The sequence below is a fragment of the Atractosteus spatula genome, chromosome 11, assembly GCF_055471065.1.
Source record: "Atractosteus spatula isolate fAtrSpa1 chromosome 11, fAtrSpa1.hap1, whole genome shotgun sequence".
NCBI lineage: Eukaryota > Metazoa > Chordata > Actinopteri > Semionotiformes > Lepisosteidae > Atractosteus > Atractosteus spatula.
The window spans coordinates 5,872,207-5,944,295 of NC_142716.1; the positions used below are offsets into that span (position 1 = coordinate 5,872,207).

At 37.6% G+C, this 72,089-nt stretch overlaps 1 protein-coding gene across 2 annotated transcripts; it reads right to left on the bottom strand.

Annotated features, from left to right (window-relative positions):
• Positions 1-2,479: 2,479 nt before the first annotated feature.
• eif2b3 (eukaryotic translation initiation factor 2B, subunit 3 gamma) lies at positions 2,480-38,577 on the bottom strand. 2 transcript variants are annotated; one of them, XM_088927444.1, is made up of 12 exons: positions 38,271-38,577; positions 36,814-36,970; positions 33,857-33,996; positions 29,772-29,931; positions 29,213-29,324; positions 18,270-18,359; positions 14,530-14,660; positions 12,339-12,529; positions 12,126-12,191; positions 11,658-11,806; positions 6,627-6,730; positions 2,480-2,690 (listed from the first exon to the last, which is right to left on the bottom strand). In XM_088927444.1, exons 2-12 carry the CDS (start codon positions 36,959-36,961, stop codon positions 2,638-2,640), a joined length of 1,344 nt encoding a protein of 447 aa, XP_088783570.1. In that variant the 5' UTR covers positions 36,962-36,970; positions 38,271-38,577; the 3' UTR covers positions 2,480-2,637. The 2 variants fall into 2 exon arrangements, with proteins under 2 accessions (XP_088783570.1, XP_088783571.1); XM_088927445.1 differs by having other exon boundaries at positions 38,542-38,564.
• Between the last annotated feature and the right edge of the window lie 33,512 nt (positions 38,578-72,089).

Consider the following 72,089-nt stretch of genomic DNA (forward strand, 5'->3'; position numbering starts at 1 on the left):
AATTATTTAATTGGTTCTTCTTCCATGTAGCATGTTTCATTCACGGAAAAGTGAACTCCTAAATGTCTGGGGATTAGTTTTAGGGGACGTTTTAGGTTACAAAATATTTCTGTAGTTATTACATTTGTGTTGTGTGGATGCATACTGTTGAGAGGACATGACATAAGGTTGAAAAGCAAAGCACTGTTTGTTTCATTACTGAGTAATGGTATGCCATATTGTTATTCTTAGCTGTTTTCTATTTACCCTATGTATTGAAACATACATTTTTCTTATATATAGTCCCTTAAATACACAAATTCAGAAACAGTCTGTGCTGACATATGAGCAGGCAGATGACATATGATCCACAAATGAAGAACATGGAAGCATATGTCACATGCTGCTGGATAGGGTGGATGACGACATTTTCCAGCATGCAATAAAAGAACAACGCGATTTAACAAAATAATGCAAGTGTGCATGCGTACATATGAATGAACCATCTTTCAAGATGCTTGATAATTAACTTAGTATAAGATGAGAAGGTTGAAATGCAATGGAAAATAGACAGTGGTCAATGTGCAATAAATGGTCAATCAAATATCTAGTTCCCAAATGCATACTGTAAAAAAACACTGGAAACCAAGATGAAAACCACCACAGAAATGGCAGTAAAAATAAGAGTGAATGAATATCAGTTGTGTGGTTCTATGCAAAGCAAGGCTTTTTAGAAAATTATTGATTGGTAAATAATGCAGAACACATGATCTTTTTTTTCAGCGGTCTAAAAGGAACATTAATTATGCTGTGTTCACAAAATACTTTGCGAAGTGGCAAAAGGCAGTAGCAAACAGCAGATCTTTTTTCTCAGCAGGACACTTTAAACACACAGTGTCTTTCTTGAAATAAGATGAGTAAATTAAAAATGCTTTCTTAGAAAAAATCTCTCGTCATTCCTGTTGAACGCATTTGGTAACAAAATGTTATGATGTGAAAATGCCTCAATGAATTTTACCCAGAATACACGAGCACGTTTTGTATTGAGATTTTTGTACTGTAGTCTTGTTGTATTTCTTAAATCAAACAGCACACTTGGGACTTGTTAAATTCAGTTCAAGCAATGACTAGATGTACAATATATTGAAGTCTTCACAGACATGAACCAGAGGACACAAATGGAAACTATGTGGAAAATCATTTAAAATTGTGAACAGGAGGCATTTCTTTACCCAAAGACTTGTGGGTGTATGGAACAAGCTACGCAGCTTTCTTTCAAGAAACAGTTTAATGCGATCCTTGGATAAATTGGCTACTAACTACTAAATGAATTTGATGGGCCAAGTGCATTCCTTTTAATTGTAACCGTTCTTACATTATGTTCTCTTCAGGAGTCACAAATGCTTTATTTCAAGATGGGACTGGCAATATTATCCCACTATTTGACATTTTTGAAATAGGGAAAGATTCTCAGGTTACCAGCATGAGAGAATGCACAAACACAACATTTTTGGTGAGATGGAACAATAAAAAATATTAGCTGTAGTGGGTTTACACTTATTAAACCCATGAAGGATAGATGTTTTCACTTTTACAATCTTAGCAAGAGTAGTAAATGCAGTGTCCAACACTGGACAGTAAAGACTGTATCACATGAGCATCCCTAAAGATGCAAAAGACGCAAGTCAATGTATATAGCTCAATCCTTAGTCAATGGTATTAATAATATTAAATATATTTTTTAAGTATGACCTTTGTATGAGCTCTAGGGCTAAAATAATAAATTCCAGGCAAGGAATGAAAGACTTGATTAAAAATTCTGCATGAAAAGAAGAACAGCACATGTAATTCTTTCAAGATGCAGTTAATGAAAAAAAACAAAACAACCAAAGGATAAAGAACAAAAAATATTCATAATTATCTCACTAATGACATGAAAACCATACAATTTAGCACAGTAACAATGTATGTAGACTTTCTAAATGAAACAATCATGTGAGCATAGCATCTTGATCAGCCTGGCCCTTTTCGTGACTATGGATCTTCAAACCTGTAATTTAAGATTTGCACTGGGGCAGGAAAGTCATAAATCTTAAAAAAAAGTTAAAGTGACTCCTCTCTCCTGCATTTTCTAAAAGTGGGAGGGATTGCTGTTTCTTGTTGCAATCATGCTGGGTGGTCTTCATTTTGTATACTTAGAAGAATAAATAAAATTAACCCTATTGTAGCCACCCGCTCCTCTCAGCAACAAACTCCACAAGGCTGAGAGACCGACGCCACACAGGAGGACTTGAGGAAGCAGCTCAGCTACACAGGTCACAAAGCAAAAAAAAAAAACAGCACTTTCAAGTTAACTGCCTTCTCAGCGTGTTTGAGAAATAAAGCATACTTCGCTATTTCGCTATGCAAGCAAAGATGGAATAAAGAATTCTGAATTCTGAGTAACACGGTAAAATATCTCAGGCAAATTGTGCAGAAGAATCACGAGAACTGAGATAAATAATTTTTCAATTTTATTGGCCTCCTTCACAATGTGTATAAAAAAACTGCAGATAAAATACAACTTCAGAGCATAGAGTTGTTAACTAGTGCATTAAGCTCCAGGTGAATTGCCAGCTTTGAAGTTTTTGGATCTGCGGAGCGGGGCTTCTAGTGTCATTAGATCTCCATGAGTTGGTCATTTCCCACTATAACTTCATTGCTTCTTTCAGCTGGAAGAAAAGAGCAACAAAATTAATGTGCCACCTGAAGGCAGTGCAGCTCAAAGTGATCTGGCAAATGTGGGCTTCCATATGCGAAGAAAGTTTCAAGTGAACTATGGTTTGCGACAACATTTTATAAGATTTTAATTTAATCCAGGAAAGCTGAGTGTCAGATCAGCCTCATCCTGGACTCTCAGTCAGATGCAAAAAAAGCCACATGTTCTTTTTCTAAATTTACGGTATAAAGAGAAGTGAAGAACTGAGGTTTTGTGGGATTTTGAAGAGCTGGAACAGAGTAAAAGAACGAACTTATTCCACAATTCCATAATACATTTTAACAGGCCTCAAAGCGGCACTACAATGTCAATCAATATATCTTTTAAGAGGCATATTCACATACAATTTCATTCCCAGATAGACTCTTGACATTAACAGCCTTGTTTCTGCATTTTATTTCCCACAGAAAGAAAAAAATAATTTAAAAATTATTATAGCCTGTCATCACAACTTGAATGGAGTTTAAGAAAATCTAAAACTGCAAATCCTTAATTGTTTTTTCGGTCACACTATTTACCTGTTAATAAAGAAAGCAATAAAAATAACTCATGCAGTTCTACTGAAGTTTGGCACTGCTTCTCCTGGCAGGATTCCAACATCAGATTACATAGCATTACTATTTTTCACCAAGGCAGATTATTACTTAACGTAAAAGTGACTCCTGACTTGCGTCAAGAGATTTTACAGTTTCCTCAAATCAAGAACCCACGGGGATCTGTATGATGCAAAGTATCTCAAAGTATATAAATTATACAAAATTATAGCTGCTGTTAGAATGTGAACCCTCCCTTAAAGACACTATAGTGACAAAAGTTATTTTATTCTGCTTTTGAAAGATGTGACTGGTTATTAAAACCAATTAATTAAGTCTAAAGAGACAAAGACAGCAGAACTTTGAAACAGCCAACATTCACATTCCCTATCTCTTTTGAGGCTCTCCCAATGGGTTATAATTAGTTTTGACATCCTGCAATATCTCACTTCCCAGAGTGAGTGGGAGTGAAAGCAAATAGACCAAGTGACTTCCACCACCCTGTCTGAGTCTGTTTTAGAGACATACTGCAGCTAATGCATATTGCCTTTGAACTGTATAAAACACTACCCAAGGAAAATTACTGATCTGAAAATAAGATCTGTGGCCTGACATTATAATGCAATAAGAAATTATATTGCTTTTCCTTTTCGACTCATGGTACAATACAACATGTCAAGCTGCTTAGAGGTTCTGAAAAATGGGACTGACTTTTTGGGATTGTAGAGTTCTGGAAGATACCCATTTATCTGCTTTGATTTTGATGACAAACAAGAACTGCACAAAATAGGGCTGTCAGACTGCTAATTTGATCATGCTGTGCCACTCGGTACACCTCTATAATGCAATACAGTGCCCGTTTGCTACATGAAGCCTTGCTGTACTGACGCAGGTTGAAATCCTCACAGGCCATCAAATCTAGGGAATGGAGGTGGTGGTGGGTGGGGGGGCTTTTATTCATATAAAAAAGATTTTAGTGAAAAGGAATCTAAACAAAGGATGTTTTTCGTTTTAACAAAAATATATAGAGCATAAAACACCAGGAGAACAGAGCATCCCTGCACAACTCCAGCACCCAGAGAGTGCTTCTCAATGGCTCACAGCGCACTTGACTTAATGTAGCGGCACCTGCAGATTAAGACCACCTGTCTTTAAAGTTTCCCTTCCCTCACAGGGTGGTCTTCTATAAACATTCTGATCCAAGCGTCTCATACAAAAACATAAAAAGTTAACATTAGCCAATGTTAGTGCCGTTTATTTGAGTGGCAAACCTATACGGATACAGTTTTTTAATATACAGATCTGCCAACAAGAGATCTGGTTGGGGAAAAAAAAATTATCTTAAATTTTTAACATCAGCCTTCACTTATGATGTCAGGAAGATTTTTTTTTCCCCCAACACGGTCATACAGAGGATTAAGAACTGAATAGACAACATTTTATTGCGATACAAAATTAGAAATAAAAGACAAAAAAATGAACAGCAAAAAATGAAAAATGAAAGACTGTTCATTAATCACGTTAACATTATTTGACCACATCGGTTTCCATTAACAACTTGTATGTGGCAGCTGAGTTCCTGATCAGAATTTGACCTTAGCTTTAACTGCAGTTTCAGTATTAATTTATTATACTTTACTCCTTGAGATTCCTGTCAATTAAGAATTTTATAAATACACAAGCTTTGTGTTGGTTTGTGCTGGGATACCAATCCATGCAACTTTGTATTTCCAGGCTTTTACTGTGATATAAAAGCTGGATTTGGGAGTAAAGAAGTAAGGCTTGTAATTTGGGATTTTCCGAAAGCTATTCAATTAGCCATTGCCTCCAAGGTTATGCCTAGCTAATGAGATCCAGCTTCACCAGGGTAACCAGCAACACTCAACAGAAAAGGGATGTTGCTGTTTATAAGTGCACCCACAGTAAAGCAACACCCTGTTGTTCAGTCAATTAAGCAGAGCTGCCCCTGGACAGCTTAGTAGAGCCTCTGGCAGTGTTGGTGATAGAGAGGTTAGAGCTCAGGCCAGGACCACCATGAATTCAACAACCTCCCCACACACAGATACACAACCCCCTCCCTGCACAACCCCCCTGGTAGAATAAAAAAAAAAGTTTACACAGACTCAATTATAGACAAGAACTTCATTTTTAATAAGCTATTAAAGCAAAATCAAACGCAGTGGTTGGCAGTACATCCATGTGTCACTGCATGATGGGGGCACTGTGGTACCGGTTTCAAATGAGGAGTTAAACATACACACATGGGGAAGCTCACTGAGGTAAGATTTAATGAAGACAAATGTCTAATGCAGGTAATTATATAGAAGCAAATGCACATCCAGATAGTTTAAAGACAGGACATTTCCACACAATTGTTTTTCTGTGCACAACTATTCTAGTTATTTTGTTGACAGACCCCGTAGGTATTCGAGCTTGGAAGATTATTTTTTTAAACTGCAGATTTCAAGCGTGAGAATGCTTTTATGTCAATTTTTTAAAAAATTTCCGAATGAAGGACGCATTTTTTTGGACTCATGGATTTTGTGCTGCTCCTTCATATTATACATGAACTAACGATACGTAATTACAACGTGCACTGCATGTTATCATTAGTACCAACTCTATCTTTGAACATGATCGAATCAGTGACATTTCTGAGTTTCTAATTACTGATAAGAGACATGTTTTAAAATCTTCCTTGTCTCACATTTGATGATGTCCCATATACTCAGGGGATGTAACTGTGTTCACTGTTTGGATATTTACTACTTAGCACAAAGCCAACATGATGCCTCTTGATCATATTATTCACCATAACAGACCCGGTTTTCAGTGCAATGCTGGAAATAATAAATCAAAGTAAATCATTAAAGTAAATTAAATACAGATACGACCCTGATAAGACTGAGGTTAGGTTTACAGACTCCCAACAACAGCTGTGCAACACTGGCAATTTCAGTGTTGTTGGTGATGGGAAAGAAATGAAAGCCTTAAATTAAGCTGCTGTTATTTTTGACCCTGTGCTGTTATTCAGAACTCATGTTAGAAACGTCACAAGGGTACCTTTCCTCTTCTTCTGTAACATTGCCTGATTAAGGTCCCGGGTCTACCTGATGCTGAATCATTTAAATATGTCTGTATTTCATTCTGATTAGAGTACAGTAGCAACTTACTTACTCTGTATTAAACAGGCTTAAATATATCCAAAATGTGTTTATTGAACAAATGGACAAACCTAGATTGTTCAAAAATATTCTGAAATATCATAAAATGCCATCACCACACATGTAGTGAATCCAGCACTTCAGTGTTACAGCACTGTATTCAGTACCATGTATTACAGAAGCAGAACTCACCCTCTGGATCAATGCGTTGTCCACTTCCTATTAAACAGTACTTGATATCAGCACCTCTGCCTATTACAGCATTACTGCAGATCACACTCCCCTGAATGCTGCATCTGCAGAAGACAAAACAAACTATTAGATACACTGCATCACACATCAACCACCTCTGAAAACAATCAGCTATTAAGCTGACATTTTCCATTGCTCCTTTGCTGCATTATATTAAAGATTTTTTTTTATTTAGATTTTTTGCCAGGGGTAGTTTTTACATTTTTATAGTTTTTAATTATGGGCACAGTAAGGAAACTGCCCTGATTCTCAACTAAAGTCATACAAGGTTATTAAAATCCAAGGCCAACTTAATACTGCTGAAGCAATTATTTTTCAGTATTCCAAGTCAGGTTTACAGTCAGGCATTTGTAGAACTTCAGCTCATAAATATTTTTCTCCTTCAGTTCTGTGATACACAATGATACCAGGTCTTTTTCAGTTCAAACACATTGCAACCATTACTTAAAAAACAAAGCTCAAACCTTCAAGGTTAAGAATATGTACATAACTACTCAACCTGAGAATTATTACACAGATTTCAGCTGTATCGCTGTACAAACTTTTACCACACACAGATCTCCTTATTCCAATGGCTGTTTACTGCACTTAAAGAATAATATTTTCCTGGGATCGCTTTGGCTCCATAAAATTTTATTTGCAGAGTTTTATGTTTACACAAAAACCCTGAGCCAACTTTTTGGTACATGAACATATTTACCATGAATTTAGACTCTTTCAAGTTTTGTTAATTGCACAGCTGAAGCTCTGTCCTTTATTTGGTTCTTTTTTTTTTCCCAAAGACACTTTATACTTTTGCATTTTTAGTGGCCTTGTTTTATTTTTTAATGAAATAATTAGCATATATATTAAAGAAAAACACCACTTCAATTCCTGTTGTAAATGAACGGTATAAACCGCAATAAAATAACAATCACACTTGTGAGACGCCTGCCTTTCAAAAAATTTCACAAGTGGCAAAAAAAAACAACATCTTGCAGCATCACCCACTGCAAAAAGAAGCAACATATGTTTGTCATACCCAATCTCATTGCCACTGCTTGCCAGTTCAGCTTCCAGAACAGAAGTTAGTACTGCATGACTGGATTTTTAAATAACCTTGTTCCTTAGTGTGTTATTGAGTACTGTGTAATTCAAATTAATCTAATGCAATCATGTCACCTTTCATTAGTGTATTCTACAAATTACTTTTCTTAAGAAACCACATTCTCCCACTAGTAAGGCGTGTTGCACAAGAACTACTGTGTATGTCTCTACAGGTGCAATAGTCAAACTATTTCCACTGATGGCTTTCGATGTTGTTTCTATGACTAGAAAAGGCCCGTTATACTACAGAAATGAAGGGAAAGAAAATACATAGCTAGACATCAATGTATAGCTCAGAAATACAATTCATCTCAATCAATGAAGAATGTACAAAACATCACAATGTACTTTTACTAAAGGGATTACGCTCAGAGAGAGGCAGGATTAAAAAAATACAAAAATATTTGAATATTTTACAAGTACACTTCAAGATAATGAGTTAAATCAACCTGTCATATTATGTTTTAAATTAATTTTGCTTCATCATAACACATATATAAACCTTAAGTGAGGAAAATAGATTTATAAGAAAAAAAGATGAAAACCAGGATTCAAGAACCACGATGCATTTTTCCCCAGGAAAAGGCCTACATTTGCTTCCCAATTCAAACATGTTGAAAAGATACAGGAAAAGGAAATTAACAAGCATTCCGAAATTCCCAGTCCTTTAGTCTTCTAATACACAATAATTCAGATCTGAAAATGTCTCAACATCATGGTATACGAGCATGCTTCACATGTACCTCATTCATAGACAACTAATTATAAGGTGAGCCTAGGAAAGGGTTCTCCCACGGAGCTTTGAGGAAGAGTGTGGCTAACGGAAAAGACATGCCCAACTGTTTCCACTGGCACCAAGGGCTTCCCTTCAGAAACCCAACCGATACAAACAGCGTCTGTACTGCCGGGGCATGTGTGGCAGATCCCTTCCATGCTTAGTGCCGGTGCTGTTCGCAGAAGCAGGTTTGTACTGGCAAGAGCACAGGAACAATCTATTCAGGTAGCCGATCCGAAGGGGGGCAGGGGGGAGGTTGGAGATGGGGGCTGGTGGAGTGGATGGCTACAGGAGATTACAAGGATTCCAGTTTGAAACAGAAAGACCACCTAAGAAGCTCTAGTGAAACACCACTAATTACTGACACTGTGCTCCTCCTCACCCTGGGCCCCCTCCTCCCCACCCGCTTTGTAAACAAGCACTCCTAGATGCAAACAAAGGGCCCAAAAATGCAAGTGCTTTCTTTAACATGCCAGGGATTTGTTAATCCCCCATGCGGTTTTTTATGTTGTAAAAGAAACACTGTTTCTTTCTCTTTCTTTCATGAACACACTTTCCTCATGCATTGAGGTCCCCTTTTCCACAGCGGCATGTCCATAGATTCGACCGGTCCCCAGTGCCAAGTTTAAAAACTTGTCACTTCTGTTTAAGACACCGATAAGGCAGCTCCCATAAGGTAAGAGTTCATAATAATAAATATTTACTTTATATATGCCACTCATTGTGTTAAAATAAACGACCATGGAAAGTTCCTCATAAATGTATATAGACTTTTATGTCACATGTTGTATTAGACACTAAGGAAGTATGATAGTCTGTTCATAAAGAAAGCAAAGCTTAACGTTTCCCATTTAATCTACATATTTAAAAGTCAATGATTAGGACCAATCTCATTTTAATTTTGTTGTACATCTTCTTCACACAGGTGTTTATTTTATTAATATCTAAACCACAAGTATGTACATGTGTTTTCATGCATTGTTAAAATTAAACTGTCAGTAATGTGTATTCATATAAGGTGCCTGTTTATATATTGCATATTCTCTGTGCTCTGGTAAACTGCACTGCTAAAAGGCCACCCCTACCCAAAGTTCTCCCGCCTCCCTTCAGAACTTCAGAACCTCCATCTACTTCTGAGAGTGTTATCTGTGTAATAAGACGGTAAGATCACAATGCAAATCCATAGTGATTCAAGAGGACACCCATAATTGGCCATCGCCTAAATGAGGGATGTGAAGAATTTTCAGATTCTCCTTTGGAGGAAAGGTGTTGTATGGATTAATGATAGGAGATGCATCTACTCCAGTGATTATCAGAAGCCAGGATCCAAAGGTCACAGAGCCTCCAAGACCTCAGTCCTTGTCTTAGTAGCAGCAGCCAGCTATGAGGCCACCCTGGTAATTACTCTTTGCATCCTGAGCATTATCAGTGCCTTCTGTGTGCTTTATGGTATTAATGAAGTATTCATCAGTATTAAGATGGCTTGGAGACAATCGTCTAATTTATCAAGTGGAACAAACTTAAAACAAATTAAAAGAATGGCTTAGGTGATGGCTGTATAATATATAGAGCTCATCAATGAGTGTATCTACTGTTCTAATTTTGCTTTTAGCCATGATTAAACCAGGTAACCAGCTATAGGGACAGTCCTTAACTTGCTATTATTTGACATTCCCAAGTGCTGAAGAATTCAGCTTTTAAATCTCTTAAATCGTTTGTGTGAACTGTAACAAAACCCAAAAAGTACATTTTTGTAGTCTTGGGTAATTGAAGATTGTGAAGTCTTATTATATGCAGTGTAAGCTCTCTGTTCCTGTGCATCTGTCACCTGGGCTATCAGGATCTGTCAGCACGGCCACAGCTCTGTAAATTACCTCCCTGGTAACAGCTTTCAGCTGTCTGCTGCTTGCCCCCCCACTCAGCAATGTCTGTCCATCAGCACTTATGTAATATTCACATTTTTCAAAAAATGTGCAGAGATGGAAATTAATTGCTCCTAAAAGGGAGGTGAGGATAGAATTATTTTTTAGCTTCTCTTGGGGACAATTTCTTTCCAATTTCATGTCCACAAACATTTAGATAGTCATAAAGTGATAAAAAAGGGCAACTATGAATTCACTGAATTCAATTATCTTATTATATTAAAACATTAACAAGATTAAGATACCACACAGAATTTTCTAGGCAAATTCTTTAGTTTCTTACTGATGGTACCAAGTAGTTATGTTTTTGGTAACTGAGTAAGGAGCTTGCAGGCACTATCTGTACCAAAATAACATATACACAGGTTTTGTTTAACATACTACAGAATGAAATAATACAACAAGCACATCACCAGAAATAAACTGTCTTCAGAATAATCTACAAACTCTAAGGCACGATACGTTGCAATTCAACAGCATCTACAAAGACAGTATAATTATTTGCAAATCAATATCATTTTCAAAGAAGGGAACTCTTTGGTTGCTCAAAATATGATTTTTGTCCTTGCAGGATGCTCCAGCACTACTTTCTAAAAACAATGTCTTTCTGCTTGCAAGTGCAATATTTGAAGTTATTAAAGACAACATAGTGGACAAATACAAAGTGTGAGGCAAGTTTAATAATCTTCTGAAGAAAGAAAATGTTTTTTTTCCCCTGTATATTAACTCGCAGAGTCGTCAGGTGTGTCATTCTACCAGGAAGTGTTTCTTTTTAAGATTATGTGTGCAGTTTCTGATATTTTTCCAGAGCAGTAAATTCAGTGGAGCCCCCTGGTGGCAGATCTGGAAGCACAAGGAGTGCAAATAGCAGCCCCATTCATTTGCATACTCCTTTCCACCGTTGTTCCATTGAACATGTCTTATAGTATAGTATGGTAGATATGCACAACTAAATTCCCTTATATATAAGAACTTAAGAAACAGGTATAAAGTGATACATATTTTAACATGTGGGTAGAAAACGTCTATAAAAAGTACGCTAAAGATAACAAAAGATCCCCAAAATATTAAGAAACATTACAGAAACAAAACCATATCTCCATATTGGCAAAGCAGTACTCAACGTCCTGAGGTCACTGGGGACACAAGAAACAAGTTTCAGCCAGAGTGTGAAGATATTTTACTCACCCTTCCTCAATCGTAACCCCATTCATTATAATGGAGTTGATGATCTTCACCTTCTCCTTGATCAAGGCTGAGGCTCCAATAGTAGACCGTTTGATTGACGTTTTCTCGCAGACTTGACTGGATGGGCCAATGATACTGTCTGTCCCAACCTTCAGTAAGTAAAAAAACAAGCTGACAAATTGCAGCATAAATGCAATATGAGTAGAAAAACTAAGAATAGAGGAATATCAAATGTGTTAATCCAAGTCTAAAAGGCTATCCTGTCCTGAACTTTGAATAAAACACTTACAATGAACACTTCTACAGGGGTTACTTGTACTGTAATGTTAGTTGATCTAGACGAGATGAGTTGGCGGAGAACAGCTGGCAAACCTGACTGTCTTCATGAAAGAAGAAAGAAACCAGGGTCCCCTAGTGGGTAGTTTAAGACATCCAATAAAGCCTACTATCTCCCAGACTCTGACTCACCATACTCAATTCAGAGATCACAGCTGTTGGATGAACCTGGGGCTCTTCAGAGAAGAATTTGGGAGCCTGGTATAAAGAGAAGAGACAATGAACTGAGGAGTACTGTAATTCAGGGGGGATGCGGGGGGCAGGGTGTTACAATGACAACAATATAACTGTAATGGTTTAATTTCTTCAGCGAAGAATTCTTCAGTCGAGTACGCATGCTCTTACTAGGCGGTTGGCCTCAATGTATGCAGCCAGGGTGTTGACACGGTAACACATGCCATCTTCCATGATGTGCACATAGCAGCGCAGTCGGTCGCCATGGTAGGCATCACTCATGTCTCCCCGATGGTCGTTCCAGCAGGACTTGTCACGCGCGAGCTGAAGAAGATCCTCGTCTTTGGATGAAATGTAGATATCTGACAAATTTCAAGACATGCGAGATAATTCACCTGAACTTCCGCCACAGTCTTGTAATAATAACACCCTTACACTAATATAGTGCTGTTCTGGTCGCTCCACTCAAAGCACTTTACGGACAATGGGGAATCCCCTCCACCATCACCAATGTGCAGCCCCACCTGCATGGTACGATGGCAGGCAAAGTGTGCCGGTACACTCCCCACACACCAGGGGAGCAGAGGGATGAAGCTAGTTCAGAGATGGGCATTATAAGGAAGCCTGTTAACAATGCTGCTGTTCATTGCTGTTCTATTAAAACAAAACATCATGTCAAGGTAAGTATTTGATTTAGTTTATCTGCACAGTTCTAAGCAAAAATGAATGAAATAATCAGTAACAACTGAGCTGAGTGCAGTACAGCCATTGACTTCATGTGACTGAGTCAATACTAACATTTTACCCATGTGTCTTAAAGTAAAAGCCAAAGAGAAGGGCTGTCCAGCAGAAGCAGCTCATTTGCTTGCCGGGGCAGAGAAAACACCAATTCCTTTTTAACCACCCCAGTGATTTCATACCTTAACAAAGGGCAAGTTCCTAAAAAAAAAACTACATTTTGAGAAAATAACATTCCACATGATCAAAAAAATCTTAACATGTTTTCCATATATTTTAAAATGATGCTGAAAGTACACATACTGTGCATAGAAATAAGGAGTTGCTAAATTGCTAGCTGTGGCTAAAACAATGGAGTGACAACATTAATAAGTGATACAAATATATCATTAAATTAAATTAAATTAAATTAAATTATATTAATTTAAATACTAGTGTAGACAAGCTTGCACACACCAAAGTGTAAAACACTGAGTTTATAGTAAACCAGTAGTAATTCAAATAACAGAGATTTACATCCCATCCTTTAGCTCAAAGCAGCTTAATTTTGGTAAGGATCAAAGCAACCAGGATCTTGGAAACACAATGCAAATGACAGGACTACATCCTGGCCAGGATTCTGGTCTATTACAGATAACACGGTACATATACAGTAGGAGTAAGATACAGAATAATTCCATGTTAATACAGAGGTAACATACAAATTAACACAGGTGGCACAATCCAGAATCAAATCCAGGACCCCAGAACTGTAAGGAAGTAGCATTAAATGTCTTACAATTAATATTAATTGAATAATTCCACAAAAATGCAGAAGACTGAATATGAAGAGTATGCAATAACTGGCTAAGGTATAAAAACAGATGTGAAATATAATGACATTTGCAAAAGAATATATATTATGGGTCTGTAAGACCAGAATTTGCTCTATCAATCACAATTCTTCTGAAGCACTTTGCTCTTATCTCCTAATTACAAGTTCAAAGAGACATACTCTGCTTTATAAAATTACAGCTAATTCTCTGTACTTTAAAAACCTAGTAGTGTTACCAGCTAACCCGATCTTGTACTGTGATGGGAAGAAATCATTACTGCTGTATGTGCTTTGGGTGGACCTGTAGGTGGCTTCCTTCCCTGTGGTCCAGCATTTCCAAACCAATGGCCCAGTCTGGCGATAGAGGACACTGTACACTGTGTCTTTTATTTGGATGAGAATTTGAGATTCTGACTGCTTGGCCATTAAGATCCCATGACACTGATCTTAAGTGCAGGGTTTTTAAACAATCTGGCTAAATTTTACTTTGGGCATGCACTTCATAAATTTTCTCCTTAATTCAAATGATCAAGCACTTTCTCAGTTCTCTTCCTGACCTGCTGTGTAGCAGGGCTACTGGCACACTGGCTAATGGCTGCATATAGTGTCACCCAGATGGGGTGCTGCACTTTAGCCACAGATGAAATGGGTTTCCTCCAAATTGTAAAGTGCTTGAGAGGTATTTATCATTTTAACCTCATCTAGAAAAGTAGAAATTTAAATAAAAGGACAAAACCACAGAAAAATAAAAACAATCACTTAAAGCTAGGAAGTAAATTTATGATTATTTTAGCCAGGATGGATGCTGACCTGATGTTTTTGTGTTATTTTTCTTCTGCTCCTCCTCCATTTCCTCTTTGGTCTTCGATGAATTAGTTGACCTGGAGAACTGCTTGCGGACCAAATATGGAACCAGTTCTCCACGAATGGATGTGATGGATCTTAAAACATGCAGGAATAAATAATACATTTCTAAAAGCATTTTCCATTTTAGATGCACGTTTCTTCATTTTTGCTCTTTCCTTCAAAGCTTGTTAAGAGATATTTTTCCTTCCTTCTTCAGTGGGGTTGAGGTTACCCCCTAAAATGTCCTGGAACAATAACTAATTCTCTGTACGTCAGCAGCAGTAACTTAGTAGTGTTACCAGCTAACCCACACTGGGACAGGAAGAAAAACTCTCCTTGTAATCTTGAAACACAAGATAATCAAATGAAAAGCAACTTTCATGTGACTCAGAGCACCATGGAAATTCTTTACTCACATGTAGTTCTGCCAGCTTCCCATCTGAATCAATTCCTTTACCAAGTCAACAACAGTCCAAGATATGACAAATTCTTAATTCAATTCAGGCCTTAATTTGAGCCTTAGGTTCTGCAACTATGAACTGTATATGAGCTCCAAAATGTCTTTCAAGATTACCACTGTCCTGATCTAACAACAGTACATTCTTGAGGCTTAGGGAAGTAAAAATAAAAAAAAAATTAAACACTTTGAAAAATGTTGTGCTGTTTCCCTTTCAGGAGATGCCTTACCAGAAATGAGAAACAAATAAAAGTAAGACAGACAAAAGGTGTTGGCTCATAAATATTGTTGGTGAAACATTGTGTGGAAACCCGAGACGGCGATCTTCTTTTATATTCTGCTCGGGTAGGATCATTTATTCTCACTTACTCTAATTAGCGAAATAACTGTCAGTGTGGGTCAGATCACATATTTGTTTTCAGTAAAACAAATAGGTATCACCTAGAAGTTAGGCCTGCGGTGGGGGTTATAATGGTTACTATGGTGGGGGGCTGTATAAGAAGGGTAATCACTTGTTGTCTATACAGCTAATATCCATGTAGAATTTTACAAGCCTCTAACTTCACTCACAAGAGTAAGGATTAAAAAAAAAAAGTTAATTTTGCTCCGCTGTATATACAAGTTCATGGTTCCCTATCACGTTAAAAAGGATCAGGGCAAATAATGTTTTTAAAATTCCATGTAAGCCTGCAGGCAATTTTATTTTCTCTCCCCTTTCTCTCTCTCTCCCCCTCTCTCCTTTTTATTTTCTTTTGAGAGAGATTAGAATTTCCATGTGAATACCAAGAAAGAAACAACAGTTACTCTGTCCATTTTTCTCCTTAAACGCTCCACAGCAGAGCAGATTCGAGAGGAAAAAAAAGAAAAGAAAAACTTGAATAAAAAAAGTCAACCCACTTTGAAGAAAAAAAAGAGGAGGGGGGTGGGGGGGAACAGTTCTTTAGACCCCACGTCTGGGAAGCGGATTAGGGAAAATGATATTTATATCAGGAGGACTCGGAATTAAAATGTCAAAGCACTGGGAAGCGCAGTGAACAAACGGCTCCAGTGAGTATTTATGTAAACCAAGCGAAAATTCCTACTTGGAAAAAGGAAAAAGGAGGATGCTGAATGGGGCTAATACGCTCCCAAGTTAATGCCACCTGCGCTTATTTTCAACGCCACTTAAAGAGGCTGTTTGGGATTTCCCACAATGTGAGTTTAACAAGCACAAAGGGAGCAGGGATAGGAGGGGTGGAAGCAATTACTAGCCCCTGTTTCAGATTCAGAGCAAGTCTCCAGAACTCCAAAGTCATTTTAAGAATGTGGGGGCCAGCAAATGTGAACAGGTTTAAGCTACAACAACAAGGATAAAAAATACCTTTTGCGCCTGCTAACGAGGGAATCTTTACCCAGCGCATCAAAATGTAGGAAATTTGATAATCAAATGTCCAGTTATTTTACCCTACAGAAATAATATACATGTACTTTTACTCCAAACAGCCAGGCCCTTGAGAAGTTTCAGATTCACAGATACCATATTAACTAGATTCTTGGATAGTTTCTCGATATTAGCGATTCTTTCAGCTCCACGTTTAACTGAACAAGCCAACTTTGAAAAGAGTGAATGACCTGCTTCCTTACTTATTTCATGCGTGATCTCCTCAACCGCATCAAAAATCATTTTAAGAGTGACAAAAGCAACGTGGCTCAAAGAGTCAATTTCATGTCATGTTACAAGGTATGAATGTCCAAAACTAACCCACTGGTTGGAAAAAATAAACCAACACAACCTTTTCATTTTTTCTCGCATTGGCAACATTGTTGCTGTTGCTCCAAATTTAATGTAGCCAATACAGATCTTAAAGGATTACTTTTCATAAGGCTAGGATTATAGGCAAAAAAACCCATCTTCACAACAGCTCCAACAGCGATATAAACCAGAGGCAACTTTCTATCACTACTCCCTGTTGAGCATTTAACATTCATTTTTATTTCTGACATAGCATCTTTGAACTCCTGTGCCATAAATGGGTTAAATCACTTAATGCCCTGCACTATGTGCACACATTAGTAGATTTGCATTCTATCCCAACTATTAGAAAAGATGGTAAGTTTGACTTGAGTATTTCTGCAAAATTAAAAATAACCTAGACAGAATGGATGAAAAAGCTTACAGAGAGTTTTATCATTTCATGTTTTCATTATCTCACTATGAGCTTTAATGAAACATTGGAGGGTTCGGCAACATTATCTGTCAATATTAAATTTTAAGTTTTACAGTTTAATAAGAGGGTGAGTTAAAAAAGTCCTCATGAGCTGGTAATTTGAATGTTTTTTCAGGGTCTGCCTTGAAGTATAAAAGAGAATGCAGTTTAGAGTGCCCAAAGTTTACTTTGTGTGCATGACGCATGTAGATCTTGGATATTGTTACCTGCCTGTTCTAACTCCGTCAATGAAGTATTTACAGGTGTCTAACTGAAGTTAAGCCTTATTAGATTTTTTTAATGAAGTGGTCACGTTTCAACATTCCTTTTAAAAAGGCCTGTCTACAGAGTTGTCAAAGGAGTCACACTAGACACATTCCATTTCTTTTCTCTGAGACACAGACTTTCACACCTGGCAGGAAGCAAGGTGCTTAAGGAGAAATAAACAGTTATGTCTGAGGTGCACCTCAGTGTCAACCTGCCAAAGCTGTTTGAATAACAAAAGTAAATCCTTCAGGTAAGACAGTCACAAATAGGTTTCCACGTTGTAGGGTTTTTAAAGCCCAGCCAAAATAGTTCTAAACAAATACATGCTGGTGATGAACTGAAGATGACCTAGCTATAAAATGATGCACAGAGTAGTTTAAACTCACACATAACATGACATTCTTCAAAAAAAAAAAATAATTAAAGACTCATAAGCTTAGATTCTGTGTAGACTTTACAAAATCAATCATTTCATGATCCTCTCTTGATACGTCGGGTTTGATTTGAATTTGCCCCAGTCCCATAAAAATCAGGCCAACACAGCTCCTGCAAAGCAGGCTTCCCAGAATGACAGAACATGACCAGGGGAAGCACATCAGCTTGAGTCTGTAATCCTTATTTTCCACCTTCAAAGCAGCTTTTTAAGGTATCCTTATTTTATGAACGTAGTTTTTCCAATGTGTGGAAAATACTACCCTTAACTACAAAACACTGGGGAAAATAAAAAAAAAACACAAAAGTAAAGAACAGGGGGATACTTATAAAAGGTGCTTAAGTATAATGTCAATACTTACTTGTTGTCAGCTAAGAAGTCTACCACAGACTTTTTTAGGCAGTATAGGTGTGCGTCAACAAGGCCAGTTTTCATGTGCATTCTTGGGTGCCTACACAAAATGAGAAAACAACAGCTCACAGTTGCAATTGGGCGAAAAGAAGAAAGAATCTTCTGCTTGAAGCCATGGATGTGTGATTACAACACCACACTCTGTAAACACACAACAAAGACTTCCCAAAGTAGAAAGCTAGGCTTCAGGCCAAATTATATTAGCAAAACCAACCACTTTTATATTTTCTCTTTTATCCTGATGCATTCTAATTAAATGCTGTACTTCAGTTTTGCATTATTTGTAGTCTTTAATTTCCTTCTTTGTGCTTCTTTATTTGATCCCTGTAAAGCACTTTATGAGAACATCTGTTATGAAAAAGCAAAGGGATGTTGCTGTATCTGTCTATTGTCCACCACCAATCTCAAGAGGGCCCCTGTCCCCAGACAGCTGCCATAGCAACGCTTGCTAGCCTACTGTTCACAACTGGTCAAACGCCAACAACAGACCCCCCAATTGGTTTACAGCCTACAAATGGCACAACAATGTTCTGAAACCCTCACATACCCCTGACCCCCCCATGCAACAACTCACAGCTGCCTAGGGTCAGTATAATTAACCTGAGCTAAGCCACAGTCCAAGTGTTCAGTCATTTCTTCCTTGTAGCTCCGGAAGAGCCAAAAAGCGGGTGACACTAGCACCTGCAATGATTAATGTGCACTCTAACCTTTCACCTGACTGACACATGACTAAAGCCTGGCTTAAGAATTACGGCCGGGCTGGAGTGTCATGTTCCATAAGATTTTGTTTTCAAGTTTAAAAAAAAATGCAAATCATCTTGTACCATGAGCAACTTTTGTATATTTACAGCAGATGATGTAGTGCAAATGTTAAAAAAAATACATTCACCTCTTCACTGTTACGTCCAGCTGAGGGAAATACCAAATAGCCATGACACACTTCACCTACATTACCCTTAGACACCCAAAACATGCTAACAGCACTAGACTCACTTGGCTGCAGAGAAAACAATAATATGGAAGAAATAAAAAAATAGCTGAAGACAACTCTTTTAATCTAAACCTTTATGAATGTCTGCAATTTCCATTTCCTGTGAAGCAATTACTGTGAAGTTAGTAAACAAGCTAATCCAACCATTCAATTACTAAACGCTGTATACAGTACAGGACTGCAGTGGAGCCAGAGCCTATTCCGGCAAGCAACGGGCGGAATGCAGGGTACACCCGGACGGGGACGTCAGGAAATCACAGGGCACACACAGAAACACACACTCACACCAGGGCCAGTTTCCCCAGAGGTTACTTAACCTACCAGCATGTCTTTGAACTCTGAGAAACTGGAGCACCTAGAGGAAACTCACGTCAACAGGAGGAGAACATATACAGTATGTACAAAAATCACAGTAACTAAAAGAAAATGCAGGGCAGCAAAAATCATGGTTCAATATTAGGTTACTTCCCCACATATAATCCAACTAAATGAAGCCGGCTGGGGAATGTTTTCTTACAAGTCGGGCTATAGTGAGATAAGTCAGGAATGTTAGCTAATTTGACATCATGCAATTTTTTGGAGGCACTAATGGCTCACCTGTTACAAGTATAAAATGTTCTGTACAGGGCGAGGTGCAATCTGCACTGACCCAGTGAATAAAGCATTCACAGCTGAGGGTGTTAACCTTACATTCCTATGCACTTTGCATCACCCAGTCATATGCCCCATTGATGAATTCCACATGTGCAACATGTGGTGTCTGTACATCTCACAGAAAGCAAACGGGTCCAGAGAACATCCAGGACCTCTGACCCCCCACCCAATAGCACTGTGTATTCTTAGCACATACAGTATCTCCCAGGAAGAAACAGATACGCCACTTATTTCCATTCTTGCTGAGTGCTTAGAAAGTGTGTTGGGCTAACTCGCCGCACTGTTTTATGAAAACCATGTACTGTGCAGCAGTGAAACTTCGTGACTGCACAAATGGGAAACAGGGACCATATCCCAGCAAACAACAGTATTGCAGAATCAGAAGGTTCTACCTGTGTCCATTAGAACGAACCATTGGACACATGTAAGGTCAGTGCCCTTTGGTGTGTCCTGTCATTAGCCTTGGAAATGTCCCTCCTGGTTCCACTTATATAAGTGCCAAATTACGATGGTCTGTGGTACAAATTTCTAATGGCACATTTGTTTGAACAGGTGAACAAACATCTTCACCCTATATGTACTCTGTAAGCATTCTGTGACTTATGATCTAGAGTGCAAAGTGTCTTGGAGCGATCTGAAAATTAAAGTTTTCATTTCTGTAGTGGAACAGTAACATGGATTTTTTTAAATATTCATTTGCATAATAATGTCTTCATATTACTGTGTTTAAGATGGGACAGAAAATGGCTCAGAAAGGCTGTTCTTTTTTTTCCTGTAGCACATTGCAAGATCTGGTTTTACACTCCAATACAAAGGCAGTGCAAAACATCTAAAAACAAACCTGCACTGCCTGTAAACATTTTAAAGCCAGATGCTCAAGATGAATGGTACAGAAAGTAAAACAAAAAAAATAACCACAAGTAAACTGTCAACTTGCAGCTGGCCTTAGACGCAGTCCATTCATTCGATTGGTATGAAGGAATTAATGAAATCAGGATGCTAAAAGAGCCACAGTGCTGAAAACTTGCTTTAGCTTTTGCATTTTGGTAAAATATGTATTGTCCACAATTTCTCTGAGTTTCACTTGAAACAGCTCATCCAGCAAGCAGGTTTATGGTTTTAAATTTTCTTCTCACATTGAGTAAAATCTCATTACATCAGGACAACAAATTCAGCGTTACATATGGAACCATCCACAGTATCCAAATGCACAACAAGAAAAAGAAGGCTGCTGCATCTTTAGGGACGGGTAAGCAGTGATAAACATGCTTGACACTGATTTATATGATCCTCCCCTAACAGTTCTGCATCATGACTCTCAGCACCTGTGGCTTGGCTAACAGAACACCCACCGATAAAAGCTGTTTTATTGGAAATGTCTGCTGCGGAAGCCTGCACTACTTTTAAAGATCTGCCTTCGCCAGACCTGCAGCAACAGGTGCTTTTTATTGACTGACTTTTTATATCACAAAACGGGGAAAACCACAGCAATTGCCTAATCAGCTACTTGCAAACTGGATCAAAAATGACTCGCAACATAGTGTCTTCCTAACAGCATGATTCACATACACTTTCTGCAGTGAAACAATGGGATGTTATTTTGCTCATTTGCTTTGTGTGAAAATCACATTCCAGAAATCTAGGAAAAAGCTTGTGGTCAAAGACCGAAATGCTTGATTTTGAGTAAATTTGGAACTTTTCTATTTCTATTTCTTATTCATTTTAAAATGCCTAAAAAATATCAATTACACTCCATTGAGTGAATTTGCATGATTGATTTTGAGTACAATGTTTGAACACTCTTAAAACATATTTGTAATATTTGTCCGTCTCTGAAACTCAAAAGTAATGTGGCTCAGTATCACAGCGGTTGCAATGCTACCTCACAGCTTTTAGGTCCTGTGTTCTGCTACAGTCTGGGGAGCCTTCTGCATGTTCTTCCTGTGTCCTTGTGGATGTTTTCCAGGTGCTCCAATTTCCTCATTGTGGAGGAATTGTGTTCCTCATGTCCTATCCACAGACATGTTGGCCAGATTAATTAGTCATGTGTGCGTGTGGGTGTCTGCATGTCCTGTGACCAGTGCCTTATTAAGGAAGTAGTCCTGCCTTGAGCTCCTATTTCTGGGACTACATTTCTTGGAGCTTGACTAGGAATAAGTGGCTTTCTAATAATCGATGGATGTAACAAAGTAAAGCAACACAAATGTGAGAGCATGCTTTTAACTCCAAAGGATGAAAAAACAATTAACAAGTAAAAGATACTAATCAAAACCTGCATCATTTGTATTTCAAATGAAAAAATCAGTCTGATTTGAAAGCTTTGAAAAACAAAACCGAGAGATATATAAACATCGAAAAGAAATTAGATTAAAAATGCTACAAATGAGGCATTAATGAACGGAATTAATAAAAAAGGTTCATTGCTTAAATTCTGTAGAACATTTTCTACAAAAATGTTTTGATGATGACTCACAAATTGTTTAATGACTGACTAAATCCTCATCTCCACCCCCTAAAACATGAAATTCCCATTACACTGAGGTAATGCATTGTTGAGGTGCACTCACAGGGGATGAAGCTAATAGCATTTCTTTTGCGGCACACCTTCTTGTGCTGTGTCAACAGTAGCGCAGTAAAAGTTTTAAAACTTAGTCACCCACCAAACTGCAGTGAAGTAGAATATTTTTTCTTTTTACTACAGATCATCTGAAACAAAAATCTAAATATAGTGTGTTGTGTTGTTTCATTCTCTGGAGTGACTCAATCTACATTGTAACTGTTAGAATTTCAGACTTAAAATATTTTTTCATTTTTGAAATCTACATAAACAAGGCATTTCTACTTGACTGTCTCCACATTGTATCACGCTATTGCTTCAGAAGGCAAAACTGACAAAACTATGCAATGACAGCTCAGATCTTAATGAGTTGGAATAAGGTTGTTTTCTGTTTTAACACACTATAGTAGTTTGGTAACATGCTCAGACACTGCAGACATTTAACTTGCAAAAGTGTCTACAAAATCGAGCACACCAACAACTTATTATCTTATATTTAAAGGATTTAAATGTTAACTTCCAGCTTTTTATTTTTAAATTTTAATTTCAAAATATTTTTTAGAACGTGTTTAACATGTATAACACGTGTTTAAAGACAAACACAAGTGAAGAATGAAAGATTGTCTTCCAGAATTACAAGTTATCTCTTGAATTACATGTAATGTTCACTTTGGAATAAAAGGTCAATTTGGCCTTAAAATTATGACTAAAAAAGCCCTTTAGAAAAGCATGACCACAGCTCTGCGCACAATGTCTGATGATTGCACTCTTTGTTCAGGGAGCCATATATCAAGAAGAATAAAAGAAAAAGCAAAAATTAAAGAATTAAACTTCTAAACTCTGCCATAAATCAAGCTCTAAAGTATAGGAGATAATATGTGAGAGAAATCTGCAGGAGCTTTCAAGCTGTAAAATCAATTATAGGGTCAACTAATATCACATGTGTAGCATGTCTGCAGCCAAGGGGCTCAATTGCAAACATGTGGAAACGCCAAGCAGAATCACCAGGAGGATCACAAACCGCCTACCAGCAACTCAGCTTTTAGGCTTCTGTGTCCTGAAAATAAATCTTTAACAGATCTAAGCTTGGCCTTTACCAAAAACAAGGACGACCTATTTTCATTTGCTCTTGTTTCATTGGTACAACAGCTTTCTGAACTGTTCATAGAGCCAAAATGAAGCAATAAGGGACACTGACAGAATGCAACTTTACAGAGTTTGAGAAAAGCGCCAACTTATTTATTAGCTTTGGCATCTGGGCGTACAAGGTCATTGGATTACATCATCTAAAAACTACAATGATATCAATCAAGATTTGTTCCTTATGATTAGCACAAAGAAATATGACGAGTCTTTCATGCCACCAGAAAGTTTTAAGGCTCAGTTTAATCTGAAAGCCCTGTCTGGTAGAATTTCTGATTATGTGTTATTACTGGAATCGCTAGTAGACAACCTGCCTTGGCATATTAGAAATATTAACAGGAAGCATTTCTGAAATAAATTAGATCTCTTGGAGAATCAAGAAGCATAATATTTTCCTTAATGTTAATAAAACTACTAGTGTCTTATTACATTTGAAAGTACATGTTTGGCTAACAAAGTAAACTTCAATTTCAGTTCAAAAACAGCAGTCAGCACTACAACAATTTAATTTCATTATTACTTTATTAAAATGTTTTTTTATTTGAATGTCTTTGTCCATTAATTCACCTCTTAAGTGACTAAAAAATCTGATGGTAACCAGACTGTCTTGGGATGACAGTATTATTGGCCTTTTTTTGCATCAACCTCCGTCTATATAAATAGATGGTCAGACATACAAACAGCTATAGTCAGTTTATACAAAAAGCCAAATGGGTCAAAACTGTTCAAAAGTAATGCAAACTTAAGAAGAGTTGTAAAGAGGCAGATGGAAAGCAAAACAGACACTGCAAGAAAGCATTTTAGTTTAATGAGCTGTCTACTCTACTGAAAAAAACACCTGTCATATGTTATAAATAAATACCCAACAATACTTTATTGTAAATGAACAAATCATTTGTAGACCAATAACAGTAGTAACAACAACTCTAGTAGTCAAAACTTTGGACACCTCAGTCAGTTTGAGATCTCTTACACAGAGTCTATAGCAGTTATTACATAGAAGTGTGTAGATTCATGCAGAAAAGAGGACAACTCTACATGCAGTGGACATCTACCAGCTAGGGGCAAGGGTCTATAGTGACCCTCGATCACTATTCGAAGGGCATATACATGTAATTTAATGCTTACACAAATATACTGAAGTATTAGGAACAAGATACAATTAACGGAAGCTCCTGCAACAGAACACTATTCTCATATAACTGGAATCACTGAAGCATGGCAAATGCAGAGCAAGGGTGAAGAATACAACATCCATGGGTAGTCAGTATTCCAGAGTGACAAGAAAGATTGAAGTGGTGAAAATGAAGCATTACACATGAAAAAGAGCATTCAGGATCAGGAACTCAACCTTGATGCATCAAGGGTCTCAGAAAACATGTGGGTCAGACAGATAACAAATGAGAGGGATAAGATTAGAAGTTCTTTAGGAGCCACTAATTTAATCTATTAATCACAATGCAGTTTAACATTATGAAATAAGGAACATCTGTGCAAAGGAAGAAGTGGTAATCATGGGAGATTTTTATTTTTCACGCACAGATTGGGAATGTCCAATAAGGATGTCATCAGCTGAAAGTGAAATCATAGATGTGGATAGCAACAGCTATTGTAATTAGTTTCTCAAAGCTCCCGGACTGATTTAGTGTTTTCAATACTATTTAATTATAAGAAACTGTGAGTTTGGTTGTTACCAAGCAGGTATGTGGAACCAAGTCAAGCTCCAATCTATGGACCTTTCTGAAAACCTCAGAAAAAGACTTATTAATTCTCATCAATCCGTAAATGGTTACAAAACCATTTCTAAGGTTTTGGGGTTCCACCAATCCACTATCAAGCAGATTAACTACAAACAAAAGAAGATCAAGACCACAGTCAGTCTACCCAGGAATGGGCATCCTACCACATCCCTCAAGAGCAAACATCAAGGAAGTTACAAAGATGAGACAGACTTACCAACTTTTACATTAAACGTTTCGTTAAAGTCACTGCAGTTCTAGGATGTGCCACCAGTTTACTGAATCTTAAGGTTCACAAATAATACTTTGTCTCACCCAAACAATTATTAAAATATTATAAAGTTTTGTGCTATTTGTTATTAGACCTTAGATTAAGATCTAATATTATTTTAGCTTCCAAACATATGGGACATAGGCGAAAATCCTTTTGATATGTGAAAAGGGACAATCTAACCTTTTCTTTGCACCATAGATGTATGACAAGGAACACTGACCTTGATGAATCAGCATCACTATGAAAAAAAGTGATGAAAAACAATTCAAAGCGAGGGGTGTTATGTTAAATCTGAAACCGGTTAGACTTATATCGTGCACCTTTATGATCAAGATATTCAAAAAAAGCTATTTTATACCCTAGAATCAGTCCAGAGAAAAGCAACCAGATACATCCCTAGGCTCAAAGATATATCCTACAACTAAAGGCTAATACAACTGAACAGAGAGTGCTATGAGTGGACAAGCCTGCAAAATCTGAAAGGCACTTACAAAGTCAACTTTTTAACATGGACTTCTTCAGAATCAACAATGAAACGTGAACTGGAGGACATTTGTGGAAGCGATGTGGAAATACTTGTAAAACCGAGACCAGCAGTTCTTAAAAAAGGGTTAAGGGAGTCTGGAACAAGCCACCCAACCTTGTCAAAGTAACAACCCTGGCTTTCTTTCAAGAAACAGCAGAATTAAAAGGATCAACTGCCTACGAGCAACTAAAAGAGCTACATGGGCCAAATGGCCCACTCTCATTTATAACCTCTTATGCTCTCATGCCTCATTGCCAGGTGAAGCCATATAACTATTAAGTCAGAAGCATGGACTGAACATTAGCTGGGCATTACATCTGGTTAATGGCAGGCAGCCACAAGCTGTCAGAATTTCCTCCGCTTAATACCAGGTCAATATCAAAATAATAATAGAAATACTAGTTACTGCTCTCTGCTATTCTAAAATTCAATGATCTCCCTTCATTCTCCTGCTAGCTAGCCAACTTCTCTTTATTTTCAGATATGAGAAATATCAAACTGGATTCAGATTAACTGGCTTTTGTTTGGAAACAGTCTTTGCAGCTGAGCCTTTATATCAGATTAAACCACACAAACAATGGCAAAAAAGATGTCCTCTAAAATAACAGTAGTATGAGCCAGATCTTGTCAGATATGTTGCTTGAATACATTTAACCCTAAGCTGCTTGAAACAACTTGAACCCATCAAATAAGCAGAAAAATGTTGCAGGAAAAGGGAGAGTATCAGAATCAACATGCAGTGGGTTAAAGTTATAATGTCAAGAAAAAAATCAGATTTGATTAATTTAAGGCATTTCTTTCATTTCGAAAGGAGTGAATTTTTACCTGCCTCAAATTTATGGTCCAAATAAAGTCATCCATTATACGTCGCTATGTGTTGATAAAATAAAGAGCTCAAAGTTAAAAATCCCCACACCGGCATCATTTTTTAAGTGATCAAAAGCCAGGGAAACAGGTGGTTCATGGATTATTTTGTTCCAGAAAAATTAAAAACATTAAATCTAACATTAAAAAGTCTTCCTGTACACAATGCCCTTAAACTTGACCTAGATCAGAAATTGTTATGCCAAAACATTACAATTGAGTTCCTTGCCACCATGTAATACAGCACTAACCCCACTCAATGAGCATCAAGTCATTTCGCTACATTACATTATTTAGGAACATAACCTGGATTTGCAATGATTTACAATGAAACCCTCCATACTGTATTTGGGTACAGACAAGTGAAACACTCAGTCTAATTTATGGTCCCTAAGCCAACTCTGTTCCATTAATTCCTATGGGAAAACCTCCTGCTTTAAGTAGCATGGGCAAAGTTTACGCTCTTACAGTCCTGACCTCTGTATATTTGCATTGTTCTAATGGGGGAACATTCCCCTGTCTACAGCGTAACTTTCTCGTCTCTAACCCCAGGGGATATTGGGGACTGCCTCTCATCACAGAAAGATCCACAGATACCTCTCATTAAACTGAAAGAAAGGACCATGTGCTGCTGTGTGTGTGGAGAAGAGCCATGCTCACAGCTGCCACAGCCCCCTATTTAAGGCCACAATTTACAGTGGGTCTGGTTCCCTGAAGTATTTACAAGCTCCCACCGAGTCGGCACACAAGGCCCTCACTCTGCCTGGGCGATGACAGCTCAGGCAGCCACTTCCGGCCCCTACAGCAGACAGCTTGTACAAGAGGCAGCACGCATCCGAACACAAGGCCTCTGTTAAGATGCTAGATTTTTAATTGTGCTCTTTACTTCATAAAAAGGGGAAAAGATGAGAGCAGTGTTAACGACCCAGAGAACTACCCCTCTTTAACCATACCTTAACACTTATTTCCAGCATAAATCACAATCTCTGCAGTGACAGGTACTGTAAAGGCAACAAAGAGCTCATTATAGGCTGCAGTTCACGATTATATACCAAGATATTAGGAAATGGAAAACGACAAGTTATTCATGTTATAAAAAGGCATGCATTAACTTGGGCCTTTGAAGTCTCAAATAAAAATATTCTTGGGTCAGGTGCTCTTTTGAAGTGGCACACTGCAGCTGAAGGTAATGGTTTTTTTTCTTAAAGAAGGATGATTCACTGCACTTTTGGACATGCAATGTGAGAATAATCTTGGATGCTCTGTACCAGGCCAGGAGTCACATGATACAAAACATGAGATAAGCACAAGGAACAAGGGGTGTAACAATAAAAATCATTTCTATAGTAAAGTTCTTTGGATCAAAAACACACACAGCGGAATACATTTCCAGGATACCTGCCAGTGAAAAACTGTCTGCAACAGCCAAACCAGAAGCAAATCCAACACTTGATGGAATAATTTTTGGTCTCATGACAGCCTGGGGTGGATCCACTATGTTTTTATTAGCAATCCCAAACAACAAAGGGTCAGCACTGCAAAGCTTTTGTGTCTGCACTGTTCTAATGGGATTCTCAAAAACACCCACAAGGTCTTATTTGCATTGTAGCAAAATCCCTGTACTCTGATTAACCCCCAGAGTGTTAAAAAGCTGCAGTGTTGTCCACATTTGGCATTGCAAATGTAATAAAATTAACTTGTGTTTTCTTGGAGGTTATATCTGTGTGACACACAAACGAAACCTTTAGCTCAATTCTTGTAAAAGTTGTGTGCGAACACACCAAAGGTTTTCAAAATAATTCCCTTCTATTTGTGAAGTGTACCTCTTGCTTTACTCACAGACATGTTTTACAATGCTTCAGTTTTTAACTCCTTCATAATGTCATCTGCAGGTTCAAATGAACAGTCTTTTCAAATTAACTGTTTTTATTATAGTCATTGTAAGATGACCTGTACACACTCTCTTTTCCAAACATTTTTTATTGAATTCTGACATCTTTTTGGCATACAATGGACTTCCATTCGGTTATACACACTTGTTTAAACAAAGATCTAGTGAAATTAAAAGTACCTTTATCAGTCCTAAAATTAAAGACAAATTACTGTAATCTTCGACATAGGAAAAGATGCGCCTTAGACACTTACTTTTGTATGATGGATTTCCTGATAACAAGATCCTCATCCAAATCTGCCTCATTGGCCATAAAGAGCAGTCTTTGTCCTGAGCTGTCAACCCCAACAAAATCCCTCTGTTCCCCTAAAAGAAAATTCAGTTCAATTTACATTTCACGTGGCAGGAAACAGCAGAGTAAAAACCAAATTATTTAAAAAAATGAATGCAACATGTTTCTTACAAGCATTTTTTTAAATAGTAGTGAAATCTGGGGTAGTATGTAGTGTCCACTCAGGATAAGAAGAAATTGCGAACTTGAGCTCTGACATGAACATCTTCATGATTCTAAAGCCATTTAGTAAAATTAACAAAGTTATGTTTAACTTCTTTGGATCTTAAAATTAAATATTGCCTTTAATCTATAAACTATATAACAATTATCCCCAATTTCCTTATTATCTACACTTATCCCCTAGTTCGGAGCTGTTGTGGACATTTAAAGCACATTTAAAGGGCAGGACAACAAGTACAAGTGGGTATTCACATTTGTAGGCTGTGAAAGTAAAAAAAAAGATACACACAAAATATTACCTGTATTTTTCTTTCCTTTCTGTCCAGGAACAGTTTCTGTGAATTCATGTGCTTTACTCATGAGCATCGACAGTGTGGCATCATGGGCTCGGAATAAGTCAACTACTTCATGCAAGGCAGCATCAGTGATCAAGTCACAGCTCACAACTAAAATATCTGTCTGCAGACAAATGGAGAACAAAAGATCATTAACACCTTAAATTCCATAGCATGAAAAACCAAATGTATTTTAATATTTATCTGCCCATTCTAAGAACTCTGACTTTAATTTTGCACAAAGTACAGACTTTTGCATGAAACTAAAAAAAACTAAAATTTTCAAAACCTCATATCCCTGCACCCAGTAAAAAAAACTGTTATTCAAGATGGCACTGCATTATAGATTTTTTTTTACAAAAGTAGATGCTCTGTCATTTGTAAAGAACTTTTCATGAAAAGGTTGAACCCAGATAAATTCTCAATGTTCATCATTCAACATCCAACATAAGTTCTGTTAGACAAGCTTTTTCAGTACTCACCATGTCAGCTCATTTGAATCTATGTGGTTTATACCTGTGTGGATACTTCAAAGATCAAACTTTCCAAGCTAGTCTTGGCAAAAATGAGGATTTAAAGGTAGCAGCTGGGTAAAAGGATTATTCAGTTTTAAACGACATGCTTCAGAATGTACCTCAGCACTTGACTCTTTACTTATCAGATTTACATGACATACATTTAACGTTTTGAAATAAACTCAAATTATATGATGTAACTAATTAAAATATTACAACCATGTGGAATGGGGAGATAAATTTAAAAATAATTCAGCGCCATCTATCTCCTTTGTTTTTTAAGTACCAGGCATTTCCTCAAAGTAGCTAGTTTTGTCAACTTATTTCATTATGAATCAACAATCAGATGCCGACGGACAATTAGATATAAAACAATGCACACACAATTCACACATTAAGCCCAACATCTGACGTGCCTTTAGCACTCCTGCACACTAATACACAAATGGAGCCTCATATTCATGACCATAAAACCGACTTTAAAAGATGAGCATATTAAATATTACATTGAAATGTTAGATTGTGTATCAGGGGCTTAAGCGCATTTTACTTAACAGTTTAACAGAAATAGACACAAAGAAGATGTTTCAGGGAAAAGGCGCCTTGATGAATTTGTTTCTTGCTTAAACGGGTCAGAAACTGGCAAAGACACAGGCGCTCCATGAACTATAAGGAAATAACAGCAATAAATTACGGTGCATTTACCATTGTTTCTGTTTTAAATGTCTGGTTACCATCTGCTCTGCCCATCTAGCCCCAATGAATAAATAAACATCACAGTGGAGTAGTGAGGCCCATTAAAAAAAGCCGCGCTCTGTAAAGACTGCATGCCTCGCTGGGGAGGCCTGGAGAGAGGTGAAGCTGAGACACTCAGTTCACGTTCTGAAGGCACTGCTTATAAACGCATACTAAGAAAAAGGGATAAAAGCAATTGTTGTGACTTTCCAGCTTCTCCCTTATTTGCAAGTTGTTAGTCTGCAGGTACAAACCCCCATTGGATGGTTTCCCTGTTTTGGTTTGCCACCGATAGATGTCCAATAACTGAATTCCAAAAGAAAGCACGACAGCATGATTGCAAATACTGCTGTGCTTTAAAGAACAAAGGAACAAGTCTGTATGAACATCTCTGTATCTTTAAAACAGATCTAAACAAAACATATAAGACGCATAATGTATATAGAAATTAGAAGTTCCTGGGAAATGACAAGGACAGTTGGGTATCATCCAACACAGATACAGAATCATAAAAACTCAAGTTTGTATTCTGATTCAAAATGGAGATACTTCTTTATATGTGGGAAGAGAGGAGGAATGAGAAGATTCTAAAATGGTAAGTTCGTTTTAAGTGAAACTACTAAAACAATTACCATAGCTGTTAAGGATAGCTGCATACAGCTCGGTGTCTTTAAGGTGGACAAAATACCATGCTGGTTTAGAAATGAAGGCTAATCTCCATTCACATCAGGCAGCTAAATGCACAAACTTTTTTTTGAAGAAAATATACAGAAATGGCCTTGCTTATTTTCAGGACCTTTAAAGTAGTTTTTCCAAGCCGTCTCTAAATATTATACAGGTTTAAAAAAAGCCCACCCACAGACAGATAGTTGCTGCCCCCGTGCAGCCAGGTGAGACCACCCTGTGAGAGTACAGCATCTATCGGAGACACTAAGAGAGGAATGCACGCATTCACATTCATTACAACTCTGCCATCCCAGTATGATAGCCATCCAGAGTATCACTGCAACACTTGAAGGCTTCTCGTTGGAGCAGGGGATATTGAATAACTGCACGCTGCATTTTATTGGCAAATCCACTTTCATTTATTCAAGAAAATGTTGTCAGGGAATATCAAAATCAAAATTCAACACAAACAATTACCAAATGGCCAAACACAGACAGCTACAATCTTTGTAAAGTTCACTAAATTCTAATACATTTGGATATTAGTGTTTTGTCACCAAAAATAATTTTTCAGTATGAAACTGCCTTCCTATATTTTTTGTTCTCAAGTCTAACAACCTTCAGAAAACAGCTTGGGATTAAATGAATTTGTAATGCAGTGTCCCTTACAGAAGAAAATTTACATATTTTAAAACTGAAGAAGTAAAACTATTTTATCCATCTATTCAATGAGTTAAGTGTCCAATAAAAGACTGCAAACTGCTTTGAAAATCTAGTGGTAAGAACTACAGTAATGAGCCACACGGAAAAGGAATTATTGTCCTTATTACACATGAAGCTCTAATCACCATTAGTGAATTCTATGAATTGTACGGTCAATGCCATTATAAATATTTAGCACCGGGCATAGTTACATCTCATCATTAAAGTGAATTAAACATACCTAGCAATCCTGCATTAAAAGGCATAGCTTATCACAAGTTATTCCCTTAATCAAATACCTCTATTACTAGTGATCATTCAAAGCAATAATCACCTTAAAATGGTATACCTCGCAGCCTTTGTTGAAATGAAATGTGATTTTTACCAACACAAATCACAGAATTAAAAATGCACAGAATAACCCAATATTGCTTAATTCCCAAATCTACTGACTTTTGCCAGAATAAAATAGGCAATTCTAAGATGTGGGAGGATCCAAGATGGGGTGATCTAGTATGTCATTCTCCTTAAACACATGTGCTCCAGGCCTGGCCAACTTCAGTATGGATTCTGTAACCCACTTGTTGGACAGCGCAGAACGTTCTGACATCATATGTTTGGAGAGCAGGAGAAGGAGCCGAGTTTTCAACAGGTGAAATGAGCCGATTCATTCAGCCAGCCAGCCAGCCATGCACGGATCAGTGATCTCTCAGCAGCACACAGGATCTGCTTTTTCAATAGCCCTGCTGACCTCAGTCTTTCCATACAGCGGCCAGGTTAAACCCAGGGCACCCCATTTCTATGGGCTCATTCAGGGCTCCCCGTGTAAAAATGCTCTGAACACAACCAATCTGTAAAGCTGCAAGTAAAAACGTGCTGACCATGACTGCTACTTGCTTGTGAGCTTTACAGATCGCCTTCCTTTTTGCCCTTGTACCTAGCATGGATTTTATAGATCTAAATGTCAATGTCACAAATTATTGAAACATATGGGGCGGGCTCAAGCTGAGGTCTGAAATGATTAGAGTGTGTCCCACTATAAATCCAATGCTATATTTCTTTTAAGACTTTTTTTTATAGTCCACAGTTTTACAGGCCAGTGCCCCATTCCTTGAAGCCTACCAGAACATGGATCATACGTGTTTGACCCTAATACAACGATGTATTATAGAGGAGTAAAAAAATGTGATTGCAAAAATGTTTGTGTGACATGCAGTTCTTGTTTTTGAAATTCTTTCACTTGTGGCATATGTCAAATTCTGCCCCAGCAGGGAACACAGTGTGTTGTTGTGGTCTGATGTTTACCTGTCTTGAGGCAGTTCTCACCCAAAATGACTTTTATGATAGAGCCAGTAAATAAGAACGACAAACGGCCTTACATGGGAATAAATATATTAAATATATTAACTACACAGATATGAAATTCCTCACCTTGACCTTCTGATGAATATAGCGGAGCGCGTCAGCTGTACCCATATCTGCTTCCTCCTGAATACACACAACATCCAGCTTCATCCTGGTCTCAGAGCTCAGGCACTTCTGAACCTCCTTCGTTGTGATGACAATGACCTCTGTGGTGGGGAAGAATGAAAGCATGCGAACAGTGCTTAAGTCCTGTTTGATGATATACTTTGTATGTTTCTACAGATTTTATCCCGAGATTCCTGAAAGCATTTGTAACAATTTGATTTGAGGAGTAAAGAGACAACAGAAAAGCAGAAATTATATTTAATAGCAAATGTGTGTGCAAGTCAACAATGACATTTCGATCCCAGATCTGTTCCTTTTAACTGCAGAAAGAGTTGCGGGAGGACTGTAGGTTACAATTCAGAGTTAAGCTGAAAACTAAGATGACAAAATGTGGGTAACTGCCTGGGGATTGTTACACAGAAGGTTATTCCACAATAGATATGCTGCAGACCTACCTGTAGAAAGTTTAAAAAGGCCTTTGTGCATGAATTAATAGAGGGGTCATCCTATGAATTAAATATGACATTACTTGGGTTTGACTTTAAAGAAATACCATTATTTGAAGATTCTGATCAAAATAAACTAATAACCGTGTCGGACCATATTAAAGAGCAAATTAAAAAGGGCCATATCCACTCAACGGTTCCTACTTTTGTACAAACAAAATTCCACTGTTCACTGAACTATGACCTGTTTCAGAAACAAAAGACTGCAGTGACCTCAGCAGCTACAGGTGAGAAACACACCTAGAACAGTACATCAAGGTGGAACTGTTACATCATAGACTCTTCTTGAAAAATCAACCGACGCGTTTTCACCAGACGATACAGGCTGAAATCAGCAACCGCAGTCTCACACCATCATCACAGTAAAGAAAAATGACATTGAACAGACCATTTACATTAAGTAGTTGTTAGTAGCAAAAACAGCATTCCCAGGGATTTCAAGATGAATATGAAACGTAACACTTTGGAGAGAAAGGGGCATCCCTTTCGAGTTGAGCTGCACTGTGGGAGACCTCGGGAGACAGGTCTACCATACTGCCTAAACACATAAATATCTTTATGATTAATCTCCCAATATTCCCTGATTTATAAGCCACCCAAGATGATTTGATCAGAACTGGGTCTCAGGGCAGATGGAGCATGCTTAAAGTTGTCTAATGGTATCTCAATACAACCTGATTTACAGCACCCTTGTCTCACTGCCTTGTTCCGGATGTCTGCCAGCCAGCTCAGAGGCAGAAACCAAAGAATGAAAACAAATGCTGTTAACTGTTCATATGCAAGTAAAAATAGACTGTATAGGTCTTTACAATGCTTTCGGAAAATGTAAGACTGTTATTAATCTTGTCTATAATGCTGTGCAGTGTTGGCAACATTCAAAATCCCTGATGTGTTAAATATAACTTGCCAAGAAGTACAGCAATTCAACATAACTCTAAAGCTTTGTTTTAACCATGTCGATGTTAGTATTTTCACTTGGCCGACACAGTGCATCTTTCATTTGAATCTATACAGAACTACATAATTTATATCTATACAGATGTGTTTAAATAGAGATATGTGAGTGAAGTACCCAGTTTAAGAGTAGTGGAAAGCCCTTCCCTTTACTACAAATAGCTATCTTTTCAGTGATTAAACTATCGTTAAACAAAATTAGTAGTAAACTAAAACTCTTCTACAATTTCTCTTCAACATTCAAAAGCTTTCATATGCATAATATCGATGACTTAGTTTACATGATCATTTATCATAAAACAACCTCAGAAACTGAACTCCCGCCTGAGATGTAGGGAAATACTGGTGACAGCCTTTTAATTGCTTTGCTCTGTTTAGAACTGATCAAAATGAAACCACCAAAGCATGTCTATATCCTTCTGCTTGCATAAATAACCTCCTTGATGATAACAGTAGCTAGGCTTGTTATTTTGGTAGATTTTATTTTCTATGATTTACGATACGATACGATTTACACAACGTAAAAAAAAGAAACATCTGACTGGAAGCAAAGATTAACAAGAAGCCTCCTGATCTGCTGTAACAAGTTACATGTCAGTTATCATTCCATTTTGTATCAAACATGTTTACATTTTTAGTATGAAGCACTAAATCAGTTCCTGCATAAAAATGTATTCATGCTTAACCTGCACAAAATCTAATTACATTTTGCACACTGGCATACCAAGGCATGTTATCTTCCATTGGAAACAACTTTCAAAAGTACAAACTTGTCAGTTACAAAATAATCTGCATTTCCTTCAAATTCTTATGAGTAAATGCTTTTTTCACAAAAAGACACTGGCTTAAAAATCACATTCAGCTGCATGTGCATCAATTCATCCTCAAATTACTCACTTATGGTACATCTCATACACCACACTTTTCTTTTACACATAAATGCTTTAAGTTTAATATGGGTGCAGGTTATAATCCTGGAATTACTGCAGCAAGCCTACAACAGAGAGCTACAGCTAATCTGGCCCTGCAGCTAAAACTATTTTCATCACTATATCGTGAGGAACAGCCCTTACCCCCCCCCCCAAAAAAAAAACAACTAAATTTTAAATAAAACTAAAAACAATGTTAAAGAAGTGTGGTCTGTAATATATCATTTGAAATGTGTTCATATGCTTTATAAGGTTATTGGGCCTTTGCAATTTAAAAAGTTAACTAGTGATATTTCAAAATAAAATGTACTTTATAAATTAAGACTTATTTTATATTACTTTTATGTTTTTGTTATGTTATTGAGGTCATTTAAGTTTACACACACCATTTTTAAAAAAATAAATTCTAAATGGAAAGAAGGCCAGGGAAAATTAGAATTTCTGGCCCCAACACAGAGAAGACTGAAACCTTAGACCTATTTCTGTTTTGATTGGAAGCTCAACAGTGAAGATCTGACAGCCTCTTTACCTTCAAATCCAACTCTCTCCAGCAGGTTCAGCGGGTACCAGATGAGTGGCTTGTTCCCCACGGGCAGGAGAGGTTTGGGAATACTGTAGGTCAGATCCATCATCCGGGAGCCACCGCCTGCGGCCATTAACACAGCCTGCAACTCCATCCCGCTCACCTGCAGCCAGACAACACCACAACACAACAACCGTCTCCGTCACACCCTGCCTCTCATCCACAGCCTCAAAGATTTTTAATTCCTAGGCTTGCCGTTGTGACAACTCCATTTGGTGCTTGATTATTTATAGGCAGGCTATGCTTTCCATTGCTTTTTTTGTACTATTAATTATTATTTCCTATTGCATCTTACATGGCTATAAATCTCCAAGGGGTGTATGTAATACTACTGGGTTTGGGGGTAGCTATACATTTACTATGAAAAAAAATTGAAACCGAGTAGAAGTTAATAAAATAAAAGTATGTGTTGGATATTCCAAATGCGTGTTTACTGTTATATGCAAACTAATAACATTATTATTAGGCATGAAATGTATTGGTAAGAAACTGAATCAGCTGAAGCACATCTATAGTAGGAGTGTTTACATGAAAACAGTGTTATTAATAAAATAAGGCTTCACGTCCACTACACGCCCATCCGGACAATTCAGAAGGTTGCAAAAAAAACATTTTTAAGAAGTAATTCATTCAGAGTGCCGTTACTCTTTTAAATTCTTATATATATAGCCTCCACAGCATTGCACTGTTAGCATATATACTGTATGCGTGCAGCTCACATCTGAACCTTGTTTTTGTACTGTATTGTAAATATATTTATATTACATTAATTGTATACTTCTGTAAAATCCACTGAATGTTTTGTATAGTCTATATATATATGTTGTCTAAATGAGACCAAAGGAAAGTCTCCACTGTACGTGGACAATAAAGTAAATTCTGAAGAAGCACAGACAGTATGCAATGGTTTTCTGCGTTTGCTTAGCTGTTACGCCTAATTTAAACAATTTGCGGTTTATTAGAATAAATCACTTATTTTGACGGGAAATGCTAAAGACAACGTTTTAGTTTTATTTCAACGTTTAACGTTTTATTTCAAAATAAGGACTTGTGGCAGTTCACTGTTTAAGAAGGGAGCTTCTCTCCTGACGACACTGACGTCCACGTGTAACATGTTCTTCATTTTGAGTGCAACACCTTTAAACACACCAGTAAACTTGTATATTTTTCATCAGGAAATATAATACTAAAAATAGAGGTAAACGCAGCTTAATTTAAACAGCAAAAAACAAGCGATGTTGTAAATGTCTCTGGTTCTTTTTATTAAATTACCTAGTCAACCATTAACTGCCAACACGTTCTGGTTAACGTGATTGATGTAATCTTTGCGCCTCACCCTTTTTGCGTGCAATTCATAGCTGGCCTCGGATAAAGATGAGATGGATTCTCAAAACAGGACTTACCTTCGTTAATGTTTTATAACGATAAACTGGTGACGAAAATAATTTAGAAACCAAGCTCACAAGTCGCCAACACCTCCTCTTCTGCGGTTAATAGCACACTAGAAACCCTGCAACGCCGGCAAGCCTCAGCTTAGATTTCAGATACAGCGATCTGCTTATTCTAAACCTCACACCGTTTACTCTGGCATCCAAAACGAATAAATGACAATAGATTTTAATTTCTCTGCGAGCAAAAGAAAAGCAATGTTTTGTAAAATGAGACCTGCCATACAGTATGTTGTTGGGTTCCGTTCCTCTAAGTCATCCCGATCGAAACAAACAACGACAAGTTTATGGTTCCTAGCAGATGATGCAATACGCTATCAAAAGTATGAAATGTATATTAGCAGAATAATCAGAATCAGAATAATTACTTTTCCAAAGTGAAAAACATCATAGTGTTAGTGAATTTGTATGTAAATAATAAGAACTATTTTCATAATGTATTTTAACATTTTTTTACGATTCATTGTGGAACATACTGTATATTGTGGAAGAATCCACCAGAAATGATAGCAAACAATATTTAGTATTTAGCAATTAACACATGATTTGAATGGTATAATGTAATACCAAATTATGTGTTTTTATAAGCATAATTTGAAAATCAATATCTGTGTATTTATGATTTCTAACAATGCTTGTTTTGCTTGAAATAGGTTTTCTAATAGGCTTTCCATCATAAAGACCTACACAAGATGTAAAAATATTTTTGAACACTTTAAACCTACAATTCAGTTGTTCTTTTTCCTTGTTTAGTTTCACAGATTAGTGTCTGTATTGCGCCACAGAACAATACTGTGTGTCACAACAGGAGAGAAAAGATAATTGGAGTCATCTGGAACTGGAGTTATCAAATAGAAGTAATTCATTGCTTTTTAAAAATATTTTTATTTTAGTAGCTAGAACATTTAGACAGCTGTGATTTAGAAGACAGACAAGCTGTGGGAGGTTTTGCTTGTGTTCTGTAGCTTCTGGCAGGAGGCAAGCCTGATCTTTAGGGTTCAGGGGCAATGCACGACAACTTGACAATTTTTGGAAGTAAAAAAATCTCTTTTCTTGGAGCCAGTGGTTTCTAGCGTGTCCTGAACTTTAAATGGGTTCCTGAGGGTGCACATAACCAACCACGCACCTCCCTGGTTGAGAGACACATCTCAAACCCCAATCCACAGGCCTCCGTTGTAACAGCAAATTGAACTCTGGGAATGCAGCTCAGCTTTGTTTTTTCTGGAAAGGAGATGAGCTTCGTTGGTAGCAGCCTGGAGAGGAAACAGTGGAAAAACAGGGCAGTCTGAACCTTGCCACTATAAAAAGAAAAAAGGAAATAAAGAAAAGAAAGAGAAGCAGGCACATACGTGACTGTAAACATTTAGACATTTGATGTAGACGTCACTATGGTTGTCTACATATTTTCATTTATAATGTGTAAACCTAGGCAATCTTTAGTAAAACAAACCTCCAGTATCTTTTCAGGCAGAACGATGTCCCTCCTTCAAAGAATCTAGTGTGCTCTTTGCAGAAGAATCTGGACCATCGCATAGACCACCATGATTGCCATCATTCAAAGACATCTAAAATTCATCCATTTAGGGTAACATTTAATTAAATGCTTTCTTTGCCTTGGATTGTTTCCTTAGTTACTGTTTTTTTTTTCAAATGGGTCCTTAGTGAATACCCATAAACATAAGACAAAAAATTAAAAATAAATTATAAAATGCATTGCAAGAATAGGACGGCACTATAGTGCAATGGTTAGCATTGCTGCCTCTCTGTGCTGGAGCCCAGGGAAGAGTGTCAGACCTGTGATGCTATTCGCTTGGAGTTTGTATGTTCTCCCCATGTTTGAGTGAGTTTCCTCCAGGTGCTCCACTTTCCTCCCACAGTTCAAAGACAAACTGGTAGGTTAATTGACTTCTGGGAAAGCTGGTCCTGGTGTGAGTGTGTGAGTGTCTGTATCTGTGTCTGTGTGTGTCCTTTGATGGACTGGAGTCCCATCCAGGGCGTTTCCTGCCTTGTGCCTGTGTCTTGTCAAGTTAGGCTCCAGCTCCCCTCTGATACTAAATTGGATGAAGTGGTTAGAAAACGTCTGGCTGGACAAAAGTATACTGTTCCAAAATACAAATATGTATTTTGTAAGAAAAATAAAGTATATGGATTTAAAAATAATGATTACACATTTGGGGCATTGTTTTGAGCAATGATCACTCATGACTGACTGTAATAAACCTGAATTAAGCACTGATTCACCTGATTAATGAGAAAGTTCATTGGGCATGGGTGATGAGGGGATTTAACCTGTTGAATGTCAAGCCTGGTACAAAAATCAAGAAAAACACAGAAAGGAATCAGCCTGCCCCAATTATCACAGAACACTTTCATGCAATAACTCCAACAGTGGATCTACCAGAATCCAGCAATGAGAATTTCTATTAGGCCACACTGATTGAGATCAGCAAGTGTGGTCCAGACATGCAGAATGATAATAGCTGTGTACAGCAAACCAATCAATGGACAGGTCCAAGTGTGATGGTCAGGGCAAGAGTGCACTTATATAATACCAGTTGTAGTGATTGAAGGCAGCCTGACTGCAGGCACCAATTGATCACGTTCCTCGACATCTCTTTTTGCCTTTCCTGCAGGCTCGTCGTGACATGTGAACAGCTAAACAATGGATGTCCTCATGCATGTCTTGCTTTCTTGCAAGATGAGAATAGGGTCCAGAGATCAGTGAACAGGCACATTCCTGTCCAGCCTCTTCGGGGGCAATGGGACAGAATCCTGGTGCAAAGCATGTGTTCAACTAATACTGCTTCTAATGCTGACCACCAATGATTTTAGCATGTGACTTTCACAGTAGAATTCCTGTTGCTGATCAACCCTGTTGGTGACACATGTTAATTAGTATAATGAATTTCCCTAGATCATTTCAGTTAAAAAATATCAGTGTGTGTTCTACAAAAGATTCACTAATTGTCCAATAAAAGCATTGTGAATTTGATGCATTTAAGTCATACCTTTGTTTTGATGATTGGTGTATTTTTCAGTATTGAGTTGTTATTATTATTAAAGCACGTTACAATGCTTTTTGTGATAGGCTCAGAAGATCCTGACATATTGCTTTGATCTGTAAGAGACAACTGAGGAATTAGGCTTTGTAGAGTTTGGTAATCACATGGCCTAAAAATCAATAAAAATATAAATCCGTCATCACAAAACAACATTACCAGACAACAGACAACATTGACATTGACTTTACTTCAACTCCTTAGTCTTTAAAGAGAACTGCCTGCAATGGAGAATGAAAACACCTTTTCTTTTTGCTCATTCTCATCCTTGTTCAGATTAGTTTTAGTTTTTATGCACACAAGTGAATTATTTCATGTTTTTTTGTGGAAATATAAAGGTATTGTCAATGTATGCAAACATTGGATAAGATGGGTTTTGTAGGGTTTAAGCTTAGGAAGAAAAGGAGAAAGCTATTAAAAATTGAAATACAGTAGAATATGGAGAAAAAGTTCATAGGGTCGAAAGGAACGAGAATTCTCCTGAAGAAACGGACTCACAAACAACTTTGCTGATAATTGGCGAGTCGGTGCTAGTGGCTGGGTGTAATAGATGACAAAAAACTGGGCTTCCAGTTTCATCACAAGTACAACAATTCCAAATAATTACAGAGAGCACCACACATGATGTAGAACTGTTGTTACTAATGAGAACATTCCATTCTAAGAGAACAGAGTGCACACATCAAAGAACAAGACCATAAGCTGCACTTCTATTCATAAGGACTGGAAAACCAAATTTGTGTGAGCCAGCATGTTTGTGTGTTAAATGCTAATGTATTTTTTTTTTCCTATGGCAGACTGGCGGCATTTTAGTTACTAGCTCCTAGGTGGCATCATCCTGAGCAAAAACAAATCTCCTGGCTGAACCCAAGACTGCCATAAAAGTCAATTAATGTCATTGTCGCTCTATAAAAGACTATTCCTGAGCTTTAACAATCTGTGAGTAAGACATTCCACAAAACAGGTTCAAACGACAAGAATAAACATGCTGTTTAATGATGCACTGGGGCACAAACATACAGTAGTTTGGTCTACAAGGCATATGTGGTTGATTGGTGATGTGAATACCTGTATAAGCAGTAGTGCTGAGAAACTGCATTTAAAAAGGTAAATCTCTTTTCTTACAAGAAAGAACATAATACAATGACTGAAGAATATCTTGCTGTTTTTTAAAGAGTTTACGTAAAACAAAAAAGTTGAAGGCTTCAAGAAATTCAGGTACTAAGTGTTGATTTCCAAACAAAACTCTACTATTCCACAATTTGTAGTAGTTCTGAAAGGTATGAGAAGCATAGCACTTCAAACCCCAAAGGAACAAGTAGAGGTTAATTCCATTGTGAAAACTACAGAGGAAAAAACACATTTTGCCAAACATTTTCTTTATTCTTTCTACTTTTCACTACGGAATTAGCCTCTACTAGTTCCTTTACAGCCCACACACTGACGTAGGTCTGCAAAACAATTTTAATACAGCAATATTGTAGGAGGCTGCACTCTAAACTGGTTTGGGAAAACTGTTATATTTCAGATACATATATATTTTCTAACATTATTCATGATGGGGTAAGGTCCTGCAAATAGGAACAGGTTTCCTTTTAGAAGTGGTAAAAACCTGGAAATGTGATTTTGTTCCACTGTAGGGGGCAATGTGTCTGGTGTACTACAGTTACATCTATTCAAATACAGGTGCAAGACTTCACATCCCATTGCAAATACCCTGAGCCCTGGATTCAGATTCAGCAGGCGCAATAGTTTGGCATCTGCACCCCTGTTATGTTAAAGAACAACAGGCTGTCTGAGGAATAAAGAAACACCAGCACCATAATGAAAGCAAGAGAGATAGAAAAAAAAAAGACCTTGCTCCATAAAGCTGCTTCAGACTTGAAGCTCTGCCTTGATTTCCTCTGATTTCCTATTCCTGGCTGCTGCAGCTCTTGTAAATCATTCTCAATTCCCTTAAACAAGCCAGTTGGATTAGCTTGGCTTAGATCATAAACATTCACCGGCCAGACCACCCAGGGAGCAAGCCCTAGGCCCCAACCGCCGCCTCCCTCATAGACTGAGCGCGGCCAGAGCACAACATGCACAGTGTGGTTTGTGTTTGCAGCACGCTGAGGAGCGACGCACATCTCCAGCTGCCCCGCATGTCCCGTCTGCTGTGGAAAAAAAAACACCTCGGTTCATGGTCAAATGTAGTCAGACTGCAGCAGTGAGCTGGATAAAAGCACTTCTAACATTTGTCTTGTATTATATGTACTGTACATCCTAAAAACAGAGAAAATCAGTTTAGATACTCCTGCGGGCAATACATCTGAAAAAGAGCTTGCGATGGTATTGGAGAAATGAATTGCTCAATATGAGGTTGAGGATCCATTTCATAATCTTTATATAGACATAAAATGCAGAGGTTCACTATTGGTGGTCTCCCATTAGGTCAGCAATGTGCTTAGTATGTGAGCTAGGTTTAGTTCTCATTTTTTCTGAATGAAAAGAAACACATCTTTGAATGCCACAGACGAATTGGATCACCTCTTCATTATACAGTTTGTTGGATGGGGCTTCGCTTGTATGGGATCGTTACCTTCAGGTTCTCATCCCTCACTCTCAGCTGTCAGTTGAGCTCCTCTGCAGAGTTTTAGTGTATGAAACAAGACATTTACATTTAAGGATAATTGCTTCCCAAGACAGTTGTGTGAGTTCTTTGCACATATACAAAACTGAACGTTATATAATGCCACAGCTAAGTAACGGCAGGAGGTATAAGCTACATGTCAAAATCAAATGCTGTTTTTTGTACTTGCCTTCTGGATGCTAGCTTGTCAAAAGATGTCTGACAGCATCTCATTCCTATCATCCGCAATGGCTTCTAGATCTAATGTGCCTATTATACTGCTACTCTTTGTACCACTTTCACACTACAGTATATTTAGAAATGAGATGAATGGACAGCATTTCAACTAAATACATGGGCTCTGAACCTCACCAATGACTGAAACGGTTCTTATTCTCCATGTAAAGCCCTTTGAGATTCTTGTGCATGAGAATGCCTGTAATTATTATTACATTTCATATTCGGTTTTCTTTCACATACGCATATGTTTACTTTGAAACAAAAGTTCAAATGGAGAAGAGATTTCATCCCTTTAATTTCTACACATTACTCTTACTAAGAGTCTTAGGAGGAGTACTGTTGCAGATGCACGTGCTCTAGTTTATCACGTGGTTTAATTCATCTCTTTATTTAGTTTTATGTTGGTAAAGCAAAGAAGCCTCCAACATCTAGTATCACCCCAGCCTCTGAATGTGTCACATTTCCTTTTTGTCGTGGCTTGTGTTATACCCAGCATGCATACAGTACCAAGAATTAAGGTCTTGCAGTCATAAATCCATGACTGTTTTGGAGGACACATAAAAGTGTTATCTTTAGGACAATTATGTGTGAGGAATCACATAATTATACAGAATAATTGTTGAAGGGGCAATGGAACCAATGAGTGTAGAAATTGCTTGTTTTTTCCTGTTCAGCAGCTACATTATAACATTACTATTATTGCTCCATTTGTTAGGAAAACTAACTATGCTATTAAAAAAAAAAATGACTTTCTCCTCTATCAATTTTAGTTAGCAACAGATCCATAACACCATGTTCACAATTGTTGGAATAATAATAAAATCATGTGTAGCAAAGAAGCATTTTGTTTTATACCAAAATGCGTCCAGAATAGTATGAAACCTGCATCCTGAGAAACTAACAATAGTATTTGACTTTCTATTTATAATTTATTTTGTGAATATTAACATTTAACAGGGATGTGAAATTTTTTGGTATTTTAAATGTTTTGCAAATGAACTACAGTACAACGATAACAGCTTACTTTGTTAACTGAAGGCCATTCTCTTTTTTTTAACTAAAAAATATAGCTCTATCAGAATAGGACGGAGATGAGTGGCACAGGCAGTCAAATAAACCTCTCCTGGTAGTTTTACTCTTCTAGGTCAGAGTGCAAAATCCGAACAAGAGAATCTGGGAATGTTCTCTTTTTTATTGGGACATGATCCTGCCTACTGTGAATCATAAGACCCACCGGACACTCCCTATTGCCTCTTCCCTTTTCTTATGCGAGCCGAGAACAATCCTCCAAGCCAGCAGAGCTCGAAAAGGATGTCCCCAAGAGGAAACAAGTGATTCCACACTTTAGTTCATTCTTTAGGTCTTAAGATCTTTAGTTCAGAGTCACCAAAGAGGAAAGACCTAAGCAAATTGTAGTAATTTTGAGGCTAATACTTCTCTATTGCATCTGGAAAGCATATAAGAGACAGGCTGGCACTGAGAACTGAAGAAGAAAAGCTATGAGGATTGCTTAAGAGTGTAGCAGACAGTCATCGAGCAAAACCTTCTGTTCAGCACCACAGCCAGAGACCTCTAAGGAACACATTTATAAATCGGTTACTAACTTTATAACGCTGAGCAGATGTGTCTACTATGAGCATTAGGGACTGGACTGTGTGCAGAGACTGACTCATCGGAGGATAACAGGTGGTGAAGGTTTTTCTAGGCTTTAGCTAAGATTAACAATAATGTGTTCAATTTTTGGTAAATACACTAAGTAGCCTAAATTACATACATAAAACAATAGATAATGAAAAAAGTTTAAGCAATGTATCATTACAGGTATTAAAAATTCAACAAAACATTCTTTGTCTAGAAGCTTCACAACCTATGTTGTACTAAAAGTATGCATGGTATATGTATTTAGAGTTCTTATAGTTTGACTTCATTTCATCTGTTGAGACAATTTTGTCGAGAATATTTTCTAATGAATACATATTTTTTTACCGCCTTTTGTGTTTGTGAAATCTGCAAAATGATTTCTTGTGTAGAACAATAGCCATACATGTAATGCAAAGCATAATCTGATTATGAGAAGGCACGCAAAATAAATGTATTTCTTTGGATTATATCAAAGAGAAAAAGAAGCGCCTAGCACTTGTGAGGAATGGAACAGATGTTTTGTAAAGTTTGAACTGTACAAAGAAATGGAAAGAGTTGGTGCCACCACTAAATGTGTAATAAATGTGTAATTCTGGTGGCACAGACAGTGCTTTTGTGCCAGGTAAACGTGTGCATCAGACTTGTGAGTGTTTTACACTTTGCTTGGCTCTCTGCATGCTTCTGTTGGTTAATAGTTCCCATAACTCTCTTGAGTGGCTTCAGTCCAGACTGTTTGTGGTCGGGCCAGATTGGCATAATAATGAACCAAGGGAGAATGGCCACAAGACAGGACCTGAATTTGGAAGCAACATTCTGTCCTCACACGACAGAAGATGATTGGAAAACCGGAGTTACAGTTTAACAATAGTCATGTTGTTTTATCATATAATACTATTACTCAATATGGTTTAATTTACTATTTGTCTTTCATAAACTATTGCATGTTGTTTTTGCCAATGGCCCTCCTATGAATGTGCAATTATTACAAGAATCGGAGGAGATCACATTCTTCTAGATCAAATCTCCTAGGTTTTAGATGTACCTATGTGACTTTATCAAGACTTGATCACTCATCCTGCTGGTTATCTAAATAATGTCAAGTCTCTTTTGCTTGGCCACTGAGACAAAGAAGTGATGTGTTTGTTTTTGAATAATGAGCGACCTGTTAAACTGTTTTCCTGGCAGGCCCTACAGCATTGTGTTTGTCTGGCTCATTGTGGACTCTGGCTGCCCTCAGGGAGTTTGCTACCTGCCAGCCAGCTGTGCTGTTCGTGGTGGTATCCCCACCTCCTGGCTGCCCCATAATGCTGAGGAGGGTCTGGTTGAACCCAGGAAGACAAGCTACAGTTGAATAAACAAGGGGTCCGTGCGAAGACTCTCTGATCTTGGTGGGTGACTCTTTAGACAACATCCGCCAGCCCTTCTGTCTGTGAGGTCTCAAACAAAAAAGACCTAATTGCTCTCGATCCAACACTTTCGACGTCAGCATTTAAAGTAATGTCCTGAAGCCACCTTTCTTTCACTGTAAGGTACACTGCAGACCGTTGTAGAGTCAATATGGGCTTTGTTAGCAGAGCAGGAATCCTCAGTGTGAATCCTTTGGAAAACAGGTCCCCATTTCATAACTAATTTTTTTCAGTTTGTTTTTCTTTCTACGTGCATTCATACATATGTCATTGTCAATATTTCCTCTTCAAATTGAGTCACCTTTGTCTTTAAAAAAGAAAGAAGAAAACATTCTGCTTCTGGGTCGGGTCTGATGAATGGCCTTCTTTGTTTGTTTTTCAGCTGTCTGGAACTTCACTCCCAATAATTAGCTGGCATGTTATCGTTTGGGTTATCATGTTAGACTGTGACTTGTTTTTATTTTTATTTAGACCTATAATCTCACGTTTCCGAAAGAGATCGCCATGCAGGCTGACAAATTAGGCCTTGGGGACCTCAGACTGCCATTATGCAGGGTGTCCAATTTCCTGCCCATGCTTCTGTGGTCTTACGGGTGGCTTCCAGCTGGCCTGAAAAAAAAGTCACATCCTCATTACAGATGAAGGCAAATAAATTCTAAGCCTCTGGCCCAAGGGGGAAATATAAAAATGCTAAAAAGGGGACCTTAACAAGCTTTGATTTAATACTGGATGACCCAGAAAAGATTGGTTTGTGGATACTATGCCAAGCATAACTGACATAATGGATCTGTGGTCGCAGGGAAGGAACGGTTAGATATGAAGGTCTTTTATTGTGCTCTTGAGTGCAACCACTGCATTCCATCAAGAAGGCCTCAACAGACATCTGACTGGTTTGTTTTGGACATCTGAACCTGTGGTTTGGAGGGTTTTATGATGATGCCTTGTGAGTACATGTCACAAGGTGATGTTTTTTAATGAATGTCTGTTTCATTCAGGCAACTTCATGAGGCTGAAAGTCTCTACTCCCTCTTGTACATTACTGCTGGTGTTTGTTCAGCAGCTCATTAAGGTACAGTGAGGTAGTCACCAGCACCAACCCTAGTCAGCTTCTGTAGTGCTTACTGATAATGTTTAAATCAGTACAATATACTAGAAATATAGCACATAATGCTGACCTCAAATCCCGTGTAACCAGTCAACACATCTTTAGTTCCCTAGTTGATTTAAAGTCATTGTTAACAAAATATTTAGATACCTTCCATCCTTGCAAGATTGAATTCTATACAGCTCATGCACTTCTTTTAAGGTGACTTTTCCTACTTTTCTGAAAAACATAAGCTGTTGTAAAACGTAGACCAAACTTTTGTTTTGACATTAAATAATGTTTGTGAATTTGTTGAGAAATGTTGAGGGACAACAGCAAAAACTCCAGAAGGAGCCTGTGCAGAAAATAATAGGAGTGATACAAAAATTAGCCCCAGCGTCGTTGTGTCAGGTCTGTATTCAGAGAGCTGGTCCCAGAGAGCTCTATTCAGCAAGATTCTTCCTCCATTGGAAGTACAAGTGCTTTCTCTGCCTCACTGCTTCTACTTCCTACACACCCTGTGCACTCTTCCAGGCAGAGGCAGGAAAGGAGGCAGGCAGGTCTGTCTACTGTAGAACAGAAGGCTGAAAGCACCTATTGTTTGCACTCAGCCAAAACACTGTCTGTCAAGATGACAGGCAGCCTGAAACCCATCTCTTCACCCTTCACAGCTGTGAGCTCAAGGTAGTGGTGACTGAAGATCACACACACACACATATATATATAGATAAGCAACCCTGTTTAACAGAAATAAAACGTTTACAGCGTTGGAGGACAGCAGTGAAAACAACGAGTGTGTTCTAGATAAAGACACATTAAAACACCTTTGTCAGAAATGATTCAGACAAAATTTTATGAGAATTGCCCCTCAAGAAAAAAAAAGAATGGCTGAGGTACGGTCTATGGCTGTATTGTCAACAGTAGTGGGGACATTGATTACTGTCAGGGAGGTTTGAGCATAAAACCTACTATTTATTATGCATTGTGTAGTTTGTTAAGGTTGGGTGGCAGTGGGTTCTGTAAGCTTTACCTGTGAGAAGAGATTGAAGAGATTGCAGAGTGTGAGAAGGGTGAGGAAAACTAGGACTAGGCAAATCCATTATGTATTCTGTTCCATGTTTCAAGGAGTGTTAGGAATCAAAGCTATTTCATTCACCACATGGGTAGCTGAAGGCTTCCCACATTTCTCTGCCTGATTAATTTCTGCTCACTACCAACTGCCTAAGTTTGATAAATATTCTGTGCCAACAGAATTCTAATAGTTCCATCTTGATAGCATCAATCAACAGGCCAGCAGCTGCTTAATATTCATGAATGGAAGCTGGTTAATCATTAAACTGTGAGGAGCAGGTTTCATTTCATTTCAACAAGGCCTCTCTAATGGACCTGACAACACTACACACTTATATTAATCGACTTTCGAAATGCACGTCAGCAGCCCCATTCAAACCTGATAAGCAAGCATAATTTTTTTTTTAAATCATGGGCAAAATCTTTTTTCTTCAAAATGGATTCAGCTCTTTTCTTGAAGAAGGCAGTTTTTCGTAAATGTCCGCAATAGAAGGTAGTCGAAGAACAAAAATGTACTCATCTGAAAGAAAATGATGTGGTAATTATTCCCTCAGGCGAGCGAAATGAACTTGTTTGAAATTAAAGCCTATGAGAAGCTTGGAGAGTGCATTAAACAAAGGTAATAGCTGTCGCAGATTAGGAGTTACATCTCCAGCTATCTTAATCAGGGGTTTAGTGAGAACATTACTCACCAGCTTGCGGGTAATTTGACGAGGAAGCTTAGAAAAATTCCTCATTTCCCCAAAGTGCTTGCCAGCCTCTCTGCACAGTCAGAAGTTGTCTGAGGTTTTGGCCATGCTCTGTGTGAGGTCCACCTAGGATGGGTGAGGAATTAAAGTTTGGCAGAACAAACATGGGTGGAACCACAGGAAAAACATCCTCATTCAAATCATACATTTAGCTTTATTTAAACAAGGTATGCGGGCAAACTACTTGAGCGAGCCTCACAACCGGACTTCGTCATAATTAAAGACGGCTATAATCCACTTCAAATCTCTGGCCAGCGTCAGCATCTCTTTAGGAGAGAAAAGGGATATTTGTCTTCAAAAGCTAGCTCCTAGGAGCCCCTTTATCAACCTGAAGCCCGAATTTGGTTAGCAAAGATAATATATGTTATACAGTATATTGCGAAAGACAACTTAATCTTAGAGCAACTGACTAGAAATAAATTGCCAGAAGAAATGGGAATCTAGGCAGTTCAAGGTTATTTAACACGTTAGTCAGTTCTTTTAAACAAGATGGAAAGCAGTGAAAGTCATCTCAGTCAATATCTGTTCTCCGTCAGCTTAATGATTCACCTTCCTATTTACAGTACATGGATAGAGGAAGAGAGCGATTATCCTAATGCTGATTTAAACCTGTTTCTTTGCAAGCCAGCCATTCAAACACTGACTCATTTGTTCACATCCAGAAATAATGTAACAATGGAAATGAGTAGTACTAGTATAAAGTGAACATGTTAATGCAAATTCCGATGAAAGTTGCAGGGAAAAAAAACAGTTCTGTAGCAATAAAAACAAAAGCCTTAGATTTCATAACACATAAAGAAGTTTACTTGGTGAATGTCTTGAGGGCATTTCAGTTTCTTTGACTCTTTAATTCAAAACTAGAAACACATTGACGTATTTCCTGGAAGTGTCATTAAAATGATCTCTATTGAATGTTAAACAGTGCTCAATCACTGTATTTGCAACTGGTACAGCGCCACTGATTAAAATGGTTTAGTACTTGCACTACAAATCTTTGATATATCCAATCTATTTTGAGAAGATGAATAACTGCACTACCTTGATTTGCTGTAACTCCATTCTATATACACAAACTCACACAGAATGGTACTGATTAATGAATGAAATATCAATCACACTCTCACTACCCATAGAATACATAAAAGAGGTATTGATTTATGAAATAAAGTTCTTATTTGTGTTTATTATTGAGAGCTCAAGTCACAAAACCTGCCTTATGAGACGGCTTGAAAAAGAATAATTTACCTTTCTGTTAAAATAAATGTTTATGGCATTCCACACATTTTTGGCGGGGTGTGTGCGCAGTGGCCCTGGGTTTGGTCTGAGTGCATGTGTGTGGTCCTGCCGGAGCACAGCAAGGGACATGCAAGGCTGGGAGGTGGGTGGGAATGGGGGAATGGAAGCTGTTACAGATGTACCTGGCAGGCCCCCTCCTGACTGCTGCCCATATAAGCCAGCATTCATGCAGTGTTGCCCAGCTCTGCCCGTGAAACACAGGGTACATTTAGTACGACGGGGGGCAACACCACCCTGGGAGCCTATAAATACAAATACTTCACATCACTGAAATTGACTATTACACACACTCTTACAGACATATGCACATTCATATTCAGTCTACTGGCTAGACATTTTACTGTATTAAATGAGGATTTTAAACAATCTGTGTAAAAAAGGTTATCTTAACGTCACACAGTGGTTCAACAATTCAACAGCAAAACATGCTTCTTTACAGGAGGAGAAGATGCAATAACAGTGCAAACCTTTTACTCGAACGTTGTTCTAAGTCGTTTCTAACGTTAATTTATTTCGCTTTGACAGCAAAGACAGCAGGAAAAGGTCTTTCGTGGCGCATCAGGAAGGATGATTGCATGAACAAAACTTGAAGGTATCAATATACAATGCAATGTGATCGTTTTACAGATATTCAATGTCTGTGACGTCAATTAACTTGCCTATTTGTTCTCTTTTAACATACATTCATACTGCATCATAATAAGGGTAAGAAGTCAAGTCCAAAACAGAGCCACAGTGGCTCATCAGGCCAGAACTCATCCTAGTTTCTCCAGCGTTAAGCAGATTAGAAAACCTGTGACTCCCCCCTGGATGGGAGACCAGTACATTACAAGGATTACCTCCCAGCAATGCTGATCCCTGCTTATAAAACTAGGTGAACTGGAGCAACTGGGGTACAGTACCTCACTTAAGGGTACAACAGCAGTTTTTCGGAAGGGACTTGGAGCCACAACCTCTCAGTCACATATTCAAAGGCTTAGCTACAGCACTGCAGACACCTGAATTATAATAAACACAGATCTCTTTTGAAAGCACTGCGTAGGTCCTATCTTAACATTTGAATACATTGACACAGAGGATTAGAAGGTCATGGAGCAATACAAATAGGAGGAGTTAACTTAATTAAGATCATTAAAAAAATCCAACACGTGATTCCTTCTTGGGGTCCGGTAGATTGATTTACAATCTTTGTGTTTTAAAAGTTTTAGACTAGGATAACAAACAGGTTTCCAGTTTGCTTTCTCCTTCACGGTGGGAGTCCTAGAGCAACAGAGCAAGTAAGAAACACATACAAAGAAGGTCAAAGGTACTTTCGCTATACAATTGTTTAATAGGAAGTTAGGGTGGGGATGGTAGGGTTAAAATCTTAGGTAAGACAAGTGTTTTATCCTTAAGCAAGATACGTTGCTCAGATTGCAACATAAATAGACACAAATGTAAGTCACTTGCACTTAAAGTCAGCCAAAATAAGAATAATTCATTTACCAGAATGTTGTTTTATAGAACCTATCAAACATCTGATAGATGATAAATGGATTAATAAAAAAGAAAAGATTGTTCGGATATTTTCTACTAATCTCCTTTAAAAAAACAACTGCTGGACAAATATTAATATTATTTTAATACTATGTACTGGTTTCAGAAACAAATCTGCATCAGAGAAAGGTAATGGCTTTCATTCAAACACAGTCAGCTTTGCAGTAAAACTATTTTAAGAAAGCCAGTGTTCACCAACATTTTATTAGTTATTTATTGAATGACCTGTCATTCCTGCTGTTTTATTTCTGTCTTTTCAGATAAACAAAGTGGATATTCTGGTCTGTGGAGCCCTGGAGGAAGTAGAATAGTTAAGAAAGGACATCTCTAGGCCTGCCAACATGATTATAGCATTTGTCCTTTCCAAACCAGGCATGCCTTAGGTTTCTACCTGGCCCTTCAGAAATAAATAAACCCAGCAGGTAAGGAGTTAATGGAATCTGACTAAGGAATGAGAATTCCTCATTGTGGTGGCTGGTAGCAGCTTCCGGTTGCTCTGGGAAATCTGTTAAACTGAAACCATCCTGTGAATCCCAGTGAGGGAATAAATCATCCTTAACTAGCCCCCTCACACACCATACTGAGCCCCAGCCAAAAAAACTAATGGCATGTGTTTCTTTTCATTTGCTCTTTCATGCAACAGGATACATCTTTCCCAAGCTCTAAGCATGATCCCCTCACAGAAAACAGACTAAGCCATTTATTCAAAAAATCCTTTATTAATTGCATCATGGAAAAGCAAAAACTGTAACTTAACAGAGCTGCCCAAAACAGCAGCACGCATTGCAGATACACATGTCATCCACATGGTTAAAAGGGGTTGTTTCACACTATTCATAAATCATGGACATGGAAAACAGTAATAGCACTTTAGAGGGAAATACCAGACACAATAAGGTTAAAATATCCACAAATATTCCAAAGGGCTAATGCTTTAGACCTTTATGTTATTTAAAAATACTATGTGTGTTCCTTGGAAGATTCTGTTAGGCTACTTGTGTATTTTAGACGCACGTGTCTGTTTTTGTTTATTTCGAACAGATTACATAAATTATAAAAGTACATGAAGTCCAAACCCTGACTCGTTTTTCTTTTTGCATAGTGTTCCGTAATATTTCTTCATTTTGATGACGAAGACTATCGTAACTTTGCACATTACAAAAAAAAAACGATTTACTAATCACCCATTATGTAAGCAGCAAAAATAATAAGAGAAAATTCGCAGGTATTTTCCTGTATAACGCAGGTGGTTTGGCGCCACCTACTGATAGGTGCGCAACTGGTTAACTATGTATGCTTTCAAGGTGTAAACTTCCCGGTTTGCTTCGGTGAAAAACAAGTTCCGCTAATGCCTAATTTCTGTCGTTATCCCACAAACCTGTGTTGTATTTTATATTTTTTTATACTAAATCGAATTCTGAATATCACGTGAGTGACATGAATCAATAAAACACGTAACTTACTGTACGAACCGATAAACGGAAGAATTAAGGTCCTAAAACGCCACGTTCAAACCACGTGCAGACTCCTTACTAATTAGAACGGAACGGTGGAGAAAAACAAGTAAAAGTTTATTCGATGCTGAAAAGAAAAGAAACGAGACACATTGTGGAATAACGGAATAAACCTTTACTTGTTCCTTTGCAGCCTATACATGCTGACGCAGCTACCTCCTTGAACTTTTTAAAAACATCATGCCGTGCGTTAAAACACTGCATTCCAGACAGAGGACACGTAAAAATGTCCTGTGCTTAACTATATGTATAACATAGTGGCTAATATTAATAATAATATAAGGCATTTATATTTTATTTCTTATTATTACAACACTTTTCTGAACACATAGTTTTCTCCCCTTCACCACCAACCATGTGCAGCACTCACCTGCAGCCAAAATGCGCCAGGACGCTCTCCACACATCAGCTATCAATCAGGAACATAGAGTCGTGAAGCCAGTTCATAGATGGGGACAATTAGGCCATGATTGGTAAAGCAGGGAGAGATTTGGCAATGACACTGGGGTAGCACCTTAACTCTTTTTGAGAAATGCCCTGGGATTTTTAATGACCACTGAGAGTCAGGACCTCTATTTTACTTCTCATCCGAAGGATGGTGCCTTTTTTACAGTCTGGTGCCCCCATTACTGTACTGGGGCATTAAGACGGACGCAGACTTCAGGGTGAGTGCCCCCTACTGGCCCCACTAACTCCTCTGCCAGCAGCAACCTTAGATATAACCTAAGAAGACCAGCCTTCAGCATAGTGACAAGTTGAACAGAGAGAATTAAGTGAAAAATGTTAACTCTTGACTGTTAAATCTCCTGATCTCCTAGATTACCTGTATGAGTTTTTTAAATACATGTTTAAAATCTCTTTGTTTAATAAATGCATTGCAGAAGCTACTTCAGCACTTTATATTATATTTTTCTATGTAAGGTGTAAGCAAGTGTAGTCAAGCACCTATTTTTCCTGTACTGGAAAAATAACCACTTGTTAGGGGACTCACTGGCTTTTTATATCTTTATATAGTTTTTACTTTGCATATCCTAAGTCACAGAACAAAGAAACAACATCAAACAAAATTCAAATTTTCAAAGTTGGTGGCAACATATTGTCTGTATATTGTACCTGCTGTATACTGTTACATGAGCTATAATATTAATAACTGAGCTATTTTAGACAGATAAAGTGCAATTTTCTTACCTCCTACATAATTTTAAATATAAAATTAGCATATAGTATGAACTTGTGCAGTATACATTAAAATAGGGCGATACTGCACTAATATCAGCTTGGCCAAATGCTTTCATGATGTCTTAGAAGTGGTGTTATGGCAGTGGTTTGGAGAAGCCAGCTTGGAGGAAAGGGTTAACCTTTAGTTGCTCCCAATGGCACCAAGGAACCCCTAGAGTGCTAAATAAATTCCCTTTTCAATCCCAGGACAATGCGTCTCAGTGTGAAACAATGCGGACCACCTTTACAGTGCTCCTTGGTTGAGCCCCAGCCATGTTTTAAGTTTTCCTCGCTACTGAAAAGCACCCCAGCCACCCCCCACAGGAGGGGTCTGAGTACCTCTTCTTTAGGTCCTTGGCTGTAAGCCTTCACTGTTTCACAAAGAGCAAGACCAGGCCCAGCCAGTTTTATTGAACAAAGATGGTAGCAAGGCCTTTACTACTTCTTTGATTTATTCTCAGACAGGCCAGTAAGCACATGCTGTCTCCATTCTTAAGCAGCCAAGAAAAAGGAAGGGGTAGGAACACTGTAAGCCATTAGGGTGAGATCTTAAAGTGACAATAAACCTGTTTCTGCCCACTAGGCATGATCTTATGTCTATGTATGAAAGTATCAGGTTGCACGGTTTGTATGTGTATTTATCTAAATGCAAAAGCTTAAGGAAATCTAGTAATATATATATATAATATAATATAATAAAATCAAAACTTTACATTTAAATTAAAAATCTATTTATGCTAGATGGTTTTTGCATTTCATTTAACTTCATCAAAGCCTAATCTAATTTTATTTGCAAAAGTTTACCTGACATTCCTTGTTTCAGTCATCAGAATTTATCGTCTTTAACTTTAATGCCTAGAAATAAGTGATACACCCCTGTGTTCGAGAACCTGGTAAATTTACAGGACATCCACTCTACTCATCACTCCAGTAGTTATTTATATTATTGCAAACAGATACCCAAAATATTTTTCAGTTTTTGAGACCCAGGTGTTACCTTTCTGAGGCTGTGATGATGTCACCCTCAAAGACTCCCTCTTCTGAAGAGCATGAGGAAACTGAGCACCGAACTCTAGGATACAGAATGTATCAAGGAAATTAATAGCTTGTTTTCAATTCTAGGCGATATACACACAAAAAAGTTTGCAATTTTTTCAGATTGCCAAATTCTAAGTAGATTTCCCAAATTAACATTTTCAAAGCTTCTAAGTGAGTATGTACTAACTCTTGTTTTCAGGCAAACTGGTACAAACACTCCTTCATAAAATACAAGAACAAAGCTGCAGATCAAAAGTGGTCATGGTAAATATACCACTTTCGGGCTTGTCTCTGAGGAAATCACTGTTGGTGTCTCAGGGATGGGGGCGGGCTAATTTCTGCCTTGTAAGAGGAGCTAGTCTCAGCCTTCTGAGTTCTATCGGATGAGGAGCAATTGAGAAGAACAGTCTGGGAAGCCTCCTTTAGGCAAATAGTGATCACAATTAGTGGACATAGAAACACACTGAGAGACATACTGAGGGCTCCTTCTTTAATTTCCATTTTGCTCTGAGGTGTCTAGCGTCTAGGGACCCACAGTGACTGGTTCTTCATTATCAATCACTTCCATGTGTATATGTGAATAATATTTGTTTGGTTGGTACATATGCAGACAGACATGAGCTAATCAAAATAGAAACACGCAGTGCAGTTAAAGTCCATTTCACATGTGTAGTATGGTCTTTTGTCATTGTCTGACATTTTCTTTAGTGAAAATGTATATTTGCCAGCAGGAATTTGTATCAACGTGATGTGGCGGTAACATTTGTGAGCATTTCCACCTCACTGGGGCCCCGAGTTCAATTCCTGGGGTGCTATTTGCTTAGAGTTTGTATATTCTCTGTATTTGCAGTATGGCTCCAAAGACATGCTGGTAAGTTAAATGGCTTCTGGGAAAACAAGCCCTAGTTTGATGGTGAGGTGTGACTGGTATGTGTGTGTGCCCAGCATCCCGTCCAGGGCGTAACCTACATTGCACCCATTGCTTGAAGGGATAAGTTCCAGCTCCCCCGCAACCCTACAAGGAAAGGTTAATTCCACTTTAGTCACACCCTAAAGTTGGGTGGGGGTAGCATGGGTGGAGCTAAATGAGATCAAAACTTACAGATAGGAAACTGCTTGCTGGATGTGATCGTAAGGCCAACCATGGATATCATCCCACATCCACATTGAAAAGCAGAAAGGAGAAACACATGAACGAGGCTCAACAGCTTTATAATTTACAGAGTGGAATTAACCTTTGTTCCTTTGCAGCAAACGTATGCCGACACAGCCCCCCACTCAAAGTTTGTCAGTAACACATCAGTCATTCAAAGATGAAATAGCATTTAATATTTACTTTTTCTGGTTGAACAAAAGACATTTATGAGTCCTGTACACCAACTGATCTTTCTTCAATTAGGGTGTTCATCTTAACTGATCTGTGATTTAAGTTGGTCTTCCTTCTTGGTCTGGTTGAGCTCTGGTCTCTCCCATAGTCTGCTACATTGTCGATATACATATTACGATGTTCACTGCTAGTGATGTACAGGAAGCTTCAATTAAATGTTTCACATACATTTCAAATTGTATGTAATGAGCCTACATTACCAGTTAAATATGATTAGAGGACACAAGCATTTACATCTTGATTGCTATCATTATTGGACTGTGGTATAGTTTTCATTGATACCACATGCACTTTCTTGAGCAGCAAATTGATTCTGTTAAAATAAGTAGTAATTGGTAATTATCTTTGTACTTAACTATAATTGTATGTTTGTATACAAATGATAGTATTATATGATTACCTCCTCGTAATATACAAATTGTTCAAACACATATGTTTAAATATATATGTTTTAATTATTTTTGATCAAACACAAACAGAGACAGTTTATCAATTGATTAATGACAGAGATGTGGGTCTTTAAAATATAAACACATTTTCTTACCAATACAGTTCCTCTTGATAAAATATTAATAATTATCATGTTAATGTTTGCAGTTGAAAAGTAAAGTTTATTGCATTGTGTCTGCTTTTCAAATTAATTTGGTTGCTTTAAAAAAAATACAAAAGTTTTTTTTTAAAAGCAACATCAACAGTAAAGAATAATCATTGTGGAAGGTCAATTCTGAGAGCAACTTCTTTACTTTTGATGTATGTAAATAAGATTTACGGATAACTTGTATGAGGCGTGTATTGTTCAGATATTATATAAATTCTTATCTTCTCCGTAGACAATATTGAAAAAATCCATATTTATTCTGTAGTTCGAGTTCAGCTCACACAATGTGTACCCACACAACTCACTTTTATCGTGTTTAGTGAAACGTAAATCAATCAGCAACCACCACTCCAAAGCCTTTAACATGTAATGGCTGTTAACCAATAAGAAGGATGTCTACCTAGCTGTGGCCTTCTCTGTTTGTCCTGTGCTCTCTGTGCATATTTCTGATGACAGACCAGTGAGGCTGTGCTTCTTGTGAGGTCTACAGGATGACAATTGGACATTATTAGAGGAGCAGGATGTTGACTAACACAGCACACAGATTTGTTTCCTGCCTGCCGAAAATCACTGCAGGTTTTCTCACAGGAACTTTGTCACAGAACGATAGAAGCATTCCCTTTTTTCAACTTTCAACGCCAGTGTATCAAAATACCAAATTAACTCTTTCTCTACAGAAATGTTTTAAACATTTTTTAAAACATTCATGCTAAATGTATTTTATTTATTTGACAATTGACACGTTTATCCAAGATGACAGTTTTAAATTCATTTCTGACCTGTAAAAATGCGCACAGCGGTATACCAAAACATTTAGAATTCAGTTTCATCAAGCTACAATGTACATTGCAAAGCAATTATAACAAGTATGGTGAAGGGCTACAATACTAAAATAAATAATATGGACTTGTGATAGGATCTATGTTTGAAGCCCAATCTCCTTTCTAATTTGTATTAGTATCAATTTATGCACTTAATTTTTAAACTTTCAAAAAATGAAATTTTGCTGTGTTGCCCCACTGCAATTTGATTGCATATTACACTTTGTTGTATTGTTCTGGTATTTTACTGCTGTGTCAGCACAATGTGATCACGAGATGATTTCTTCATATTAATGCATGCTAAACATCTACAAAGAAATGATAAAATGCTATCCAGTATGTGAACTATTATTTAAAAATAGAATTTGTAGCAAAGACCTCTTGTCCGTGGAACACATAATAGCATTAATTTAAAATATAATCATGACACAAACTGTAAGTATAGAAATTGGTTGTCTTCTAGTCTTTTTTGCAGTATATACTTATTTGTTCGGCAAGACCAGAACGAAGAGCTCAAAGCATAGCTGTAAAAATCCTAAAACCCAAACTGATCACTCAAAAGGCAGACTTAGGTAGCTTTAAACAGAGCATGCATCCTCATTCTGTGACACAGCTACTGAAAATGTTGCAAAATGTCCATGGTTTTTTGTAACTCTTCTAAACTATGGGATTGTTCCTTTGTTAAAAAAAAAAGTTTCAGATAATCGGTGATGCAATCTCATCACCATTCAGCTGAAAATGTGAGACCTTGAGACTGCTGTCCCCTCCTGGATCAGAAACACGTTCTCTGTTATGAAAGAGTCTTCTGTGTGGAGGAAGAAGAGCTGTTTCACTCAACCTTCTCTTTCGGCAAAGGTGTAAAGAATGGCCTGACATCAAAGAGAAGAGCAAAAATCTATGTCTAGCAGAGTCTGAAACTGGACCTCTTGGCTCACTCGGTCAGAAAGAGGTCAGCTCAAATGGCATCTAATATCACTATCACTGAGCACATTTGCTCCTCTCAATTGGCTCAGACAGATTGCTGGATGACTTTCGGATGTTTCTCATCAGAGCAAAGTTTTTTTTCCCCCTCGTCTACTCTGCCTCTAAAGCACATCAGTAGACTTGTGTTTTCTTCATGCTGGACTTGTCATTTGAAGAAAAATACAAGTTCTGCGACGGATTATCTTGTTCATTTCCAACGAATGAAATGAATCGAACAACAGTAAAGGTAATGCACTCCAGACCATCAATATGCATACTGATCAAGAGTGTCATTTTGTCGTCTGACCGTATTGCACTAGAAGGCTTTTGATGTTAGGAACTGAGGAGAAACACGCCGGAGGGAGACACACCTGGTGCTCCTGCCCTTCCTGCAGAGCAGCTGTGTGGTCCAGTGGTCCACTGCTTCCTCTCTGATGAGCTCCATCAGCAGGAAGTACAAACACATGAACAGCTGGTCATACAGGCACCCACCTCACAAAAACAACATCATGTGAGCGATGACAGCTAAGGCTCTTTCAGGGTATTGAACAGGAACATTGCTGCATTCCTACCTTCATTGGCAACAGTAGTATCACCCCTCTTATGCAGAGACGTTTTAATTAAATTTTTTATTTGATGTTCCTTATTATACCACTTTTAAGGATTTTGTAAAGCAAAGAAGCACTAGCCAAAGAGGCTACCGTATATTATTATTAATAAGAACACAAGACATTCTACAACCCTCTGAGACAGTGTACATTGGAAAAATTGATTAACAGGCTTCTGTCACCAAGACACCAAGATGAAGTCTGAATGTCAGATGCTACTGTTAAAGGTGACATCAGGTAAAAAAAAATGGAATAAATATAAAAGAAGAAGGTGCCTAAAAACAAAAAAGCTCCTTTTTGCGAAGACAGAGGGAGAGTGAGAATTCAGTCGGCTGGTGGTGGCCACCTGTCAGGAGCTGAAATGTGAAACAGATGGACCAGCTCCACTTCTATAACTCAAGGTCATGCGCCAAGATTAGAGGTCAAACGCTGCCTTGCTATAACAAGCAAGCTTTGCAAGGGCAACAAAAGCAGACGAGCGCTTGGTTATAAAGCCAGGCTGTACTGATAACAGGGACTGAGACACAGAAAAGGTGTAATCAAAATTTGAGGTGCGAAAATAACACTTGCTAAGCCTTACAGTAGAATGAGGCATCAATTTTCCTTTATTGGGTGTCACTAAGTAACACTCCACAACAGTCAAAAACATTCTGACGGGTGCTTTTTGAGAGTGTTATCACTCATTATAGAACTGCATCTACTGATTTTTAGTTCTATACTTTTTTCCAGTTTTAGAATCGTATTCACTACTGTTAGTTATAAGTAAAGTCCCATATCTTCTTGCTGTTAGGTCTATACCATTTCTCCAAATGTAACCTAAAGCTTAGCTCACAAACAAAAAAATAATCATTTCAATTTTATGGGTTGAAAATACATATAACAAAAAACTGTTAACCACCAGTTTTCAGTTCTGCTTTCAGTTTAATTATTTTGGGAAAATTAAAATTCCAGAGTGACATGAAGGTGTCTAGTGTTCAGTCCTGGTCCTGGAGGGCTTGTTTGACTGCAGGTTATCTAGCCCAGTTTGAAGCACAAGCACCAAATAGCTGGGAGAAGCTGTTACATTGATCTAATAAAGTCAATAATGAGCTCATGTAAGTCATTAAGAGTAAGCCTGTTTCCCTAGTGTACAGGGAATTAAGTGCTATCTGATGAAGTCAGGAGCCAAACTGATCAAGCCTTTAAAGGAGAATAGTAGTTTCTTGAGTAATTTAACCATTTTATTAAATTCATTTTTTTTTTAAATCTGACAATCTGAAAAAAACTTCTAATACCTAAGTTTAAACTAATGTTCATTTTAAGGCTAAGGACAGTTAGCATTTCAGTCTTCTTGGCTTGCTGTGTAAACTTACAACTTATTGTTAATGAATGGTTGCCACCTAGTGGTATTGTTACAAAATCCCTTGTGGATTGAAAACGAATTACACAGAATCTAAAAATGACATTAAGGCACTGCTGGTCCACATTCCAATGCACAGGATATTGTTGGCTTTCATTCTTTGTGTCCTTGGTGATCAAAGATACAAACTAGTACATTCTGTGGATATAATACAAAACGAGTGGACTAACTTAACTTAGTTCTTCTAGTTTCACCTTCAAGTTTTGTCGTTCAGAGGGCCCAGTCTTGAAGCTGGATGCCCCACATACCTGCTATGCTCATTCCAGATGATATATTTACCTAATTGAATCCCTAATTGAAATGATTGAATTTCTTGAATGGATCACTTGCACTTGCACCTCAATCAATGGGATGCATCACAAATAAATCCTTTGTTCCTTAGCCTTATAAGAAGACATTGTTTCTGATAATATCTCATTAGAAGATGCTGCTGTGCAAAAGGTTAAGTAAAGAACTGGTTTAAAACTGGCATTTTCTCAGTTAACTGCTTATCTGGTATCACTTGTGATATAATAATGAAGACATTCATTGACATTCTGCACAAAAAGTGGGAAGTGATTTAGTGTAACTAGATAATGTACTGTACAACCCCCCCATGCTTACTCTTTATAAATTGGGCTTGGCTGCAGTTTGCCAGAGAACCCTAAGAGCTAAACCATGCTTCAAAGTAAAGCACACACGTTCTTGCATGTCTACCAAGGGTAAATATTTGCTGAAAAGTGAGATGAGGTGCTGCTGCTAAGTAGCTGATAAAGTGCAGCATAGCTGGTATTTATCAAAATTTGCACTGCTTTCAGACCAGGTTACTGATTTTCCACAGAGGCACTTAACCCGAACTGGGCTGTCTTATTTCAGTGTTCACCAGGTTTTATCTATACGTCATACACAATCAGCACTAAATGTATGAAGACTGAGGAAAAAAATGTTAAAACTGTCTCATAAGATTTTGGGTAGTCTGAGAGATGCTGTAGTTTTAGTGTCAAACCCAATATTCCGACTATATCAATAGTACATTTCCACAATGTTTTTATACCACAAATACTTTTTAGAGAAAATATATGCAAATACATTAGCAAAACTGTGGATTTAAGATGTACTGTACTATAAGCCTAAATAATAAAAAAAAATATATTAAGTATAATGCAACTTCCACTGACGGTAAATTTAAAAACTAAACATGGTCTGACTTCCCTCACTAAAGAATTAAAACTTTTATAAAGATTTGATTATCACAGTTTCAGTTTTATTCCCTATAATCCTTATTGTACCCACAAAACTTTCATTGAAACAATTTAGTCACTAATCACTAATCACATCATTTGTTTGATCTAATAGGTCACACTAATAGGTATTAATTCTTTGTTCTTACCCCCAAATCCAAGAATGCTTAAATATTCCAAATCTTGAACTATACCTTGTTGCATCATAGTGCTTCTATATTCATAATATATTTAACACTTCAAAAGAGGACCCATGGATATATAACATATACTGTATAGATAACTGTCATCTAAACTACAGACATATTTTCCAGGAATTATTAAAAAATTCCAAATACTGATAGCTTCAGAATGAATAATACTATTCACCTTTGGTTTTAAAAAGGTTCCACATATATGCAACTATGAAATAATCCCTGAATTAATATCCTAAATACCTACCTTTCCTGGCATTTTTGGATATCTACTAGTATAAATTAGATGAATGATTAGAAAGTATTATTGCAATAACATTCCCTAAATTTCAATTAGAATTTCAAAGACTGAAGAAATCTAAATGATTCAGAACTATTAAGGCTGAATCATTTACTTTTCTTAAGTTTAATGACAGTAGCACTCAAAAAACTTTCAAGAGAAAATACTGATAGCCATGGTCAACTGGAACTAAAATCATTTTATAAGAAGAAAACTCACAGAAGAAAATTCTGCTCAGGTCATTTTGTAACAGGCAGCTATAATTCAAGAGTATTGGAATCTAGATCTTCAGTGAGACAAAATGGCCAAAACTGTAGTCTTTCACATCCATAATACCCATAATACCCTGAGAAAACTATACAGTAATTGTCCAGACACTTGTTTAAAATGCCATATTCAGACAAACTCTTTGAAAGAAATTTCGTTGGGATTGCTGGAAGATGTTTGTGGAGTGAGTTTGGAGAACTGGCTGTCCTCCGCATTACAGACAATTACAAATTTACCCCCCTCCCATTGCCTACATTAGGGATGGCAGAGTCCATTTCTGGAAAACAGCAGTGTCTACTGGTTTTCCTTCCAAAGGAAGGAAGCGACGAATGTGTTTCTTTTCCTAATAAGGCTTATTTCTGAATTTGTAGGGTTTTTTAGAGCCGTTAGCTTACAAGACACATTTGAGTCAAGACATATTATCTATGGGTCTTTTTTGAGCCTGGGGAAAAGTATTGAATTAATCCAGGTAATTAGGCAATTTATCTAATGAGGCAGCAGATGCTTGTCAGGACTGAAAATCAACAGATACTGTGGCACTGAGTGCAAAAACAGTCTAGTTTTAAAAGATTTGGGGTACAAAAATATCAGGAATTCTCTAATTCTTAGTCTTCAATATTCCTTCTGATAGAAATGCTAAAATTAAACCATTGAGTTTATGTAAGTATTTCTGGGTACTATGGTTCCACACACATGCAGTGCATGTGTAGAAATACAGATATATGGGAGTTTGCACAGTACGGTTTGGATAAATCTGCCTTAATGAAGGTCTTCCTCATTATATTACCTGGAACTGATTAATATGTAGACATAGATTAATACGATTAACAAATAGATCAGTGAGTTTCCTCCTCTCACCCTCCTCCTTTCTGATATACTCTTATCTGACTGAAATTGTGGATTCCTCTCTATAAAAATGTTTATGAACAATTCAGGGAACCAGATTTAATAGATACCAAGATTAGATTTTTATTTTTTGTTATTCTCATTGGAAGTATTAGCTCATTTCTAAAGGGAAGGAGTGAAAAACATTCCTCAGATTAGCACACAAATACAGAAATTTATATATATATAATGAGAACAAGCCTATATTGCACATTAGAAATCTATATCAAGCAACAGTAATTACAGTTAACACCTGTTTATTTATTGCATTTAACAGATAGCTTTGGGTACATTTGATGTACTTTCTTTGAATTGGATATGCTGCAATTTCAACATATTTTGGTGACTTTTAAACACACTATAATTGTAGGCATATACAGCCAAAATAATAAGGCAATCCTGAACTAAAATTAACAGAAAGAACTGTCTGCCAAAGGTGTAGCCCTAAATGTGACAAGGTAAGTAAAAGATGACCCATGCCCAATCCAATTGTGCAGGATGCTCTCTTGAATGAGCTTGTTTGAGCGTCTTGAATAAACTCTTATAAGGCAGCACTTATACCTGACAACTAATGCAAGAAAACAACAAAGACCAATTAATCAGTGGCCAGTGTTTCAGCCTAAACACAAGCAAAATACTGTAACCCATTGTAGATACTGGCTTTTACAGATGACCATTATGTATTCTCCTCAGACAGATTTTTAAAATACTCTAAAAAATAGCACCTATCTAGATGATCGATTCTCCCAATTCACAGGAATTAAAAAGACAAAATGATTTGTTTTAGGCAGGTACAGATCACCAAAAAAGCATCCCACTTACTAACTAGATTTCTCCTTCTTACAGAAACCTATGCATTTCAAACAAGAAAGAACAGGCATGGAAAATATCTTATTCTTTCCACCTCAATGTTATGATCTGTATGTCCATACATAGGCCTATATATACAAGTCTACAGAGGTTTCTGGTCACTGTCTGGGTAATGTACTGCGTATGGAAGTGAATATTTCTTACAAGGGAGTAACTGAAACTGACAACAACAAAGTAATATATGCTGGTTGGCATGCTTCTCATGCAATTCAGTAAAAAGGATTTGAAAGGTACTGGCTTCTAGGCTATGTTGTTTCCTCTGAACCATATAAAACTTTACATGCATACTTAAGGAGAAGGAAACCAAAATTTTCAAATCACAGTGAGAGTTTTAGAAATCTCACAATCAAAATCAGCAACAGTATGTTGCATTGGTCTGTAATTGAGAGCAGTTCAAGCAAAGGAGAGCCTAAGAGCTTTTCCACCAGGTCACAATTGGAATGAAGCTCTAGAGGAAAATGGGAGATATCAGTTTCCTTACCCAGTTTCTCTATAAAAAATAACCTTCAGAATCTGATGTTAGGTGATATAACACAATTGATACATTCCATTAGAAACCTTGCACAAATTGGGAAATGTTTATAAACGTGATACACTTTGGTATTGTAGATATTGTAGCTTGTGAAGCAGGTGAAAACTTTGCAGCTGAAGAGACACTTGGTAGGACTCGGCAGAATGGCATCCCTGTTCAGTGATTTGGTTGCCCATCTCTCCAGCAAAAAGATAAACAAAATCAATTGGGATGTGGGACTAATACCGACACAGACTGAGCCTTTTTGAATACAATGCTATAATACAAAAATGGCATATAACCTTTCAACATTTAAAAGGCAATTCAAATAGTGACTCAAGGAGCTCATCCCTAGATCTATGGTAAACCCATTTCTTACTGGCATTCATTTATTGGTCTCCTATGACACCCCCACCCCCTTTGCCTCCTCTTTCTACTTATGCCCCCCCCCCCTTCTTGGTTTCCCAGGCAACGCCTAACAAAGCCATCATTTTACCAATTTCCACAGAAACAGGTGCTGGCACAATGGCTGCTTCCTTCTAGGCTGAAAGAGGAGGTTAGGAGAGGTTCATGGGAACCCAGGCAGACAATCTCGGGCCTGTCCAAGTGTCGTCCCTCTGCCCACACATAAAAGGAGGCTAATTTGTTGTCGCTGTGTTCCCAGGGGGGGTTTTGACAAGCCTCCGTGCCAGGGGATGATATTAATCTCGACTCCTGATAGGTCCACCTCTGACAAGGTTTTTTTTTGTTTTTTCTCTTTTTGTGGCAGAAACAAAACGGTTGTGTCATGGCTTCAAGATGTTTCAATTTAGCTTTGAGCAAGAGCGTCCATATCTCTGTTTTTCTATAAAGGGATGTTTGTGTGTCACATGTAAGCCTGTGATATCAGACCTTTTATCCTATCATCCCTCCCACCTCTTGAAGTTCTCCCTAAAACACTGAGGGATGCATTTATAGAGCTGAAAGGCGTTTACTGGCACATTAAGGCTTTACGGCTACTACTCCTTGGGCCACACTCACAAAAGCTTAGCGTGCCAGAAAATGCTCTAGAGTTCCATACACTAACTGTTTTATGAATTCAGCCCTTTAAATTCCATTGTTTCCTGTTTAGAGCAGAATAACTCCATAGAAAAGCATGTAAACGTAGAACAAAATAAAAAAAACACAAATTGATCCAAGTTGGATGAAGTTCAACTGGTTGAATTTCAAGTAGGGGAGCTATAGAAGGTAGCTCTTATTAATAAAAGTAGGATGTACATTTGTTTTAAAAAAACATCAATGTCCTATTCACCTTAAAATTCACTGCAATACAGAGTTTTTACCTTTACACTACTGATTATTTGGGCTGTCAAGCCCAAAAAAAGGTAAACAGTCCTGAAACTGCATAAAGGTCATAATTAATTAAATAGATAATTTGTATCCTTTGATGAGGATAGAACTACATACTACAATATAAAATCAGATAGAATCAGAACATGTTCCCTTGTATTCATAACCACAGCTTCACAATTTGCAGTGGCATGATAATCTTGCATATTTTTTCATCATGACACTCTGAAAAAACAAACAAAGCCATGAAGATGTGAAATCGGGTATAAGCCTCTGTAAGAGCATAGCAAAGCAGACAGGCATGATTATCACAGAACAGCGATGGGAGATGAAATTGGAGATTAACCATGGTAACGCTGCACAATCTCCACTGGATTCTTCATCACAGCAGAAGAGGACATGTTACACTGTCAGGGGTCTTCATGTTGTTGTTTTTTTTCCCCTCATCTTTTTAAAAGCGCGGCTTCCATAATCCTTTCGACCACAGGCCCTAATCACTAAAACATTTTACAAAGGAGGATAATAAGACATTTTCACAAGAGGCTTACGGTTTGGGTAGAAAAAAACCTCCTTGTAAACATTCCATTGAAAGGGAAAAGAATGAGACTGCTAGTGGGAGTACTATTCAGGCACAGGCTATGGGTGCTGTCAGTCACATAGAAGGAATATTAGGAATGGAAACTTTGTAGAAAATAGGCACACATTGACACACACTTTGCCTCTCCCTCTCTCTCTCTCACACACACACACGTTCTAATAGAGGGCTTTCTTTACACGAACGTCTCCATTAAAATTCAGAGGCCTAGCTTTGTTTGTTTGAAAATAGCCTGCCTTTAAGAAGCACACACTCCCAGGCCTACAAATATCTCCAGGTCTGCCGAGTGGGAGGCATACTCATTGACAGCAGCAGGCAGGAGGACTGCAGTGAGAGCTCGTCAGCCTGGAGGGAGTGCACGGTCGGAGGGGGGGTGCTGAAGTATTGGGGCAGTAGAGAGGGGGTGATAGGGCATGGTAAAAGGTTGGGGATGTCACCATGTTCCAAGGATCAAATGCCACATTTAAACTTAACCTTTAACTCTTAAATCTGGTAACAATGCAAAGTACCAACTTAACATACCATATCATTCTCATTAATAAGGCATTATCTTATTGAGAATGACAGAAACATTAATCTGACAAAAATGGTAAAGCCCACACAAAGCCTTTGCAAGAATGCTCTGTAATGCAACTCTGTATTTTTCTCTTAAAAGCAGTGCCCATTATTCTACCTTTTTAATTATTGGGAACACTGCTAATTTAAAAGCTTATTATAAACGAGAAATTCAGATTTTAAAGTTTTTTGACTCCTTAATGTCCAATACTTCCTAGTCTTAATTTACAAGTGAACAATTTGTCAAGTGAACATTTGGTCATTCTTGTAGTTTTTTTCATTGTCCTGTCGATATTTTTTTTTACTATAATGCACATTCTGCTAAGGCACTCCATAACACTGATGCTGGTCAAATATTAAAACAAGTGTTATAGAAAAAGATCTCAAATGGATAGATAATTGCATAAATCTTTTGAATGACCACAGCCTTGTTCCAGAGCTATGTTCTGCCTGTAACACTTCCTTTACATCTTGCATCCTTCATAACCTCAAAATTGATCCCTCTATAACAAGGGCATTTTTAAGAGTATGCAACCCAATTGCAATATGTTTTGCCAGCACAGTTGAAGAAATCAGGTACAATTGTTTATACCCTACTGCGATTCTAGTTGAGTCTTCCTAAAGTTGTTCGAAAATAAACCTCTTCATGAAATGAAGATTCTGAATCCAAACGAAAGTAAAACTGTGGTAGTCAGAAATCAGTGGAAGTGTGATTGTATTTGGGTATTGTAACTTATTTCAAAGAAAACTTCTGGCTAAATTTGGCAAACATTCTTTTTAAAGATGACCATTTGATTCAAAAAGATCAACAGTTCTAAATTCAATATGCACACGATTGCAAGCAATGGACCTACTCAATTTCAAAGTAGTTTTTAGCTTTGATTATTAGTAAAGACAGGCCTTCATGGAAACAGCAACAAAAAACAGAGATGTTTTGTTCTTGAGATTTAATTATCTATAACCTCTTGATTTCTTATTTTAAATTGCATGCACAAAAAGTACTACATACAGTAGTTTGAAGAACCAGAATATAATGCCAATTGAGTATTGCTTATATAACATTTTTATGGAAATATTTGACTAGATTCCTATTACTTAAGTTTTATGACCTTTCCCTTGGTGCAATATACTTCATAATTTCAAAGACATCATGTCTGCTTCTTTTAAGCCCTTTGCTATTTCTTGCTTTAGAGGCTAATCCTTTGGTAAGGCACTCCATATGTTCTATCCTCTGTGAGAAATGCTTTTCCTAAATATCCATTCTACTCATTATTTCATGATTTATAGATTATGTCACCTTGTTGTCAAATTTTCCATGTGTTTTTCTGGATTATTTTTCTTTATCTTTCAACAGAGAACAAGTACCACCTTAGTTTTCCAGCTATACATCATGTTTCTGGAAACAGACCTTTCTTAGAGAGCTTGAGATACTCAGATCATATGCTCCTGAATCATGTCAGGACTAACACAGAACATACTTTTAAAGGAGAGGTCATATATCATTGGTCTGAACAGAGGTTGTTCACATCTCACACTACGCTTTCTCCATAAGAACAGCAATGAACCTGGTTGTGCTTGTACATTGCAATGAGCTGATTATTCAGAGAGGAGTAAATTATATTAATGACAAGAAGCACTTGACAATGAGCTAATTGGATCTGAGTGTGATGGACTAGCTGATACTATTTCATATTTTCTGCTTGTGCGCAGGTTAGCTTGAGTTGTCGTGATCATATTTTTGAAGATTGCTTAATGACAAGCTTGACTTCCTCTCACTCAAATTCTGCCACATTAATAACAAAACTTATAATAATGGAGGCTCTGAATTAATTGGTATTGCTCATTATGTTGACAGATTTAAATCCATGTACTGTATTTTAGTTATGATGTCTCAAAGACTTTTACAGCAGTATAGCGCATACTGTTTATAAAATGTCATTGTGCTGACATATTTTTCAGGCAGCTGTATCTATTCAATAGTACGTTTTTTTATGGTAAACAGGAAAATACATTGCAGTGGTATGAAAAAGAGAAAATACCAGCAGACTCTTGCTTCTTTAGTGCAGCTTTTTGCAGAATTACCGCAACTGTGTGTGCATGTTACATACAGTACATGCTTCTCCCTTTGCATCACGCCTCTCTTTGATACAAAGGGATGAAAGAGCTGCTCTTTACAGCGTGCATCCAGCACGGCCTGCTGTTCTCCTGCAGACAGAGTTCAAGGATTTGCAGGTGTCAGGTTTTCTCCAGCTCTGGCCTAGCAAGTGCATTGTGGGAGGAATTCAGTATCCCCAGCGGCAGTGATTTTGCCAATAGCCACCCTGCCTCTGAATCTGAAACAAGAGGAACACGAGACGCAACAAGAATAACGTCTGTGAGTAATTGTGTCCCCAGCCAGCCTCCAATAAACTGTGCCAGCACATGTCTCTGTGGTATAGTACAACAAAAATCCCCCAAGTCCTGGAAGGCTTGTGCATTTTTGTATTCATTAATTTCATGTATATCTCAATCCTGGAAAAAATAACAAGAGTGCATAAGCCTATAATAATTTCACTATTTTATCTCTGATTTTTTCCTCCTCTATTTCTCTTTCATCATTTGCCATCGAATATCCCCCCCGCCCTGTCTCTTTGCTCTGTTAAATAAATTCATTGATGTGTAGTTCACGTTTTTTACTCATCTACCATCTGACTTGGGTTTTATTTAACATGGCAAGAGATTCTTGGATGAGGAAATGGCAACAGTGGATGATTAAAAAGCCCACGGTAGGAGAACACAAGCAAGAGAGAAATTAAATATTGTTCAAATAAAACCAGTAGAAAGAGCCCC

Bases quoted from the DNA above. Each gene is read 5' to 3' on its own strand.
- eif2b3 (XM_088927444.1), bottom strand. From the start codon at position 36,961: ATGGAGTTGCAGGCTGTGTTAATGGCCGCAGGCGGTGGCTCCCGGATG. The intron at 29,932-33,856 runs GTGAGGAATTTC...ATTTGTCTGCAG, and splicing joins ATATTCATCAGAAGGTCAAG to ACAGATATTTTAGTTGTGAG. The intron at 18,360-29,212 runs GTAAGTGTCTAA...CATTTTGTGTAG, and splicing joins AGGAAATCCATCATACAAAA to GCACCCAAGAATGCACATGA.